Source organism: Nansenia antarctica (assembly GCF_963989245.1).
Source record: "Nansenia antarctica genome assembly, chromosome: 19".
Classification (NCBI taxonomy): Eukaryota; Metazoa; Chordata; class Actinopteri; order Argentiniformes; family Microstomatidae; genus Nansenia; species Nansenia antarctica.
Window position 1 is genome coordinate 19,892,904 of NC_137692.1, and position 72,089 is coordinate 19,964,992.

The following is a 72,089-nucleotide window of genomic DNA, read 5'->3' on the forward strand; positions in this document are numbered from 1 at the left end:
AGGAATGATATGAATCACACATGTTTGATACCATCCCTCATTCCATTCATTACAATGAGCATGTCCTCTGATTACTACCTCTACCAGACTGCTGTACTCATATGTATGTGTTACAATGTGCAATAACACTATTGTGCAATATGACAACCCTAGTCGTCTATCTGTACAGTATAGTACGGTGGATAGTGTACATAGCCTTTATTTATGTAAACCAGCTCCTTCCCTTCTTGTGATTTTTTTAAAAGTGTTTTTTTCTTTTCTTTCCTAACACCAGGGGAGCCACCCCTCCCAAATTTCGTTGTTTGGTACCTGTACTGTAGCAATGACAATAAAGACCATTCATTCATTCATTCATTACGGTACATGTGGGAACACGGTACATGTGGGAAAACTAGGGTTAGGTGCTAGGGTGACTTGGTACATGCTGGCATGTCTAACCCCAACCCTAACCTTAACCCTAACCCTACCCCTAACCCATAACCCTAACCCTAGCATCCTAGCACCTAACCCTAACCCTAGTTTTCCCACATGTACCGTATTCCCACATGTACCGTAACATATACATACAATGTCTATATCCCCCATATCCCATGAAATATCAGGTTGATTTAATATCCTTGATTGAATGTCTTCTGTGTTGTGTCTTGTGGTTACCTGTTGAACTGGGCTGTCCACAGTGAAGGCCTTGTATACGTGGGAGGCCTGACCCCTGCTCCCTTGACTCCATATGACCATGTTCCCTGCTGCATAGAGCTCCTCCTCGTACTCCACCTCCTCACCATCCCCAACGGAGCCCTTCCTCAGCAGCCAGCATTCCTGCAGGTAAACACACACACACACACACACACACACACACACACAAACCATTAGCCTACTAGTATTTTATAATTTACTAATATGAATACAGTGTTTCATACAAGCTACCTGATGTGAGTTAGAGAGGCTAGATGCACGTTTTCTTGTTCCAACCCAATCTGATGTAACCAAAAGCCTGCACAACTCTCACCCCTCCCACCCCGGCCACGGCCTCCTCACCCTGCTTCCCTCTGGGAGAAAGTTGCGGCTGCCTAAAACAGTAAAGGCCCGCCACAGGCTCAGTTTTTTCCCCTCAGCCGCCAGGCTGCTAAATGACTCTGGCTTCCCCCTCCCCCCCGCCCCCAAGTCTACTCAGGACTGAATATGCACTGGACCCATTGAAAAACTCTGCACTGCACTTTATATATATAGCACTATCCAATGCACTGTTGTCTGTCCTGTGTGTTGTCCTGTTTTTTGCATTTGTTTTGTTCATGTATACATGTGAAAAAAGCATAAACGCACCTACTTTAATGCCAAAGCAAATTCCTATACGTGTCAAGCATAATGGCAATAAACGTTATCTGAATCTGAATCTGAACCCAATCTGATGTAACCAAAAGCCTGCACAACTAGACCGCTGTTGTGGGTGCAAGAAATGAAGATAAAAACGTAAGATAAAGGCCAATGCACACAGCGTGCGATTTCTGTTGCGCGTCAACATTCCATTTTGAAGTTTGAATGGAAGTCTATGAGAACATCGCATCTCAACACACACGGCCCCGATTTTAATCGCACGGCGAAAATTCGATTCCATTCATTTTGAATGGGACAAAGCACACGGCGTGCGAGTTTTGTCGCACTGTCAAATTTTGCAAATGTTAGCTTCAAAATGAATGGAATCGAATTTTCGCCGTGCGATTAAAATCGGGGCCGTGTGTGTTGAGATGCGATGTTCTCATAGACTTCCATTCAAACTTCAAAATGGAATGTTGACGCGCAACAGAAATCGCACGCTGTGTGCAGAGCCCTTTAAGACTTGGTCTCCTGGTCCTTACCCTCTCCTTCTTGTGCAGCGTGACCTCCTGCAGAGAGCCCACCAGACCGGTCGCCCCATCGGAGGACCAGAGCTCCGACGCCGGCTGCAGCTGTCTGAGCTGCAGGTTCACGGCGTTCGGGTGGTTCTCGCAGTGCTCACGTCCGAACGGGACAAACGACTGCAGTTCCCCTGCGGCTATCATCGTGGCTCTCTCTTCATAGACGTTCGACATGAGTTCCAGATATCAGCATTATTTCTGAGGGGGGGGGGGGGGGGGGGGAGGGGGAGGGTAAATGAAAATGAAAATGTATAAAAAACCTGAATAATCCATCAACCACATCAATCAGACGTTTGAGACAGATCGTGAGCTTAGAATGAGAAGGTTCTATCTCCGTTTAGAATGATAAGGTTCTATCTCCGTTTAGGGCAGTTCAGAGATATTGAGCGTCAAAGTTTTTACATTCCATTATGTTTTGTGAGATGGAACCTTTGTATTTTATTAATTACTAACTCAAAAATGTCAACATTTTAAAAAATAACACCACACAGGCATTAACAAACACCTAATGGATCAGATTATGTCAAAAACTCAATTTTGACAAAAATGGAGATAGAACCTTATAATTCTAACGTCACGAGATGTTGCTGCAATGCTGTACATGGAATCAGACAAACATGGGATCACTGATCTGATGCCCCCAAAGACAGACTGGTAGTAGTGGTAGTGGGATGACAGCTACACTGTTGTGCCTAAGCAAATACAGAAATGATGTCATTGTGTGTCAAGCTCCTGTTGTTGGCAGCTTGTAGCTAAGCTGGCAGTCACATTGAACTTGGAACCAAGACAGTGCTATAATAATCACATCTAAGTTCAAGATTCAAGATTCAAGATTGCTTTATTGTCTGTCACAGAGTGGCAGAAATTCTCCTTTGACAGGCTTTGTGCAGTTCATGAATACGGTTTCCACATTAAAAACACACATAGGTCACATACATACAATAAAAACAGACAGACATAACAGTGTTTATAAACACAATACAAGTTATTAGCTTCCTTAGCAAGCTAGCCAGACACTGTGCATACATGATGTAATTGGCACTAGTATGCTATGCTAGCTAGCTAGCTAGCTAGCTAAACTGAGTACATGGGTATGTTAGTGCTTGGATTATATGGAAAAGTAACTGGCTAAGATTCGTCGTAGTAAGACACTTGTCATGTGTTCGTCTAGCTGTCTGTCTCTGTCCATGCTTCTGCAATGCTAACTGGTGAGATTTACACAAACACAGTGAGAGGGGCGAACCTGACCTGGTAATAGGGTTGAATCTGTCTCTTGTCTCGGAGTCCTGCTGTCTGTCTCTTTGTCTTTATACGACTCTCCTCTGAGTACCACCACGTGTCCACTGCCGTCAACATAAACACAACTTAAAGTTAAAGCGACGACCAGAATGTGAGTAGAAGACATTAGTCGTTTATTTTAAAAGTGCGCGGACATCTTGCTGGAGATTCCCCTCCTCCTCGTCTGGGCCGGCCTATCACAGGAGAGGCAGGGGGAAGTGACGTCTGGGCCGGCCTATCACAGGGGAGACAGTCTGGCCCGGCCTATCACAGGGGAGGCAGGGGGAAGTGACGCACCACGTGTGTCAAAAGTTGATGCATTTTCATGCATTGTGCATAAGAAGCTGCATGCATTGCAGTGTTTCCTCTATATGCATTGATTTGTGCATTTTGAATGAATGAATGAATGAATGAATGGTCTTTATTGTCATTAATACAGTACAGGTACCATACAACGAAATTTAGGAGGGGAGGCTCCCCTGCTGCTTGGAAAAAGACAAAAAAGACAAAAAACAAGAGGGCCAAGGGTAAAATAAAAAAGGGGAAAGAGCTGGTTTACATAAATAAAGGCTATGTACACTATCTACTATACTATACTACTATACTATACAATAAAACACTGTGCTGTACTCTATGCTATGCTATAAATATCCTAACTTTTTCCTGTATCTGAAGCTTATGTGCAAGGGTTGTCATATTGCACATAGTATTGTTGCACATTCGTTTAAAGTGTCGCAGTTAGCAGGTTTGAAATGTTCACAGTTGTATTTCAATGTTGCACTTATGTTTACAATCTAGTAGCTGCCATCAAGTTGTCTAGATTTTATGCATTGTAAGAAGCTGCATGCATTGCAGTGTTTCCTCTATATGCATTGATTTGTGGCGGCCCGAGAAAAGTGCTCTACAAAATAAATGCATTATTATTATGTTATTATTATTATTATTCGTAGTAGTCTATAGCTAGCGTGATGCATTGTTGTGTATTAAATAGGACAACAACAAAATATCCAGACAAAATATCTCAGTTTATCATAAATAAAAACCCAATTTCAGCATAACTGTTACAATCAATATTGTGCTGGGAAGCAATGTATTGACATTACATACAGTAGATCCTACACCTGCACTTTACCTAAGCACTTTATAAGTCCACTGTTTTTATGCAGCTCAAGTCAATATACAGTAGCCTATGTTGTTGTTGTTGTTGTTTTTTGATTGATTGTCGGTGTGTCTTCATTTTATGTATCGCTCCACAGAAGGTTGTCAGTGGAACATAAAAAAATACATGGAAACCAAAATGGTTCTTCAAAGGGTTATCCCACAGCCTAAGAATACTTTTGGATGTTAAAATTAACCCCTTGAGACTTAGGCTTGTTGCAATTGAGGGGTAGAGACAATGACCTTTAGAAAAGTTGTGTGTGACAAATGTATTATAAAAAACGAAATATAATTGTGGGTAAAAGCCAAAGGTTCAGCTGTGTTATTGCTGCTATCTTGGAGAGTGCATGCATATTAAGAATAAATCAGTTGGCATTCTAGACTGTGGTGACTCCTTGTGTTGAGGATGCACAGGGTGAGATTTCTAATTAGGGACTGAGACTGGGAGACAATCGAGGGCGCAGTGCAACAAACTGTTTACAGTAATAGCTTTTTTTTCTTCCAGGATGAGTAATAAGGAACTCCGAAACGACTTCCGAAATCTCAATATGTGACTAACTGAGTTTGAATCTGGGTTTCCGAAGCACCTCAAACCCAGCACATTTCACACTCCTTTTAGATAATATTGTATTGTACTGTACTGTATATATTGTCAGTCATGTCTACATTGCTGTATATGCTCCCAACAACGCTGTACTGAAAACACATTCCACCAACCTCAGTTGTGTGGCAATAAAAGGATCTTGTATCTTGTCAGAATGTTAGCCAAAGCCTAGCTCAGTCTAGTCAGTATTGAGGCCTGCTCTTTCTTGTGTTTTTTATTTAGTTTTCAGAGACATTACAGTACGCAACAGACATAAGCGCACAGACAAAACAGCAAAAACAACAAAACAAAACAAAAACAGAAACAAAAATAATAATAAACAACAGTTCACAGAGTACTTCTCATATATAATACAAAGCCATTTTTAAGAAGTAAGAGGCATTGTTAGACGTTCCACGTAAGAAATGAAAGGCTGCCACACTGCACTAAACCTCCCAGTTGATCCCTGCAATGTGTATCTCATCTTTTCCACCTTGAGAAAGTACATGACATCACAAATCCACCTGCCAAACAAGGGAGGACGATCATTCTTCCAATTCAAAAGTATAAGACGTCTTGCTAAAAGAGAGGAGTAGACCATGCAATTCACCCGTGCTTTTGGTAGATTAATATCCCCTGAGATAACACCAAAAAATCCAAGAAAATGGCATGGTTCAATTACCTGACCTGCAAGCTCTGAGTAAAGCTCAAATATGGAGGACCAGAAAGCTGTAGGCCTGCTCTCTCTTTCTGTATGTAAATTAATTCCAACAAGAAATGGGCCTCATTTCTCTTAGAGCCAGAACAGACAGAACATTATTTTCCAATCATTTGTCATTGATAGTCATGAATCCAGGTGACCAAGGGGATTAGAGATGGATGCATCAGATCAATATGAATTCAATAGAATCACTATTCCTATCCCACTACCGCATCTAAACTAGGTTGTCCTCCCTCTACCAATATTCCTGCCCATCCCAAGGTAGTCAGCACAGGAGAGACCGAGCCCTCACATCTGTTATTGAACTTGATTATTTTTCCAATATTGTCATCCACTTGTGCCTCTGCTCTCCCCTCGGTTGTAGGTTCAGCACTTCCAATTACTTTTTTGATTTCTGGGTGATGTGTGTGTCTATTGCATTGAAACGTCGGCAATATATACTGTACTATGTGTATTTAGTTGCTGTCTTGCACAATTGATGTTGTGAAATGTTATGGCGCAGTAACCACAGAACCAGAAATACAATTGAAGTGTCCTCTCGATATCATCAAATATTTAAGCTGGATGTATCTAATCTTGCAGCGAACAGACGGCGTGATGAGATTCTGAGTGTGTTCCTACCCTATTTACACACAGTGTATGACACACAATGGTGTGTCAGGGGAGAAAAAAACGACATTTTTTTAATACCACATATGAATTGATATTCTACATGAAACCACATACAGTAGATGATGGATTTATACCAAACAGTACTAGGCAGTTCTTTAGAGACAAACAAAATGATTTACTACTTCACTACTTACTGACCTGTCTCTCTGTGATCCTAGCATCCTGCCCCCATGCTGTCAACAACACACCAGATCACAGATGTGATCCGGAGAACCCAACTCCTCAGAGGGTTGAATGACATACCTTAAATGCTGTTTATCTTATTTGTATTGAAGGAAATGTAGAACATTATTCCAAGAACAGCCCCGTAGAGACAGCGCCGTAATCTGATTGGTCCTGATGACCGGCAGGTCCCCCAGGAGCATCATGGGTAGGTTTGTGGCCCTGATTACTGGCCTAATGAAGCTCTGAGAGCATTACTGGGCATAATGTTGTCCATGTGGCCTCAGACATAAATGTATTTACAACATTAGTTTAGGATGCAATGAAGAGTTGTTTGGTTAATTGATATCCGTTGTAAGGATTTCAGCCAAAACAAAACTGATAATAAGGGTTAGGTAAACAAAATAAGGTGTAACTACAGTGTCAAACTAGCTGTGTGTGTGTGTGTGTGTGTGTGTGTGTGTGTGTGTGTGTGTGTGTTGTGTGTGGACCACATTTAGACAACCAAGCTCAACGTTATTGTTTTCCTATTTCCTAATAGTATTTCTCTAATAGTGTCATGCAATAATCAAATTTTACGTTCAGATACAGTATTACCGGTATATTCCATTCAGGTCTAAATTAATTCAACCAAAGAGATACATACTGTACATGGTAGAATATATTACTGATCATCTACATTAGTAGGAGTATCCCATGTGTTCAATTTGTTCTGGTTTAGCCATCTAAGGAAAAGCTCTGAGGAAAGCCTCCGGCTTAGCCTTGATTTATCACCCCTGTCCAACGTCCTGTGTAGGTGGATCCATTAATCACCACATCCAGGTGGATCTGTTTTCCTCGCCTGGTGAGGGATTCCAATGGAGGCAAATCAAGTAATCTTTCCCTCTTTGGGTAATAAAGAACACTCGCCTTGACTTGCATATACCGTTAGAATGCCGTTATGGTAACCCACTGGGTTGTGGAACGTCAGACAAACAATGTGAAACGGACTCAGTGGGGACGTGACTATAGCTGCCATATTAGACCCTGGTCTCTACGTACAGTACAGCTTGTCAGAGATCATTTATCAACAGACACATATACAGTGTTCAAGGCGAGGTAATGGCAACCAGGTTAGCCCATTACGAGATCAGGATTCCCCCACATAAGAGGGATATCAGTCGTCACATCCTGGTCCAGTTCTACAGGGCCGTCATAGAGAGCATCCTAACATCTTCCATCACTGTCTGGTACGACTCTGCGTCTGCCCGATCCAAGGCCAAGCTACAAAGAGTCGTACAGACAGCTGAGCGGATCATCGGCTGCCCCCTGTCTCCCATCACAGACCTCCATAGCTCCAGATCACTGAAGAGAGCATGCAAGATTGTGGCTGACCCCTCACATCACATCCAGCTCACAGCTTGTTTGCATTACTCCCTTCTGGACAGCGGTACAGGGCCACCAGGACAAAAACATCACAACACTTTTCACAGTTTCTTCCCCAAAGCCATAGCCCTTCTCAATAACTGCTGATCATTGCACCTTGCACTTTACATGTTCTTGCACTTAGTTGTACAGTATTTATTCATAATATCCACTCCATATTGGTATAGCTGGCTATACTGTATGTTCCAATGGTCTGCAACTCACCTGTGTATGTTCTTTACAGTCTACTGTAAATTGGAAAATAATTGAAGTTGATGTTTGAAAACATTTGAATTAATGATATTGAAAAGTAATTTACCAGATTATACACTTTCCAGTACTGTAACATAACACAAATATTTATTGCATGAAGGGTCCATACCAGATACTGTTTCAAGTCATTTGCTCTCAATTAAACCAACATGTTTCCCCCCTAGTTTGTCTCTAATCTACTTTTTGTTATGAATGATCACATTAGGATTAAGCTCTCTGAGGCTGCTGGTCATGGCTGAGATGGTGCTGTTATTATCATCTTATAAGTAGCCCATATAACACTCTTATAACAGCTAGCAGTTCAAAAATGGGGCAACAAAGGTTCGAGGGTGACATTTGAATGTCTCAGGCAGGACTACCTCATCACAAGATCCACTACACAAACATCTTTTTTTTAAGTTATTTTTTCTGAGTGGGGCAGTCCCACTCATATTTTTCATTTTACTGGACAGATACAGTGAAGACAGACAGGAAAGTAAGGAGAGAGGACATGTCAGCAGAGCATGGGCCGGATTCGAACCCATGCCGACATGGGCATATGTGTGCACTGTAGACCGCGGCGCTAGACCACTGGACCACCCCATGCCAACAAACAAACATCTTTCTCTCTAAACACAACCACACAAACATCTTTCTCTCTAAACACAACCCAATGAGGAGATGAGCCTAGTATGTGATCTGCTTTGGTGACACAATGCTGCATGGAGCTCACACACACACACTCGCAGAGGCATTCCATGATCCATGCATCTGACATCTGTGTCAATCATGCGTTTAACAGACATCATATGAGGGAGCTTGATGGTGCAATGTCTCTGGGGGGAAAGGCAGGAGTGGTAAGGAGGAGGAGGAGGATCAGCAGAGTGATGGAGAAGGTAGAGGGAATGGAAGAGGAAGATGAGAGGGGTTTGGTGGAGTGATAGAGGATGGGAAGGTGATACTGGTGCTGAAACTGATGAGATGATTCCTTTGTTTCCTGGGGTTTGTATTTCCCATTCTTAAATCATGGAAACTTCCCTATACCACCCATTCAGAGGGGGCTTAGACAATTGAGGAAGAACCTTTGATGAAATCACAAATTATATGATCAAACAAGTTTAAAATGATCCACTATACATATACATTTACCATGCAGCTATTTAGACTATATTATTTGGTGCCCTGGCCACTTGCTTTCGTCTTGGGGTACTTATTCATAACAGTTGCTATAGTCAATGATGGGAGATGAGTCAACATCATCCATGATATGAAATAAGTGATTCTAATATGAGTAAAACCTAATTTTACTGTATGGGTTGGACAATGACGAACGCATCAGTCCCTATGGGAATTCCATGACGTATCAAGGGGTTGATCGAATTGAATTGTCTTCCTGCCTGATGAAAAGTATTCCGATGTATAAAACGAGGGAAGGGGTTGAGGGTAGTAAGAGAAGCTAACCCGGTGAAGAAGCAACTTACTGAGCTATTCAACAGTTACAGACTTGTTTTGTGAATTGTTTTCGGAGATACCGGCGCCACCGAGACACGTTTCAGCACCCCGGACAGCGCCACAGAGAGCGGAGCAACAGCGGACTATTTTATACAGCCAATGTAAGATCTTTTCAGTGATGCTATTTTGTTTGATATTATCATCAATTGAGACTGCTACTTCATTGGTATTTTATAGAATATACAGCCAGCATTTCGTGAGCTTAGAATGATAAGGTTCTATCTCCGTTTAGGGCAGTTCAGGGATATTGAGCGTCAAAGTTTTTACATTCCATTATGTTCTGTGAGATGGAACCTTTGTATTTTATGAATTACTAACTCAAAAACGTAAACATTTTTTTAAATAACACCACACAGGCATTAATAAACACCTAATGGATCAGATTATGTAAAAAAAACTCGACTTTGACAAAAATTGAGATAGAACCTTATAATTCTAACGTCACGATTTTATGAGTTTTCTTACATTGCGCAATCAGATGTAACGTTTTGGGAACGTCTTCGGATGAACTAAATTATTGTATTAGGTAATTAACAACTTAATATAAGATAAGATAAGGCTTATTAACTTACGAAATGGGACTGATTGGTGTTTTGTAAGGGCACTTAAAGATATGAAAATGGCATACTTCTTGCAACGGAGAAAAACCAGTCCTCACTGGACGTGCGCAATTACGCATTAAATGCGTAATTTTGTCTCCACTCTCAAATTCTATTTTCACTGGTCATAATTCGACCATACATGTACACATTCCCTAAATAACAGATAATAATGATTGAAACATTGTCAAACAAACACTTTCAAGACCTGAAATGTCTCTTTTGTTTAATACAATAGAGAACAAGATAAACTTAGCTATACTAATTTCAAGGCAGTGGTGATTTTTAGAACTTTTTATTGACCATAAAAATGTGTTTGAAAGGAATTTATAAATAAAAACAAATCACATTTATCTCCCTTTTCAGTTTTAAAGCGATGTTACAAAGGAACGGACCTCAACTCCTTCTCCTGATAGCCCTGTGCAGTGTATTATATTCCAGGACACTGAGTTTACCATACACATCTATGAGGTAGGAATGCTTATCAATATTACACTGCTTTTACCATGCACATCTATGAGGTAGGAATGCTTATCAATATTACACTCCTTCTGTGTTAATGGACCTTTACAGAATTATGCGCATATGCGCTCAACACGACCGACATTAGATAGACTCTGGTGATGAGTTTTCTGCATAATCTGCAATAAATCAATATTTGTATATATATAATAACGAATCTCTGAAGTACTGAATAGTATATAACAAAATTATAACAGAATTTTAAAATATGAACAAAATATGAATCGATAATGTTGCCTGTTTTCATTATAAGACATTTTATTATAAGACAGATTCGAACAGACGATCTGATCTGACCACGGATTATTATATGAAATTGTTCTCATTCAAATCCAACAAATAAAATCACTAATGTGATTGGATGTTGGGGCAAAAAAGGACTGAAAAGTTCCCATGATATGTTGACAGACCGACGAGGCACGCGGATGGTTTGTTCACTAGCGGATACAGCAAACTTCTGGGGCAGCTGTCGGCGCGGAGGTACCTGGAGTCCTTGATCGGAAAGAGAGTCAGGTATGAGGCAATTTACTTCGTCGAAAAATAGTGCACGGAGTTTCACACAACACCAGTTTATGATGATTATTACATGATTTCATACATGCCTTCATACATTCATACATGATTTAACAACTTACATTTAACAACTGGCTACATGTGATCAAATTGATATTCTCATGTTTTTGGATTGTAAATTCAGGTTAATTGATGAATACAAATATGTCTGAATTATTTGCATTAAATCAAAACAATTAAATGAAAACAATGGAATTCAGCTTTTTTTTTTTTTTACTTGTTGAATTAACTGTCATGGTGAGGCGCTGGACTCACTCAGTCCAGAGTCATAAACAGTCTCTATACTGAGATGGGCTCTTATTTATGTGTTTTAGTGATGACATGATGGAGGACGAGGTGCCAGTGAAACGTCACTCAGATGCCATTTTCACAGACAACTACAGCCGGTTCCGCAAACAGATGGCTGTCAAGAAATACCTGAACTCAGTCCTCACTGGAAAGAGAAGGTATAAAACATGTGTGTGTGTGTGTGTGTGTGTGTGTGTGTGTGTGTGTGTGTGTGTGTGTGTGTGTGTGTGTGTGTGTGTGTGCGTGCGTGCGTGTGCGTGTGTGGTTGTGTGTGTGTATGTGTTTTCTGAGTCTACTGTAAATCTTCATGAATATCCTTCCTCTCCTCTCAGCCAAGAAGACCCTCCCATGCAAGAGGAATCCAGAAGTGAGCCCTCCTTTCCAGAGAGCTACGATGACGTCAATGTAGATCATTATCTCAATCACCTCCAATTGGTAGGTCTAGGCTTAGGCTTGCTGCTACCCTATTGGTTGGCATGTGACGTGAGTCTAACACCCTCAGGTTAGCTTCACGTCACACGCCAGTCACACACCACACACTCCAAATCAAAACATTATGATACAGTATATACGGTACATGGTATGAACCATTGTTGTCTTTGTGTGTGATTTTCTGACCAAACGTCTGATCAATAATAATAATAAAATTAATAAATGTTTTGTCCTCCTTCCCCTCCCTCCATCTATCCCTCTTTTCCAATTCTATTTCAGCCACTTTGAGGAAGACCTGTCGGTGTGAACGTTTCCATCCCCATTGGTCTGCCATCCAAAACAGTATAACAAGGACATAAATAACGACATATTTCAAAGTCAAATGTGGTTATCTATAAAGTACATGTTTACATTGTAAATAAGATGCTTAAACTAAGATGATAGGCCCAAAGTTGCGGCCACACTGTTTATGTACACCTGGGGTCAGATAAATCTGCTTACTCTTGGACTGTAAATCGTAGTTCAATAAATGCATTACTAAATCAAGTGCTATACTGGTATATAGTAAGCTATACAATCATATGAGCTCACACTGAAGAGGACCACATTTGGAGCAACAACACTGATGCATATAATCACTTTATATCCACGTGGAACAATGCTTTTCCTGTGCATAAACCTACCTAAAGCTTTTAGTGATGTAACACCATTCACCAAATAAAAGATGTCCATTTATTTTTCAAAGCTGAGTAATTTTGTAAGTGAATATTGCATATGTTTCATATGAAACGTGCTTGTTGTGGAGAGAGAATGTTCTGGCAAAGATATAGAATATGCTTCTCAATCCTCACTGTAAACCCTAATTCATACTATAGAGTGAATCTGAGCAGAGCCTAGCTGAGCTATACTGACATACAACACTGCAAGGTTGGAAAGGACTATGTGAAAGGAAAATAGAGCTAGCACAGTTTAGTTAAGCCCTGTAGTGTGAAGCCCCTCAATGGACCAAACTCATTGTGAGCTCATATCATTCATGCAATAGAGCAAACTGCACTGCAAATGTGTGATTATCCTCGACCTTTAATCTGCTGTTAAGATCTGTGTCTGTCAGTCCGATATGGCTTCCTAAAGTGTCTGCGATTTAACAAGTCACAGCGCTGGTCATGATGGCAAGGCATTATGGGAATGGTTTGGTTCATTGAGGGGTTTTTACACTCTACAGGGCGGATCCCAACCAAACCATGTTAGCTCTAATCTATTTTCCTTTCACATTGTCCTATCCAACACTGCAACTATGGGGGATATACTGTATAACCAGGCTAGCTCAAGCTCAGCTTGGCTCATCTCCGTTTCCCTCTGCGAGGATTGAGAAATCTGCAGTTACTGTCCTGAAATGATGAACATTTGTTTCATTTGATTTCATGCATATCTACACTGTGTAATTAAAAATGAAGTAATCAAATTGTAGTTTATATAATGCTAAATGTGCATATGTATCGACCATATTGAATCAGCACAATACACATATGTCTATCAACAAATTCTTCAATGTATATCTTCATGTTCATGTTGCATTATTCAGTTAATGAATTCTGACCTATAGGAAGGTAAACATGAACAAAGTGTGCAGAGATTCAGCACGTGCAGTCATCACAATTCCACCATGGGTCTATGAGAGGAGTGTGAGAGGATTGTGTGAAATATGAGAACAATTATTTCAGACAAAACATAAACAGTCTTTTTTTCTCTTTTAAACGAAGGTCATTTGAATATGTTCAATAAATTCAAAAAAAGATATATACTAAAATAAAGATATATACTTGCAGAATTGTTTTTATGTTTGATTTGTCTACCTGCCATTATGGACCTGCCATTACGGAAGGGGATAACAGTCACAATAGATTACTGTAGGCCTAATGATAGCAGTCTTTGATTGACATCAAGACAACATTCACATTTGTGCATCTAGAGCAGTAAGTACAGATAGAGTACAAAAGCAGGGCCATGCACTCACAAAGTTCCCTCCTGGGTGGTGTTTCGGCATCACATCCACCAACCCCCCCATAATCTTGTGATCTTAGAATTATAAGGTTCTATCTCCATTTTTGGTCAAAATTTTGTTTTTGGACATAATCTGATCCATTAGGTGTTTATTAACGCCTGTGTGGTGTTATTTTTAAAATGTTGAAATGTTTTAGTTAGTAATTAATAAAATACAAAGGTTCCATCTCACAAAACATAATGGAATGTAAAAACTTTGACGCTCAATATCTCTGAACTGCCCTAAACGGAGATAGAACCTTATAATTCTAAGCTCACGATCTAGCATTGCAAGTTGAAAATCTGTTGAAAATCTGTAAAATGTTACAAAAAGTATTAAACTCAGACAAACATTGTACTATTACAAATGTGAGTAGTTACAAAGCTAGTGGCGCTGTACAAAGACAGAAGCGTGTCTAAGAGAGCTCCAGATTTGTCATCATGTGGCATGCGGGCCTCTGGCTACACACAAAAGTATGTTCTTCACAAAGTGGGTTATACTGTGTATAATCACTGTCATAACCAGTAGGCTACTGGGCCGATATACCGGTAATGGTCTACTAACACAGTATAATGATGAGCATTAAGTTGACTGCACATGAGGTAAGTCTAATCATGAAGTACTGTAGGCAGTACTACAGTATGAATGACTGAAGCCTTTTACGAATTTGCTTTGCACACACAGAGCTTAAAAAACATCAAGAGACATCATCAAACATATAACATTATTAAACATAAGCATCGTAAAACATCCTGAAAACATCATAGAAACAACCCCACCTCTGTATTAACACAGGAACAAAACATTTCCCCTGCTCATACACAGCATCCTCTCTCTGTTGTGTGTGTGTGTGTGTGTGTGTGTGTGTGTGCTTGTGTGTGTGTGCGTGTGTGTGCGTGTGTGTGTGTGTGTGTGTGTGTACATTCCCCAGTGTACAGCGGATGATATGTGATTATTCCCTGCCTTGTGGAGAGGCCAGACTCATTAACTCTCATTACCGTTGATCTTAATGGCCCTGTTGTCCCCCCCTACCCTCCTAACCCCCCATCGCCATCCCCCAGGAGTAAAAATAGAGGGATTCAAGCACTGTCAGGATGCTACACTGAGCACTGACTGAACGATGGTGGGGGGAGGGGGGAGGGGGTGGGGGGTAGGGCGTAATTGCACCACTCCCACTTAAACAGACCCATCCCTACGGAAATGGATGGTCAGAAACACAGTTTCAACGTGTGTCTGTGTGTTGTACGGTATTAGCTCTAGTCCTTCCATCCAGCTTTCATATACGTACACACCTTTTACTCAATGTGACTCAGCAAACAGCAGTTTACAGTAGAATGTACAACGAGACAAAATAATGGGTTACACACTCCAGTTTATATATATACATAAAATACATTGTAAAGAGTGATACTAAATGCTGATCCATTAGGTGTGATACTAATAGTTACAGTGCCCGGCATAAGTAATGGGAGAGTGAAGGCAAGGCAAGGCAAGGCAAGTTTATTTGTATAGCAAATAATAAGATTTCATCCAACAAGGGCAATTCAAAGTGCTTTACATACATTATTTAAAAATACAGCAAGAGGAGCATAGTAAGAAACTAAAAATTACAATGAATAAAAGCAAATATAAGAGGTAAATAGATAAAACATTTAATAAGACAATAGTTCATGGAAAAAATACATTGATAGAAGTGTTTGTGTTTAATAATAACTGCTGCAAAAACATGAAGGTTTTTAGCTTAGATTTAAATATTTGAAGGGTTTGGGCCGGTTTGATTTCTTCAGGGAGTTTGTTCCAGGAGCATGCGACAGCGTGACTGAAAGCTGCTGCACCATGTTTTGTTTTTGAAGCATTAAAACATGGAATTGAAATCAAAACAGTTACTTAGAGGTTAAAGTAGAGATTCTCAGCTTCTATTATTATGTATTTTTAATGATATTTGTATATGTAGCAGATTGATATTTGATTCCACTTGTCATGTCCTGTCTTTACCCTGGGACTGCCCCCTGTGCCATGTAGGTCTGGGGCGGGAACCCCTATTCCCCTCAGTCTACCACGAGAGGTCCCATGGGTAGGTCCTAAGCACCTAATAATTTAGTTAATATGAAAAATGTCTTATTTAAGTTATTTTCTTTTCATAATTAGTTCTGTAATATTTCATTCAATATGCTGACAAAGTGTCATGTGGTTATGCTAATCCTTTTATTAATTTAACAATGTTCTCTTTTGTTGTGTATAAGGATTAGCATAGTAACTAGCTAGCTGTCACATTCCTAGCTAGGCTAACATTTTTTTTCGTGGTAGTGAATGGTGCTTGAGTGACCGCGAGTCTGTGAGGGTCCTAATATTTGCGTTTTGATCGCCAGGTACATTATTCTTATTTGATATCCTGTTCCAACAGGACCAGTACTGCTGTACTATGAGTTACGATAATGTCACTGTATTGTGATTCAATCTTTTACTCTCAAATGTATGTTTTCAGGAGAGTGGTGTGTGTATGTGTGTGTGTGTGTGTGTGTGTGTGTGTGTGTGTGTGTGTGTGTGTGTGTGTGTGTGCGTGTGTGTGTGCGAGTGTGTGTGTGTGTGTGTGTGTGTGTGTGCGTGCGTGCATGCGTGGTGTGTGTGTGTGTGGTTAATTTCATGGGTGAGTAGTACTGCCCCCTTGCCACCCTACTTCCTGTTTGCTGCCTGGCGGTGTTGCCATATGAAGTACAGCGTAGCTCTGACCTCCGACCTTTGGCTCTGTGACATATGACATATGCAACGATGACAGGTGTCTGTCACTCCTCATCAGTGTCACATGGTCCAGAGCACCGTGTCTGCTGTCATGCACCAACCATCCTATGGGTTGTGAGGGTATCTGCACTTGAGTGTGTGTGTGTGTGTGTGTGTGTGTGTGTGTGTGTGTGTTTGTATTTGTGTTTGTGTTGTAATTGGAAGAGCATGTCACGAGCAACACCAAGCCTCTGGGTTCACTTCCTGCTAGGACCATATACAGTATATATACATATATATGTTACGGTACATGTGGGAATACGGTACATGTGGGAAAACTAGGGTTAGGGTTAGGTGCTAGGGTGCTAGGGTTAAGGTTATGGTTAGGGTTAGGGGTAGGGTTAGGGTTAGGGTTAAGGTTAGGGGTAGGGTTAGACATGCCAGCATGTACCAAGTCGACGTAGCACCTAACCCTAACCCTAGTTTTCCCACATGTACCGTATTCCCACATGTACCGTAACATATATATATATACTTTATATATATGTGTGTGTGTGTGTGTGTGTGTGTATAAACCTCCGCCTGGGTCCATGAGACAAGCCTTCAGGCTCCTCAGAGTCAGAGCATCATACAGTTCAGTCCGAGGCCTCTACAGGGCAGATCTGAGGGACACATGACATACTTTATCTACCTCCTCATCTTCATGGAAACTTACTCCTGCTTATCAGACAGAGAAGATGAGAGGCATAGTCTGGATTAAATGCCTAGTCTTACTACGCTTGATGAACAAAGGTACTTGCCTGTTTTCTCAAAAAACAAGGTTAATCAATCAATCAATCAATCAATCAATCAATTAGTCAAGTGACAGAATCAAAGAAATCAAATCAAATCAAATCAAATTTTATTTGTATAGCGCATTTCTTACAAGATGCAACTCAATGCGCTTCACACAATGAAAATGTTCAGTCAATCAGTCAGTCAGTCGAAATGAAACCTCCCATAGTCACAACAGCGATAGGACTCACCCTCAGACTCACACATGCCTATGAACATGTCTTCAGTCCCTCTCTGTTGGCGTCGGGGTGAGGGCGGATAAACAGTAAACACCTGACTGTGAGACATTCTAATGAGTTTAATTAGTGAGGTCTCATTTGGAGAATGTCCCAGTCTGGCTGGGGTCCAATCCATCAGCTAGATAGATGAATGACCTGTGGAGGTCCGTCCTGGTTAAAGGCCAGCGCAGAGATTAATCACAGGGGGGCTCACAGAGCACAAAGGCCACCTGATACATATGTAATGGGGAGCTGTAGAGCTGTCATGTAGACCTGCTAGACTTTTACATGTGTTGTGGATATAATTGATTCTTAATAGATTTAGTAGAACTTACAAAGCACAAAGAGCTTAGATCAATTGTCTCCAAAGAGGCCTTTTATTAAGCCAAGTTTACATGAGCGCAGCAGCAAGAAGCAAGCAGGAAGCAAAAAGCCCCCAACGATGGGTGGGACTCATATTTATAGAACTGTCCTTGGTCATGAGGTCACCATTCTTGGGAACCAATCATATTATACAAATCTGTGATTACACAAGTTATGGGCCCTGTCCATAGTCAGAATTATTCACTGCGCCACAGATCTTGGCCCATCCCTTACAGGAAGGAAATGGGCCTTCCTTGAGTGCTAGATTCACCAAACTGTAGAGAGACTTACATTTCTCAGTATAGCATGATATAAAACCACTACACATGTACAAAGGTACAATCATTCAGAATAAAAGATTCCTGAAAAAATTCACTGCAAAGGAGGAGGGCACTCCATTCAAAACAAATAGGGCACGGCAATGCACGTGTGAGACACGCTTCCATAGGTACCCATCTGAGGCACTACCCTTCACTCCCCACCCCTCTCCAGGGACCGACAAGTAGGGTGTGTGTGGGGTAGGCAGAGTAGGTGTGTGTGTGAGTGTGTGTGTGTGTGTGTGTGTGTGTGTGTGTGTGTGTGTGTGTGTGCGTGCCTGCTTGTGTGTGTGTGTGTGTGTGTGTGTGCGTGCGTGTGCGTGCCTGCTTGTGCGTGTGTGTGTGTGTGTGTGTGTGTGTGTCTGTGTGTCTGTGTGTGTGTTGACTGTGCCCTCTTTACCCCATGCCCTGCTACTTCTGGCCTCAAGTGTGCTTCATAACAGGTTCACAAGAAATCATAATTTAACTAAGAAAAGGAAAACATTTATTTGTACGATGCCCACTCTATCAACTATTCAATCACTACTCACACACACACTACTCACTCACACAACTACACACAAGTGACTGACTGAGAGTTGGATCTGGAGGGTTCTAGTCAAGCCACAACCGCACCAGAAGTGGGTTATGCTTGAAATGTCCCATTTAATGTCAGGATTCTTTTTGGTTGAATAACTCAAAATGACTGCTCACAACAAACTCTGCTAATGACATCTGACAGAGAGGGATTTCTAGCAGCTAGGCTTTGTCACTAGTACACGGCTCCTCAAACGAAGCAAGTATTTATCTAAGATGTGGAAACGGTGATGTGAATGGTTTGTGTTGAAATGTTTGGGCCTCTCCCCAATCACATGGCTACAAATCTATTTATATATTTTTTTTTTTATGAGTGGGGCGGTCCCACTCATATTTTTCTTTTTTATTGTGATAGAGACAGTAGAGATTTGACAGGAAGGATGGGTGAGAGAGAGAGGAGGGATGACATGCAGGATATGTCCCCGGCCGGAATCGAACCGGGGACCCTGCGGTTACATGGTCAACGCTTAACCCGCTACGCCACCTAAGCGCCCCTACAAATCTATTTATTAATGGCAAAAAAGGAGTGGGGGGGTAGGGGGGGCAGCTACATTTAGTTCTACCACTGAGGGTGTCGCCTAAAGTAAAAAAAGGGGGAAGTCACAAAATTGGCTGCTTGTCACCGCAGCTGGTAGGGAGCAGGACACTGCGGGATAGTGACGTCAACACAGCATGTTGACATTTTGTGGAGCAGGTAGCTAAAAAAGCGCCGCCCCAGGACAGCAACAGCACACACTGGGAGTTGACACTCCCACGGAAGAGTCGAGATTGATGGCCCAGGTGGACAGCACATTATGAGTACTGCTGATTGGAAAAAACACCCTGATTTACTGGGTTAGTGTGAGAAAAACAAAGGGAGTAACAGAGAAATGAACACACAGGGAGCATGGTGTTTACTTTAATGATGTCATTATTTTAATTCCTATAATTTATTAGTGCCTCTAGTTTATCTTACTCCTTTGGACATTCAACGATTTTGGTATGGAATAATTCAACATGTCGTGACGTTAGAATTATAAGGTTCTATCTCCATTTTTGGTCAAAATTGAGTTTTACATAATCTGATCCATTAGGTGTTTATTAATGCCTGTGTGGTGTTATTTTTAAAATGTTGACATTTTTGAGTTAGTAATTCATAAAATACAAAAGTTCCATCTCACAAAACCTAATGGAATGTAAAAACTTTGACGCTCAATATCTCTGAACTGCCCTAAACGGAGATAGAACCTTATCATTCTAAGCTCACGATGTGTCATTGACAGGCAAAAGTGAACTATGTATTTTATTGCTTCACCATACAGAAAGCACCACTGATTACCTGCAGAAGGGAGGGCCAGTTAAATACATTTCACAGTCAAACTGGGGAGAAATGTAATGTTTTTTTATTACACTGACACTTTTTAATTGAACATATCCCTGCTATATCTTTAGTTTATTAATTGAATATGCCATAAAATATGTGACATACAAAATATACTTGATTTCAGATACGTCTAAACATTGAAACAATCAATTGAATTTAGTTATTGGAGAATACTTGACCACATCATGGAAAAAGAGAAGATTTTCAGACAGCTATGAGGTGTCTTTGGCCAGTGTGCATCATATCGTGACGTTAGAATTATAAGGTTCTATCTCCATTTTTGGTCAAAATTGAGTTTTTTTACATAATCTGATCCATTAGGTGTTTATTAATGCCTGTGTGGTGTTATTTTTAAAATGTTGACATTTTTGAGTTAGTAATTCATAAAATACAAAGGTTCCATCTCACAAAACCTAATGGAATGTAAAAACTTTGACGCTCAATATCTCTGAACTGCCCTAAACGGAGATAGAACCTTATCATTCTAAACGGAGATAGAACCTTATCATTCTAAACGGAGATAGAACCTTATCATTCTAAACGGAGATAGAACCTTATCATTCTAAACGGAGATAGAACCTTATCATTCTAAACGGAGATAGAACCTTCTCATTCTAAGCTCACGATATGGGCACAGCAAGAAATTGCATGTCATGCCAGACTGTTAGATGAATGGGCCTATAATTAGTCGGATACAGCACATTATCAAGCAATTAGTGTTGTACTAAGCCGGCTATCCATCATAATGCTCATGATAATATCATAATGAATTACATGAAATCATTATCACCATGAAGGGAGTGTGAATCACTCGGTGTTTATGTGTAAATAATGTCTGTTTGTCAGCTGTGTGTGTGTGTGGTCTAGTCTCCATCCGATTCCTTGACGATGAATCTGCCAAGATGGTCTCTGAGGAAGCTGACGTTGTCATGGCTGCAGAGAAACACCTGCACACTGTCAAAAGAAGACAGTGAGGGAGGGATGGAGGGAGGGATAGAAGGAGGGATGGGTGGAGGGATAGAAGGAGGGATGGGTGGAGGGATAGAAGGAGGGATGGGCGGAGGGATAGAAGGAGGAAGGGACAGAGGGATAGAAGGAGGGATGGACAGAGGGATAGAAGGAGGGATGGACAGAGGGATAGAAGGAGGGAGGGACAGAGGGATAGAAGGAGGGATGGGCGGAGGGATAGAAGGAGGGATGGAGGGAGGGATAGAAGGAGGGATGGGTGGAGGGATAGAAGGAGGGATGGGTGGAGGGATAGAAGGAGGGATGGGCGGAGGGATAGATGGAGAGAGGGACAGAGGGATCGAAGGAGGGATGGACAGAGGGATAGAAGGAGGGATGGACGGAGGGATAGAAGGAGGGATGGGCAGAGGGATCGAAGGAGGGATGGACAGAGGGATAGAAGGAGGGATGGAGGGAGGGATAGAAGGAGGGATGGGCGGAGGGATAGAAGGAGGGAGGGACAGAGGGATAGAAGGAGGGATGGAGGGAGGGATAGAAGGAGGGATGGAGGGAGGGATAGAAGGAGGGATGGGTGGAGGGATAGAAGGAGGGATGGGCAGAGGGATAGAAGGAGGGATGGGTGGAGGGATAGAAGGAGGGATGGGCGGAGGGATAGAAGGAGGGATGGGTGGAGGGATAGAAGGAGGGATGGGCGGAGGGATAGAAGGAGGGAGGGACAGAGGGATCGAAGGAGGGATGGACAGAGGGATAGAAGGAGGGATGGACAGAGGGATAGAAGGAGGGATGGGCGGAGGGATAGAAGGAGGGAGGGACAGAGGGATAGAAGGAGGGATGGGCGGAGGGATAGAAGGAGGGATGGGCAGAGGGATAGAAGGAGGGATGGGTGGAGGGATAGAAGGAGGGAGGGACAGAGGGATAGAAGGAGGGATAGAAGGAGGGATGGAAGGAGGGATAGAAGGAGGGATGGAGGGAGGGATAGAAGGAGGGATGGACAGAGGGATAGAAGGAGGGATGGGCAGAGGGATAGAAGGAGGGATGGACAGAGGGATAGAAGGAGGGATGGGCGGAGGGATAGAAGGAGGGATGGGTGGAGGGATAGAAGGAGGGATGGGCAGAGGGATAGAAGGAGGGATGGGTGGAGGGATAGAAGGAGGGAGGGACAGAGGGATAGAAGGAGGGATAGAAGGAGGGATGGAAGGAGGGATAGAAGGAGGGATGGGCAGAGGGATAGAAGGAGGGATGGACAGAGGGATAGAAGGAGGGATGGGCAGAGGGATAGGACCGTTGCTCTTTAGCCTATACATGCTACCCCTCAGTTCTGTTATCAAGAAGCATAGCGTTAACTACCACAGCTATGCTGACGACACTCAGCTTTATATCTCAGTAACTCCCAACGACTACAAGATGATTGACCACCTGATAGATTGTATTGCCGATATTAATATTTGGATGACACAAAACTTTCTCCAACTCAATCAAGAAAAAACAGAGGTATTGATCATTGGCGAGAAAACTGGGAGAGAGAAATTATCTGCACACTTGAAAACACTAGCTCTTAACACTAGTGTCAGGCCAGGAATCTTGGTGTCATAATTGACTCAGATCTAAATTTTGAAACTCATATTAATAATACTATTAAAACATCCTTTTACCATCTAAGAAACATCACTAAGGTACAATCATTTCTCTCCCAGGCAGACACTGAAAAATTAATGCATGCGTTTGTTACTAGTAGGCTAGATTACTGTAATGCTCTCCTGACAGGTCTCCCCAAAAAAATGATAAATAGACTACAAATGGTTCAAAATGCTGCTGCTCGTGTCCTTACTAGGACCAAACGAAGAGCGCACATCACACCTGTCTTGAGATCACTACACTGGCTCCCTGTCAGTCATAGAATAGACTTTAAGATCCTTTTACTAGTTTATAAATCACTTCACTGTGATGCACCCAATTACATGGTGGACATGCTCATAAGATACACACCAGCTAGACCCCTACGGTCTAGTGGCACGGAACTTTTAATAGTGCCAGAGGCTAGGACAAAGAGATTTGGAGGATCAGCTTTTAGCATATATGCTCCTAGATTGTGGAACACCCTACCTGAGGGCCTGAGGTTGTCTAAAACTCAGGACATTTTTAAGCGTGACCTCAAAACCTACTTATTCAATGTCGCCTTTTGATACTACGGGAGACATTGGACATTATAGAACTAGGATCACTAGGCCATTACACCATACTCGTGTTTTGAGATTTGTGTTGACAGGAAAATGGACCCGGGTGCTGATGAGGCACTGTCAGCTCCAAATAGCACCTAGAGCAGTACTGGAACCGGTACAAGGGTGTACCAGGACCACCATCAGGTTGTATTGCTGTCATCTTTATTGTCTTTATTGTGTTGTTGCATCATAACTATGCCTAAGATTCTCTTTTGGCAGGACCTGTGACCATCCGGATGCAGAACGATGCAAATATAACACTAAATTTATGGACAGAGTGTACGCCGATAATATGCAAGGAATTTTTCCTGGATACATGGTGTACAGGTTTTTGCCCTTGCTTGCTTGCTTTGTGCCGGTGGTCCTTGGCCTCCCCTTGGGGACCGCTGGGTACTGGTAGGCAAACTGGCTAGTAGTCGCTCTATTGGTAGAGGGCTGCAAGGGAATTTTTTCCTGGCTACATAGTATACAGGTTTTTACTTTTGCCTGCTCGCGGCTCTGTCAGTATTGATTGATTGACTGATTGACTGAACATTTTCATTGTGTGAAGCGCATTGAGTTGCATCTTGTAAGAAATGCGCTATACAAATAAAATTTGATTTGATTTGATTTGATAGAAGGAGGGATGGACAGAGGGATAGAAGGAGGGATGGGCGGAGGGATAGAAGGAGGGATGGGTGGAGGGATAGAAGGAGGGATGGGCGGAGGGATAGAAGGAGGGATGGGCGGAGGGATAGAAGGAGGGATGGGCAGAGGGATAGAAGGAGGGATGGACAGAGGGATAGAAGGAGGGATGGAGGGAGGGATAGAAGGAGGGATGGGCAGAGGGATAGAAGGAGGGATGGGTGGAGGGATAGAAGGAGGGATGGGCAGAGGGATAGAAGGAGGGATGGAGGGATAGAAGGAGGGATGGGCGGAGGGATAGAAGGAGGGATGGGTGGAGGGATAGAAGGAGGGATGGGTGGAGGGATAGAAGGAGGGATGGGCGGAGGGATAGAAGGAGGGATGGGTGGAGGGATAGAAGGAGGGATGGAGGGAGGGATAGAAGGAGGGATGGGTGGAGGGATGGAAGGAGGGATGGGCGGAGGGATAGAAGGAGGGATGGACAGAGGGATAGAAGGAGGGATGGAAGGAGGGATGGGCAGAGGGATAGAAGGAGGGATGGGTGGAGGGATAGAAGGAGGGATGGGCGGAGGGATAGAAGGAGGGAGGGACAGAGGGATCGAAGGAGGGATGGGTGGAGGGATAGAAGGAGGGATGGAAGGAGGGATGGAGGGAGGGATAGAAGGAGGGATAGAAGGAGGGATGGGCAGAGGGATAGAAGGAGGGATGGGTGGAGGGATAGAAGGAGGGATGGGCGGAGGGATAGAAGGAGGGAGGGACAGAGGGATAGAAGGAGGGATGGAGGGAGGGATAGAAGGAGGGATGGAGGGATAGAAGGAGGGATGGGTGGAGGGATAGAAGGAGGGATGGAGGGAGGGATAGAAGGAGGGATGGAGGGAGGGATAGAAGGAGGGATGGGTGGAGGGATAGAAGGAGGGATGGGCGGAGGGATAGAAGGAGGGATGGACAGAGGGATAGAAGGAGGGATGGGTGGAGGGATAGAAGGAGGGATGGGCGGAGGGATAGAAGGAGGGATGGGCGGAGGGATAGAAGGAGGGATGGACAGAGGGATAGAAGGAGGGATGGACAGAGGGATAGAAGGAGGGATGGGTGGAGGGATAGAAGGAGGGATGGACAGAGGGATAGAAGGAGGGATGGGCGGAGGGATAGAAGGAGGGAGGGACAGAGGGATCGAAGGAGGGATGGACAGAGGGATAGAAGGAGGGATGGACGGAGGGATAGAGTAGAAGGGGTGTAGTGGTTATTATTAATATTGTTTATTTGGCAAATTGGCAGGGACAATGTACATCAACTTTTTTGCACCAAGAGCATGAGCATGATAAAATAAAGATTATTTTTTTCTTCTAGTCTCTGTCTAAGGAGTTTTCCTTAAAGCTCATGCAGTGTGTGAGTTTTTCTACATTTACTCCCCTATCATTTTTGGTTTTGAAACTGACAGAAGATGAGAGAGCGATGAAGATCGGGAGTAGAATAGGCGTAGTACGTCAAGAGGTGGGGTGATAGAAGAGAAAAGAGGCATAAGGAGAGGAAGAGATCATTAGTCGTTGGGAAGAGAGGGAGAGAAGAACCCAAAAGCAATAGGCTCCTCGTTGATAGAAAGACAAAGCAAACAAGATTCAAGATTCAAGATAGCTTTGTCTGTCACACAGTGACAGAAAATCTCCATAAAGTGCAGCTCAAGAATACATTTCCACAGCCGCATCGGGAGTCACTCTGGCAAAGAGCCCCCCCCCCCTACCAAACTGTTTTAGTTGTGATTGGACTAAGGAGTATGTATTGCCTAACCGCCTAAGGCTGCCCTCGAAAAGGCGGTTCAGGACCCTGGCCGCTAAGACAAACAGACTGAAGAACAGCTTCTACCACAGGGCCGTCCAGGCCCTGAACACAGCAAAGACCTAAGTTCTGGGCCCTGGACAGTCTGGACGGATTGTATGGCAGCTGCTGGACTGAAAAAATCAGGTGTAGTGCTGAGGCACATACATGTACATTTCAAGCCTGCAAACTGTGACACTTTAAATAACGTGAAACAATACTATTGTGCAATATGACAACCCTAGTCGTCTATCTGTACAGTATAGTACAGTGGATTGTGTACATAGCCTTTATTTATGTAAACCAGCTCCTTCCCTTCTTGTGATTTTTTTTTAAAGTGTTTTTTTTTCCCTTTCCTAACACCAGGGGAGCCACCCCTCCTAAATTTCGTTGTTTGGTACCTGTACTGTAGCAATGACAATAAAGTCCATTCATTCATTCATTCCAGGGGAGGCAGACAGAGGTAGAAATCAGAGGACAGGCTAATAGTAATACATTGTTGGGCTTTCCTCTCCCTCTCCTCACTACAATGAATTAGCACCTCGTCTCCTCTCGTCATACCCCTTTTCTACTCCTGATGTAATTAATTTCAATGTAATGTCCCCGTCTCAACAGCATAGCAGAGGCTCCTCACATCTGAGGCTCCTAAATTTCGTTGTTTGGTACCTGTACTGTAGCAATGACAAATAAAGTCCATTCCATTCGGATGCCCCCCTTCTGCCATTCTTAGCTCTTTACTATCCCACTGAACAGCTAATGTCCCTCAGTGTAAGCAGTATGGCACCATCTAGTGGACTAAATGAATTCTTGCTATGGGTTCCTGAATGCTCTTAACATTCAGCTACATAACATATCGTGAGTTTAGAATTATACGGTTCTATCTCCGTCTAGGGTAGTTCAGAGATATTGAGCCGAGCGTCAAAGTTTTTACATTCCATTATGTTTTGTGAGATGGAACCTTTGTATTTGGTTAATTACTAACTCAAAAATGTAAACATTTTAAAAATAACACCACACAGGCATTAATAAAGACCGAATGGATCAGATTATGTAAAAAACTAAATCTTGACAAAAATGGAGATAGAACCATATAATTCTAACATCACAATATGCCACCACTACCAGGATTTAAAGGTCTACATAGTTTAACATCTAGCGCCACTTTCACAGACAAGGCTAAAATCTAATCCTAGACTAAAAAGCATCTTCAATAGATTTTACGTTGAGTGTGATACATATTTTCAAGGGATAAGAGTACAAGGTGCGTGTACTAGATTGAGCGCAAAATAAAGACAACGGGAAAGGGTTTTTTGAGAATTATTACAATGAATGACAAGGCATACATTTTTAATAAAAATTAAAACAATTAAAATATAAACATATCACATTATTTAAAAATACAGAACAATTTTTAATAATTACACATGGGGAAATATGTATAACAATGTACAGTTCATTGAAGAAAACTTCAATATAATATAAATATATATATAATATATAAACTCCCATCATAATCCTACAGCATGATCCTGGGTTAGGGTTAGACCCTCACAGGCGCCTTACATTCCTCTTGCTCCGGGCGCTGCCAATCAGTAGAGGAACTGTTCTGGAGGTTTTGCCCGTACGGCATGCCGAGGAGCCATGGAAGGGGCCCTGGCACTGGGTGCAGAAGTCGAACGCACAGCTGAGGCGGGTACAGACGGCTCTTTGGGACAAGGCGCTGTGCTTGGCGGGGGAGCCGCAGCGGCTGCACGGCTTCAGAGACTCGTGAGTCTTCAGACAGCTGGCGGCCTGGAGGGGGAAAACAATATGAGCCCACTTAATAAAGAGCTTAATAAAAACACAGGTATGCTGACAATACTAAAGGTTTTGGTCGGGAATGGGGTACTAGTCTGGGTACATTATGTAGGTATTGAGGCTTCCACCAAATAAGAGGGAGACTTCTACACCCAAAAACAGCCTGTAATAAACATATTGTCCCAGTCCACTTCAATGGTGGAAGGCCCAATGCTTACCCACTAAGCATAACTCACTGTTAGGGCTTTCACACGGGCAAAGAACCGTGCCGGTTCGCGTTCGGGAACCTCCGAAGCCGGGCTCGTTCGCCAGACAGCGCCAACATTCGGAGGTTCCCGAACACGAACCGGCACGGTTCTTTGCCCGTGTGAAAGCCCTATGTAAGGACCACTATAGTAGCAACAACATCAGTAAAACGATAACTCATTATGGGTCATTATAGATGGGATAGGAGGCTCACCTCTTGGTACTCTCTAAAGTGTGTTCTCTGGGAGCAATGAGGTTGTGATGACGGTGTGAAGTCTCTCTGGGAGGGCGGCTTCTTCTCGGCAGACTTCAGTCTGGTGGCTACAGTCTGCATAGAGGACAGCACCACCCTGGAAAGGGTCCGGTTCCGCGTGAGAGAACCAAACGGGGAGTTCTCATCTCCTGGAGACATCGAGTCCTACAATAAGAAAAAGGTAATTGTTTACTATACAGCACAATATTCCTGCAGTTGATTATTAATGTGGACTTACTAATAAGCAAGCACTGTGTGGTTATACATAAATGAATGCTAATAAATGCCAGTGAGGGGATATGGAACATTGGGAGCATTCCCTGCATTGTCAACTACAAAGTCTAGCAGCTATACACCATGTTTGTATCGGTGTGGTGAAAAAGGAGAAACGCTATGAACGCGCCAACACTCATACCCTGAGTCTCTGCTCGGTCGCCTGGCATCTTCGGACTGAACGTGTGTCTTGGCAGATGATCGTCTGCCATGTCTTGCTCACTTTCTTACAGCTGTGAAGAGGAAAAACAACGCTGAATACATGAGAAGGTTACATGATGTACATGATTGGGGCATAAACATGTTGCGAGAGAAACATCACCATTGCCAATTGCCATTATAGGTCAATAAAGCACATTCTCGCATCTCACGGCACACCAATGTCTACACCTGGGATGATAATGTTCTACTACTACCACTTATACTTACTTTATCAAGTCCATATCTCCGAGCAGACCCAGTATCTGTGTGAGGATGTGTCTCATGTCTCTCTTGATGAGCACTTGCAGGACATCCACACAGTCGAGGCCAACGCTTCCACCGATCACTCTGTCCAGGTTGAAGTCCTCCGCTAGCCGGCCGATGACTGACCAGTCATAGGTCTTGGACCTGTTGAAGCCCTTGGTGAGCTCCTCGCACACGGCTTGCTCGAACTTCAGTATGGGGAGTATTGAGGCAGAACTGTTGGTTTTGCTGCGCTTAACAGTAATGCCGGGGGTAGATGTGTACACAAGTTGCTCTGTGGATTTCCCTGATTGTTCTTCACTTTTGTAGTAGTGGTGGTGGTCCTCTGGTTCTATTATGTGGCTGTTGTGTAACGACAAGTAGCCACTGTCCTCCAATGCTTCACAGCCCTGTGTCCCCTCCTCTAGAGTCCTGTCATGGCCCCTGTCTTTATTCGTGTTCTCTTTGTTGTGTACCCCCTTTACATTGTCACTGACAGGAAAGATGGCCTTGAGCACATTTGGAGAGTACTGTGGTTTGACCGGGGAGTTGACACATTCCTTGAGGGGGGAGGTTTTGGGGACTGGTTCCTTAAACTCGGCTGTGCCACGTCTCTCCACCTTGCACGGACTCCTGGCCTCCTCGTAGTTGGACGGGCACTTCATTTTGGGTGTCATAAAGTCATAAATTGGACCCTACAGCCCCGAGAAGAAGAAGAAGAAGAAAAACAATGTATTAGTAAAGTCAGATGTCATCATTAAAACGCGCCAACTAATACGCGCCAACTAACTAATGCACGCCAGGACTCATGTGTGTGTAAAATGTCAACTGTGTGTAAAATGTCAACTGACAGGCATTTACAACACCTGATTTTCAAACGGGTTGATTGGAAAGTTTGAGAAATAAAATGCTTTGTCTGAACATAACATCCTTATCCCCCTAGATCACATCTCCCTCCAAATTGCACTCCCTCCAAAAGCTAGCCACATTGCATGTTGTTAAGAGTCATAGAATTGCTAGGAAAACCCCTACTTATAAATATATATGCACAGCCTTAATGACTACGTGTGTTGCACGATTGAACAAATATGCATGCAAAGTAGTTAGTTAGTTAGTTAGTTTCTTCATGCAAAACAAGGCCAGTTGCCAACTTTACGCGCGCAACATTACAGTTCCCCTTGCTTTAATGCAACACAATGTTATGAATGTATTGCAAAAAATGGATAGGAGAGTGCTTGACACATCGTCAAATGTTACAAGTACCCAAATATCCCAACAAACACGTACGGAAACGTGCCAGTGACTCAATATCAAACAAAACGCGCCTAGCTTAGCTCACCAAACTAGCCAAGTATCTGCATTAGAGGTCATTAAAACTAGACACACGTTTGCTTTCTATCCTCTAAACGACAACATTACATACCTTGTGACTTCCAAAAATGTTTTCTCGATTCGCTCCCGTTTAACTTTGTTTTTAGCAATGTGGTTCCCCTCTCCAAGCTGCTTCTGACTTGTCTTGAGACTTGAATGCGGAAATTTTTGAATGCGCCCGTTTTTGTACATTTGAATTTCGTGTACCAAAAGGCTCCGACCAATCAGGGCGAAAAGGGGGACGTTACCTTTAAACCTGCGACCAATCAGGAGAAGAGTACAGTGCACGCTAGAGGTGACGTAGGCAGGCGCTAGAGCGCAGGTCACATAAGGCCCGCTGCTTTTTCCCACCAGAAATTGAACAAAGCTACATTTACATTTTTACATTACAGCTACAGAGACCTTTTGATTTTGTTTTGGTCACAGTGGTCTTCGCAGTAATTTAGCAACAATTGTGGAATACTGTATTTAAAAAAACACAGGCACTGACACTTAAGTAAGTCATGAATGACCTAGTATTGAGTATATAGTCCAAAGTCCAAACACAGACAGTATAATGACAATACAACTTTATACAACAGAAATCCATTATATATACTGTGCAAATAAATCATCTGATAAACAGACCATCTAACATAAGGGACCGAATACTCGCTGTCACTAATGCAGTAATGAAATGTATCATAGTGGAGAGGAGAGTGTGGCTTCATTCTCTGCAAAAACAGTAGTAGGTCTACTGTCTTTGTAAATACTAGTAAAACATTTACAGTAAGAACCAGAGTATGCATTAGGGCTGGCCAGGGTTCCCACGGGTCCTTGAAATCCTTGAAAGTTTGTGAATTTGAGAAAAAATAATCAAGGCCTTAAAAGTTTTAGAAAATGTACATGGGTCATTGAAAGTGCTTGAATTCCCCTCTCTCTCTCTCTCTCTCTCTCTCTCTCTCTCTCTCTCTCTCTCTCTCTCTCTCTCTCTCTCTCTCTCTCTCTCTCTCTCTCTCTCTCTCTCTCTCTCTCTCTCTCTCCCTCCCTCCCTCCCTCCCTCCCTCCCTCCCTCCCTCCTCTCTCTCTCTCTCTCTCTCTCTCTCTCTCTCTCTCTCTCTCTCTCTCTCTCTCTCTCTCTCTCTCTCTCTCTCTCTCTCTCTCTCTCTCTCTCTCTCTCTCTCTCTCTCTCTCTCTCTCTCTCTCTCTCTCTCTCTCTCTCTCTCTCTCTCTCTCTCTCTCTCTCTCTCTCTCTCTCTCTCTCTCTCTCTCTCTCTCTCTCTCTCTCTCTCTCTCTCTCTCTCTCTCTCTCTCTCTCTCTCTCTCTCTCTCTCTCTCTCTCTCTCTCTCTCTCTCTCTCTCTCTCTCTCTCTCTCTCTCTCTCTCTCTCCCCCCCCCCAAAAATATAGGTAACATGTAGAAGGGAATAAAACAACCATACTAGTTGCTACGAACAATTAGTTCGATTTTAAAACCGTTCATGGTCATTCCTATTATATCAATTCTCATCTAGATCTGTCTCAAACTATGCTGTGGTGGGCCCTTGAATTTGAAGGAATTGAGTCTTTAAAGTCCTTGAAAGGGGCTTGAATTTGATGTTTCAGAAGGTGTGGGAACCCTGGCTGGCTAATCACACCCATGTGTGGGGTGGGTGGGGGATAATGATCTTGCAAAGTACAGCTTCACACCTCAAAACTTTAATGTGAATCACTGGCCTATATGCATTAGTTAGTTAGTCATTTTCTCCAAGAATGTCCATGAGAGTCTCTTGGTTAGAGAATTCCTGCAGGGAAGCATTCATTTCATCCAGAAGATCTTCTCCCAGAAAGAATTCTCTGACGTCATGCACTGTTTTCCCGATCCGATGATCTGTGATCCGGTCTTGAGGAAAGTTATACGTTCTGATTTTCTCCGATCTACCTTTGTTGCCGATCTGAAAAACAAGAAAAGGATCAAAGACTGTTTTGTTTTTTTCTCTCACAAACAAATCGACTTTCAGGTGTGAAGTGAAGTGAAACTTTATTTATATAGCGCCTTTCGTACATGGATGCAACTCAAAGCACCAGAGTATCAGAGTATCATAGCCAACAGTACTTTGAATTCTTGCCCATTTGCTAGAATATTTCCTCTCTTTTGGTTAGGTGTACAAGTACACTTTGACGCACAGAAAACGTGTTTCAAAGTGTGCAGTTCTTTAGGCTACCTGGACTTTGCGTTGGAAGTATCGTTTACTGGTCTCCTCCTCCAACTTCATGCTATAGAGCTTGGCCCGTAGAAACTTCATGGCCTTCTCCTTGTTCTTCAGTTGGGACCTTTCCTGCTGGCACTCTGCAACCACACCTGGAATAGAAACCAGAGAGAGAGAGACACCATTCAGGGGGTGAAACTCACCAGGGGCTTCCTTCCCTGTTAGTAGTGGCAATGAATGAGTCAGTTGTAACTAAGAATTTTACAAATTCAGCCCAAGGTTCTAAAGGCCAATGCACACGGCGTGTGCGATTTTGTCGCACGACAACATTCGATTCTCAATTCACACCAATGAATGAATGAATGAATGTGAATGGAGAATCGAATGTTGTCGTGCGACAATATTGCATCGCACGCCGTGTGCATTGTCTCATTGAGATGCATTCAAAACAATGGAATCGAATTCGGCGGTACGACAAAATCACACGCCGTGTACATTGGGCTTAAGAACTCAGATGTGCAGCACTGTTGTAGCTCTTTATTGATTACTGTGAGTGTATGTTATTATAAGATAAAATAAACAAACATCTTATTACATGAGAAAAGGAGAGTATAATAACTGTAACATCTTATAACTGTACATGGATGACCCTCATTGTGTCGTCAGATTACCTGTGGGGATATGGAGGATTCTCACTGCGCTGTCGGTGGTGTTGACATGCTGGCCTCCTGCTCCACTCGCCCTCTTGGTCTCGATCCTCAGGTCTTTGGCGTTGATGGTAAAAGAGATCTGAGGAGGAAACAAGAGAGTAAAAACAGTGTATAAGACACCTGCTATGTAATGTATTGCTCAATAGCAGTGTTACCTGATCTGTTAGTACTTAGTCTGAGTGTCCACCACTAGCGCACATGATTCAACTAACTAACTAACTAACTAACTAACTAACTAACTAACTAACTAACTAACCAAAGGCTTTATGATTAGTTGAATCAGGTGTGCTAGTGCTCAAATATGAGGTATGAGGTCTCTTATCACATTGCTACCCAAAGTACCCCCCTAAGAAAAAGTTATTCTGTTGTATTCTATTCTAATTCTATTCCAATCTATTCTATAGAGACCACACACCCCAGTAGAAGAGAAGTCTCAGTGGCCTGGGGTGGTCCAGTGGCCTAGCACCGCGGTCTACAGTGCACACATATGCCCATGTCGGCATGGGTTCGGCCCATGCCCTGCTGACATGCCCTCTCCTCCTTGCTTTCCTGTCTACCTTCACTATCTCTATCCAATAACATTTAAAATATGAGTGGGACTGCCCCACTCTGAAATAAAAAGAACAAAAAGAAGAGAAGCCTCACCTCTGTTGGCTGCGGCAGCACGGCCACGGTCATGGTGCTTGTGTGCATGCGGCCCTGTTTCTCCGTCTTGGGGACTCTCTGTACGCGATGCACGCCCGACTCAAACTTCATCCTCTTGTAGCTCTGTGGACCGCTGATACTGGCCGAGGCGTTCCGTAGCCCTCCTACAGACAGAACCATTACATTCATACACCATTTTGTAGGACATTTTCTATCACCTCCTGTATGAATAAAGGAAATGTTTCCAACAAATCCAATGATGATTAGGACCCTGAGTGTTTTCTGACCGTTTTCTAAGACTGGACCAGAAAAAAACTCTGGACTCCGTTGATAAACAACGAAAGAACACGCCGGACAAACCTATTTCACTTTTCATGTAGTCGAGGATGTCGAAGCCCCAGCCCTGTTGTGTTGCGAAGCTGTGGTACATGTCAAACACTTCGGCGGTGAAAAGCATGGCCTCTTGACCTCCGATCCCAGCCGTGACCTCCAGGACCAGGTCGTTCAGGTCAGCCTCCTCCTCAGGGATCAGAAGGCCCAGGATCTGAAGGAGTCACGGAGGAACAGAAAGAATGGGATATCGTGACGTTAGAATTATAAGGTTCTATCTTATTTTTTTTACATAATCTGATCCATTAGGTGTTTATTAATGCCTGTGTGGTGCAATTTTTTTTTTTAAATGTTGACATTTCTGAGTTAGTAATTCATAAAATACAAAGGTTCCATCTCACAAAACATAATGGAATGTAAAAACTTTGACGCTTGATATCTCTGAACTACCCTAGACGGAGATAGAACCGTATAATTCTAAGCTCACGATATGTTATGAAGGTTCAGTACTACACTCTTCTCTGTAGAAACCTATGTCTTTCATACTGATATGTCTTTCATACGAGTATTGTGATATATAAAGTGTATTGTTTATTGTTTGGGTATACGTCCACTGTATTTGTCTGGTGGGAGTTGAGAACAGGGCACAAGACATCATTGTCCACTGTATTTGTCTGGTGGGAGTTGAGAACAGGGCACAAGACATCATTCCTATAACTGATGTACACGTTATATATATATATGGAATAATAGTGTACTGTGTTAGCCACTTTATTTTTAAAAATAAAAATAAAAATAAAGTCTACAGTCCGAATCAATTATGAGTAAACCTGTAATAAAAATGGGGTCGTTACATCTTCAATGCACGTTCTGTTGGATATAAGTCATGTTCATTCCGATTGATTTATCATGCAACAGTTAGGCCATACATTTACATTTTGGGCATTTAGCAGACGCCTTATTCCAAAGCGACTTACAATCAATACATTTGAATACTAAGCATGTGAATCATCAATCCACCAGTCGTAGCAGGAAGAGTAATCCAGCTCAGGCCCAGGACCATTGATAGAAGGAAAAACCTTCTTCTAACCCTTTCCTTTATTTAAAAAAAATAAAAATTGACACTGGAGAAACAGAAAAACAGTACAAGGGGGGCAATAGAAGTTTTTAGGGACACAGTAGAGGGGAAAAGCGGGTGTCCTCAGGAGACGTAGTGCTGAGGGGCAGAAGATGTCTCAGGAGGATACACTATACCTTTTGTCTGAGATCCTGAATGTCTTTCTGACAGGCCTCCCTCTCATTGTATGCCAATTCACGCATATCTGGGTCCTCATCTGAAAAGGGGGAAAAAACAATCTGGCTTAATTTGAATGTCAATAACAGCTCCTCAGGTTACAAGATTCAAGGTGTTACCTAGTCAATACATCTCAATGTAGATCAGCAATTACAATGATCGCACATCAAGTCACCTAAGGAGCACATGGGTACAATAATGACACAATGGCAAACTCACCAGCTGAAGGTCTGGGATATTGACCATGATATGAAATGCCCCATGCCTTGCCTTCATATTAGAGTTGATGGAATGTCGAGATCACACAGTAGCCTAATAATGTGTGATCCTGATATTCCATCAACTGTAATATGAATAATGATTAGGTTTGATCTCTTACCTTTGAGTAACGTTTCAGTATCAACATACTCCTGTCGTTTGGTCTCCAGCTCCCTGATGCTCTGGATCAGAGGGGCCAACACAGACACTCTGGTCCTCTTGACTCTCAGCTCCTCCTCACCCTCGTGTTGTTGTCCCTGGGTCATGTTGACCCTTTGGAGACCATCACTGTACTCTCTCTCCATCTTCCTCAAGTGATCCTGCAGTGATGGCTTGGAGAAGATCTCCTCCACAGAGAGTAACTTGGTCACCATCAATGACTGCGTGGCATGCACCGTTCGGATGTGTTGCTGGCCATGATGTTTCAGGGACGATCTGTTGAATCTAGGGTCTAGATCAACTCTGTAACTTGCTGGAAACGAGCCAGAGGACACTCTCTGACAGGAGGGCATCAGGAACCGACACATGTTCCCAAAGTAGTGCATGTTGACAGCTCCTCCACGAGTCATCAACAACGTCTTGCATGAAAGGCTCATAGCTCAATAACTCGTGAGCTTAGAATTATAAGGTTCTATCTCCGTTTAGGGTAGTTCAGAGATATTGAGCGTCAAAGTTTTTACATTCCATTATGTTCTGTGAGATGGAACCTTTGTATTTGATGAATTACTAACTCAAAAATGTCAACATTTTAAAAATAACACCACACAGGCATTAATAAACACCTAATGGATCAGATTATGTATTAAAAAAAACTAAATTTTGACAAAAATGGAGATAGAACCTTATAATTCTAACGTCATGAACTGTTTAATTACTCTGTCATTAATAGTGACATAGCCTATATATTTGTGTTGGAGCGTTCTGGAGCTAGACTCCTGCCCTAAATAGCTATCTAGTTAACTAACGACCACATTTCCATTCATTAGGCTACTCGATTTAGTTTGACAGAGCTATTATATTTAATATAGTCACCACCAAAGTGTTGATCACGAAAATGCCTCTCATGGGCGCTGACATGTTGATTCTGTTCACACATGCGCATTGGCGTACAGCTGGCATTCACAACTACCGTAAGTATTGAAGTATTGAGTAATGTTATTATCACTGTACCGTAAGTACATGTTTTACTTTTTGTTTTTATACAAAGCGATTTACAACAAGAACATTTTGTCTAAAGTAAGTGAATCATCTATACACCAGTCATCATAAGAAAAGCACATCTATGCCTCTTAGCTGCACTGCTGCCTGTCTTCCATTTTTAGTTAACCGTTATGACCGTTATGACCGTTTTATACAACAGTTAGTTCCGACCAGGGCTGGACTTAGGGGGGTGGGGGCCCCTGGGCTTGAGTCATTGTTCGGGCCCCTACCTACACTAAAAATGATAAGCTACAACTACACCAACCAGAACCTATGACCAGAAACACACGTATCCCAATGGAGTATGTTATTGGCATAAAGCACATGAAGAAAAAGCAAGTGTTAGGCCTGAACCAAGCGGTCAAATGTGGCAGAACCCCAGAACAGACGGACACAGAGACAAGGGTGACAATAATAACATGTTTATTTAATAAAGACAGACAAAATAACAAACCTACACTAACAGGGCCTACGTGGGGGGAGTGTGTGGGTGCCTGAGACGAAATGTAAGTGACCCGAAATGTAAGTGACCCGAAATGTAAGTGACCCGAACTACCCACTGTACATACTTTGTGTTTTGTCCCCCGCCCCCACCTGTGGTGTATGTCCCCACCTGTCCTACCCGCTGTACATACCTTATGTTTTGTTGTATTGTTCTTCCCATGATGGATGTATGTTTATCTTGTAGATAGTAATAGTTATTTGTCTGTATTATCTTGTAGATAGTACTAGTTTTTTTTGTCTGTCTTACATGTAACGATGAATTGAGAATCAAGGACCCCAATTGAAATAAGCCAGTGGCTTTCTTGGGTTTTTATCCTATTAGTTGACCTTGTATGTAATATGTACTTTCATGTACCTACTTCTGCAAATCTTCTAATAAAGTTTTCAATCAATCAAACAGTATGTGTCTGGGCGCGAGTGTCTGGACATGAAGCATCTACGACTGGTTTGAAAAACCCAGTAAGTTTTGGAGTTTTTCTCAGTGTCTCCCTTTCGCGTTCCACTTTTTCATTTTTCATTTTTCTTTTTTGCGCTCCACTCTCGTAATTCCTCCTGTCCGCCATGATCATGACATTGACAATCGCTCCACCAAAGATGATGCCCCTGCCCTGCGCGTGACGCGTCGATGTAAACCTCTCCATTGGCCTAAATATACAGTATAAATTAAACAAATTAAAACACGTCATTCATCAGAGCGTCCAGTAGGAATAGTGATAGGGGCTGTATTTCCATGCCCGCGGGGGAGGGGGGGGGGCTGTATTTCCGTGCCCTGCGCTGTGACAAAACAATTTTTTCCAATTTGAACGTAATTTATGAATTCAAAATCAAAGAGCAAATATTTATTCATACATTTGGATTTATTTTGGGGCCCCTTGTAGCCCGGGGCCCCTGGGCTCAAGCCCAGGGTAGCCCATGTATAAGTCCGGCCCTGGCTGTAGGCCTTGAGTCCAGCCACCAGAGCCTGCAGAGAACGGCTCTTCTGTAGGTCCTCTCCCTTACACAGAGCGTCGTCCATCATACGCGCTGCATACCTGAACACACACACACACACACACACACACACACACACACACACAAATACAGATACAGATACCGAGACACAGAAACACCAAGACACAAACGCACACTTCATTTTCCCTTCAGATTAAAACACACAGCTCATACAAAATGATAATGAGAATATTAACTGGACGTGGGCTGATATAGAGACACTGCTGCCATCTAGTGGAGTCAGTTAGAGCTCTCTTTTCATAATAATAACAACACAAATGTCTAATAGCAAAGTCTACGCATGTTTCAAAGAAGTGTGCCTCGGCTGTGTGTTAGTGCCCCCTGGTCTTAGGCATAGATTTGTTTTTTCTTATCATGACTGATGTATAGATGATTCACTCAGACAAATGTACTGTGTTGTAAGTCACTTTGGATGTCTAAAGTTAATTATGCTAATGAATGTAAATATTACCTGGTAGTGAAGGTGAGAGCCAAGGCGGCAGCCAGGTGAGGCATCAGTCTCAGATACTGGGTCTGGTGTTCAATGATCTTCACCTCATCCTGGTCCTTAGGCCCAAACTGACGACGACTGCAGGGAGAGAGGGGAGGAGAGGAGGGGGGAGAGGGGGGGAGAGGGGAGGAGAGGAGGGGGGAAGGGGAGGGGAGGAGACAGAGGGGAGGGAGATCAGGGAAAGTGATACACAGTGTGTAAGGGGGTAAATGGAAGAGAATATGCTGTATGAATGATGTGCGTGTGTGTGTGCGTGTGCGTGTGCGTGTGCGTGCGCATGTGTGTGTGTGTAGTTGTGGTGGAAGACCAGTTTGTGTGTGTGTGCGCTGAGTTGTGGTCACACAAACACACGAGAAGAAGCATGCACCTGCTGCTCTGAAGGCACTACAAAGTTGTTTCTTTGTGAGTGGAACTAAACCAGCTCAGGTGTCTTGGCGGGGGAGAGTGTCAGGGAAGGGGGGTGGGGGGGGGGGATGCTGGTGGTGTCATATGTTGGTGTTACCCACTCTATGATCTGACATGGTGTGAGGAGGATGAGGTGGTTTAGGCAGAAAGACTGAAGTGGAAATATAAATGCATATTCGATACAATACAATACAATACACACACACAATACACACACACACACACACACACACACACACACACACACACCAAAGGGAGAACTGGGGGGGAGCACACATCTGTTTACACAGGGGAAGTCCTAAAACACAACATCACGGGAACATCTCCTCAACAGCTCAACAGACTCAACTCTGCACATACAGCTAACGATGGTTACATACAGTAAGTCAAAGTGTTAACACAGCCAACACACAGATTGCATGGGTGGCTGGAACAGGTCAAAAATAACCTCAACAGATAAAACTGGCCATATGGCCCAAATTCCATATAAATGGACACTACTCGCTACTTGTTTACTTCTTTCATCATTGTGGATATTTTTGATTTGATATTGTTAAGTCGTGACGTGTTTCCGGGGCCAACGAAAAAAAAAAAAACTTAAATAGGCGAAAAAATCTTAAACAAGCGGGTTAGCTGTCTTGGTGTAGTGGTTAGCGCGGCCGGTTGGTACGCAGAAGGTTCTGGGTTCGCCACCCGCATGGAAGGATGGAATTTCCGCGCATGAAAGGATGGTAGGAGGCATCGCACCAGAGAACCTGAATAAGGTTCCCACCCCGTTAGCAAGCTCCGCCAAGGGAGATAACTCTTTTGGACCAAAAGTTTTGGTGTTGCGGTTAGCGCGACCGGCTATTGCAAAACGTCACGTTTGACGTCAGGCTTAATAACCGGATAGCAACGCATTACATTTGCTCCCCTCTAATGGACTTTTTTAATTTTATTTTTTTAATCCTTTTGTTATAAAAAAAAATACATTTTACATTTTATAGTTGACAATGATTTACAAAAAGACAGTCAATGACGCAAAGCATAAAGACTTTTGACCCCTGTGAGTAAAAAGAAATCTTTGCACTCGATCAAATTTCAGGACCCTCCTTTCATGACCTTTCCTAGATATGTGCGTTCTACCCCCCAGTATCCTTACATTTTCAAAATCTAGCTAGTATAAAGTTATTTTGCAGTATTTGTGTGTGTTTGTGTGTGATTGCGTTAGTATCAGCCGCCATCTTTTTTTTTCATGGCTGCAATGCTCTTCAATACCAGCAGGGGTCGCAGGGGGACACTAAGAAGTGTGTTTATACGTGTCATACAATGTCATACAATGTCAGTTGCTTCTTTCATCATTGTGGATATTTTTGATTTGACATTTACATTACCGGCATCATAGGCTATTCACTATCATTGTCATGTTCTTATATCACGTTTTTTATATCATGTTCTTCTTCATCATAATCATCATCATCATCATAAAAAATATTTATTAAAAAAAAAGGTTTTATATAGTTTTTTCAGTTTTTATATCATCTGTGTGAATATGCAGCTTGGAGTATTCAAAGCTGATACAACATGAAATGAATTAAATGACAGTACTATCTATGGGTCATCGTGCATTAAATCAAGAATTTAATCATGCTTGTAACATGTGTACTTTTAAAAACGTTTAAATTATTCACATCATAGAACTTTTATTTACAACAAGCATAACAACAAAAAGATCGCTATTATGCCGCTTTGAGCTCTGTTGCGTTCCTAACCGGAAGAGGCACAGCACAGCACAGGGGCATAGAAAACACACTGCCACCTAGGACATGACATCTAGTATTTCCACAATCTAGCATACATGTTTCATACTTTCGTGAAAATTATTGTTATTTTTCATAGATTTCTCACAAAAACAAGCGTATCTTTATGAAATGCCAACAGAGCACTGAGAGCGTAACCCAAGCCTTTTATTTTCAAATCCTTTTACATTTAATTCAGCAAGTATCATCCTTATTTAGATGTTTGTGACCCATGGAAACAACTTAGAAGACTACCACCACCAAGTCCTCAAAACTTTCTATGACATTGCTTATTATCAGCTGTATTAGGTTACAAAATCCAACCTTTTGGATAAAATGTTAATGATTATGTTAGAGAAATACCCCACTGAATGATTCACAACATGAAGGATCATACTGTTTAGGTAAAATGTATTTTATAACAGTTAGGAAGTGAATTGTTATCACATTCTCTCACTGCTATCTCCCTCCTCTGGCTCCCTCTCCCTCTCTTTTTGTCTCTCTCTCTCTCTCTCTCTCTCTCTCTCTCTCTCTCTCTCTCTCTCTCTGCGTGGGTGTGTGTAAAGGGTGATTCTGGGGATGCCACCCAGAATCACCCTTTAGAACCTCCCGTGTCCCTCCCCACCCATGCTGCTGCCCCCGCAGTTAAACTTCTGCAGAACAGGAAACACACACACACACACACACACGTGAGGATGCACACGTGCAAACAACATAGAGAGAGAATAACATGAGACCTCTGTGGAGCTAACAGAAGTACAGATACAGACAGACAGACAGACAGACAGACAGAGAGACAAACAGACAGACAAACAGACAAACAGATAGACAGACACACACCTCAACATATGAATATTAATAAATGCAGTTTCTTATTCCATTCTGAGGAGGTATATAATACATAATGTTACAATTGACGTTCAGAGGCTTTTAACACAGATTTAGAAACAGAATGGAGTTGCATTTGTTCCACAGTATCAACATTGGCATAATTGATGTAGGGAACTGTACTGTACCTGTGGCTGTAACGCACTGCAATGATGAGGCCCAACTGTAGTAGGGAAACGCACACACGCACACGTGCACAGACACAGACACAGACACAGACACAGACACAGACACACACACACACACACAGACACAGACACAGACACAGACACACACACACACACACACACACACACACAGACACAGACACAGACACAGACAGACACAGACACAGACACAGACACACACACACACACAGACACAGACACAGACAGACACAGACACAGACACAGACACAGACACAGACACAGACACACACAGACACACACACACACACACACACACACACACACACACACACACACACACACACACACACACACACACACACACACACTGTTACTACTCACTGTGTTACTACAAGGCAGTACATATTCCATCAATTGAACATAAAGTACAGTATGCAGGTGCTGTCTAATTACAAAAAGAATATCAACATATATTGTCAGGATAGTTAAGTTGTTGATGTAAATGTATTTAGTTTAATGAATGTTTTTAATGAGTTTTTTTTACATAATCTGATCCATTAGGTGTTTATTAATGCCTGTGTGGTGTTATTTTTTTAAAATTTTTTTTTAAAATGTTGACATTTTTGAGTTAGTAATTCATAAACTACAAAGGTTCCATCTCACAAAACATAATGGAATGTAAAAACTTTGACGCTCAATATCTCTGAACTGCCCTAAACGGAGATAGAACTTTATCATTTTAAGCTCACGATACCACTTCGACTGCATGGCTAGCTAGTGCGGATATTGGAACATAACCGCTGGATAGAGATCAGGGGAGGCTGGTAGAGGTAAGAATCGGGAGGACATCATTCCTCATTCCATTACATGCATTACAATGGGCCCATCCTCTGATTTCCGCCTCCACCAGCCTCCCCTGATACAGGGTGATCTACCAAGACACTTGTTTTATCCTGTACAGTGAAGGGATTCACGTGTGACGTCTTTACTTATGCTCATGCCACCATGGGACTTCAAACAGTCCATAACAGAGCAATCTTTGCCTAGGCCTTTGTTCCAAAAATGATAAGGATCAGAATTTCAATAATCAACCTTGTTACATTTGAGAGGTCAACATTCTCACAGTTGATAATGTCAGATCCAATTTTTTGGAAAGCAGCAAAATTAGCAGGTAAATGTCAGAGCATCACACAAACACGTGCAGCAGTGTGTGTGTGTGTGTGTGTGTGTGTGTGTGTGTGTGTGTGTGTGTGTGTAAGATGAGATGTATAGGAAATGTGTTCTTCATCTTGTTAGAGGTGCAGAGTTGTGGTTTCACAGGGACGCGCTAACACACAGATACACAGATACACACACACACACACACAGATACACACACACACACACACACAGATACACACACACAGATACACACACAGCTGGTACAATACAGTACATTACAAAATCACATGGGACAGATACTCTTATGTAACATCAGTACTGTTATCACACTCACAGGCAGGCACGCACGCCTGCCCGCGTGCTCACACACACACACACGCACACACGCACACGCACACGCACACGCTCACGCTCACGCTCCCGCACACGCACACGCACACGCACACACACACACACACACTCATACGCACGCGCACACACACAAACACACACCATGCCCCCGGTGCATTCGTGGCAGTCCTGCAGACAGGCCAGGTTCTGCCAGGTGCTGTAGGCAGGGCTGGACTTAGGGGGGTGGGGGCCCCTGGGCTTGAGTCATTGTTCGGGCCCCTACCTACACTAAAAATTATAAGCTACAACTACACCAACCAGAACCTATGACCAGAAACACACGTATCCCAATGGAGTATGTTATTGGCATAAAGCACATGAAGAAAAAGCAAGTGTTAGGCCTGAACCAAGCGGTCAAATGTGGCAGAACCCCAGAACAGACGGACACAGAGACAAGGGTGACAATAATAACATGTTTATTTAATAAAGACAGACAAAATAACAAACCTACACTAACAGGGCCTACGTGGGGGGAGTGTGTGGGTGCCTGAGACGAAATGTAAGTGAGGTGTGTATTGGACTGCTACAGTATGTGTCTGGGCGCGAGTGTCTGAACTCATGAAGCATCTACGACTGGTTTGAAAAACCCAGTAAGTTTTAGAGTTTTTCTCAGTGTCTCCCTTTCGCGTTCCACTTTTTCATTTTTCATTTTTCTTTTTTGCGCTCCACTCTCGTAATTCCTCCTGTCCGCCATGTTCATGACATTGACAATCGCTCCACCAAAGATGATGCCCCTGCCCTGCGCGTGACACGTCGATGTAAACCTCTCCATTGGCCTAAATATACAGTATAAATTAAACAAATTAAAACACGTCATTCATCAGAGCGTCCAGTAGGAATAGTGATAGGGGCTGTATTTCCATGCCCGCGGGGGAGGGGGGGGGCTGTATTTCCGTGCCCTGCGCTGTGACAAAACAATTTTTTCCAATTTGAACGTAATTTATGAATTCAAAATCAAAGAGCAAATATTTATTCATACATTTGGATTTATTTTGGGGCCCCTTGTAGCCCGGGGCCCCTGGGCTCAAGCCCAGGGTAGCCCATGTATAAGTCCGGCCCTGGCTGTAGGCCTTGAGTCCAGCCACCAGAGCCTGCAGAGAACGGCTCTTCTGTAGGTCCTCTCCCTTACACAGAGCGTCGTCCATCATACGCGCTGCATACCTGAACACACACACACACACACACACACACACACACACACACACACACAAATACAGATACAGATACCGAGACACAGAAACACCAAGACACAAACGCACACTTCATTTTCCCTTCAGATTAAAACACACAGCTCATACAAAATGATAATGAGAATATTAACTGGACGTGGGCTGATATAGAGACACTGCTGCCATCTAGTGGAGTCAGTTAGAGCTCTCTTTTCATAATAATAACAACACAAATGTCTAATAGCAAAGTCTACGCATGTTTCAAAGAAGTGTGCCTCGGCTGTGTGTTAGTGCCCCCTGGTCTTAGGTATAGATTTGTTTTTTCTTATCATGACTGATGTATAGATGATTCACTCAGACAAATGTACTGTGTTGTAAGTCACTTTGGATGTCTAAAGTTAATTATGCTAATGAATGTAAATATTACCTGGTAGTGAAGGTGAGAGCCAAGGCGGCAGCCAGGTGAGGCATCAGTCTCAGATACTGGGTCTGGTGTTCAATGATCTTCACCTCATCCTGGTCCTTAGGCCCAAACTGACGACGACTGCAGGGAGAGAGGGGAGGAGAGGAGGGGGGAGAGGGGGGGAGAGGGGAGGAGAGGAGGGGGGAAGGGGAGGGGAGGAGACAGAGGGGAGGGAGATCAGGGAAAGTGATACACAGTGTGTAAGGGGGTAAATGGAAGAGAATATGCTGTATGAATGATGTGCGTGTGTGTGTGCGTGTGCGTGTGCGTGTGCGTGTGCGTGTGCGTGCGCGTGTGTGTAGTTGTGGTGGAAGACCAGTTTGTGTGTGTGTGCGCTGAGTTGTGGTCACACAAACACACGAGAAGAAGCATGCACCTGCTGCTCTGAAGGCACTACAAAGTTGTTTCTTTGTGAGTGGAACTAAACCAGCACAGGTGTCTTGGCGGGGGAGAGTGTCAGGGAAGGGGGGTGGGGGGGGGGATGCTGGTGGTGTCATATGTTGGTGTTACCCACTCTATGATCTGACATGGTGTGAGGAGGATGAGGTGGTTTAGGCAGAAAGACTGAAGTGGAAATATAAATGCATATTCGATACAATACAATACAATACACACACACAATACACACACACACACACACACACACACACACACACACACACACACCAAAGGGAGAACTGGGGGGGAGCACACATCTGTTTACACAGGGGAAGTCCTAAAACACAACATCACGGGAACATCTCCTCAACAGCTCAACAGACTCAACTCTGCACATACAGCTAACGATGGTTACATACAGTAACTCAAAGTGTTAACACAGCCAACACACAGATTGCATGGGTGGCTGGAACAGGTAAAAAATAACCTCAACAGATAAAACTGGCCATATGGCCCAAATTCCATATAAATGGACGCTACTCGCTACTTGTTTACTTCTTTCATCATTGTGGATATTTTTGATTTGATATTTACATTACCGGCATCATAGGATACCGCTTGTTAAGTCGTGACGTGTTTCCGGGGCCAACGTTGGCTGAGGCGCTGTCTTCGAAATGGAGAAATAATAATAATAATTAATTATATTTATATAGCGCTTTTCCGAGGCTCAAATACCCTGACAATATGGAGAAAACGGGAAAGTATTGTGTCCCTTGTTGTATGAATAGATCCGAGTCTAAAAAACGATTAAACTGTCATTCTACCGCTGTAGTTCAGAGGTACTCTGGCGCAGGGAATTTCTGGTTTGGACACGGAAATGGCTAAACGTCACTTTTGACGTCAGACTTAACAAGCGGATTCACTATCATTGTCATGTTCTTATATCACGTTTTTTTATATCATGTTCTTCTTCATCATAATCATCATCATAGGGAGGGAACGTAAGCACGTAAATTAAAAAAATTAAAAAATAAATAATAATAAAATAATAAAAAATAAACTTAAATAGGCGAAAAAATCTTAAACAAGCGGGTTAGCTGTCTTGGTGTAGTGGTTAGCGCGGCCGGTTGGTACGCAGAAGGTTCTGGGTTCGCCACCCGCATGGAAGGATGGAATTTCCGCGCATGAAAGGAGGTAGGAGGCATCGCACCAGAGAACCTGAATAAGGTTCCCACCCCGTTAGCAAAGTCTACGCCAAGGGAGATAACTCTTTTGGACCAAAAGTTTTGGTGTTGCGGTTAGCGCGGCCGGCTATTGCAAAACGTCACGTTTGACGTCAGGCTTAACAACCGGATAGCAACGCATTACATTTGCTCACCTCTAATGGACTTTTTTAATTTTATTTTTTTAATCCTTTTGTTATCAAAAAATACATTTTACATTTTATAGTTGACAATGATTTACAAAAAGACAGTCAATGACGCAAAGCATAAAGACTTTTGACCCCTGTGAGTAAAAATAAATCTTTGCACTCGATCAAATTTCAGGACCCTCCTTTCATGACCTTTCCTAGATATGTGCGTTCTACCCCCCAGTATCCTTATATTTTCAAAATCTAGCTAGTATAAAGTTATTTTGCAGTATTTGTGTGTGTTTGTGTGTGATTGCGTTAGTATCAGCCGCCATCTCTTTTTTTTCATGGCTGCAATGCTCTTCAATACCAGCAGGGGTCGCATGGGGACACTAAGAAGTGTGTTTATACGTGTCATACAATGTCATACAATGTCAGTTGCTTCTTTCATCATTGTGGATATTTTTGATTTGACATTTACATTACCGGCATCATAGGCTATTCACTATCATTGTCATGTTCTTATATCACGTTTTTTAATATCATGTTCTTCTTCATCATAATCATCATCATCATCATAAAAAATATTTATTAAAAAAAAAGGTTTTATATAGTTTTTTCAGTTTTTATATCATCTGTGTGAATATGCAGCTTGGAGTATTCAAAGCTGATACAACATGAAATGAATTAAATGACAGTACTATCTATGGGTCATCGTGCATTAAATCAAGAATTGAATCATGCATCAACAGACAGGGAATGAACGAACATGTGTTTTGCTTAAAAACCGGAATAGATGACTTCAAACATGAATCATCTAGATTCTACACAGTGTTTTTGGACTTCAGAGATGCGTTTGGTACACTCCCCCATGAGGTGATGCTAAAAGCATTAGAGGAAATACACCTGCCTCAGCCTTTTGTGAATATTGTATCCAGCGTGTACCAAGGCTCATTTCTCCAAGTTATCTGTGGGCAGCAGCTCACAGAGCCGATTGCACTGAAGGTGGGAATAAAAACTGGCTGTCCCTGGAGTGCCGTGAACTTCATCTTAGCACTCAACCAATGGATGAAGTGGATTTACCAGTGCGCTCCTCTGCATGTCCGATCCCCAAATCCTGTGCAGGGATACGCGGACGACGTGCAGGTGTCATCACGACAGGAGGATGTCATCACCAAAATGCTGGCACGCACTGATGAGTTCCTCCAATGGTCAGGGCTGGAGGTGAAGCAAGCCAAGTGTGCCGTACTCCATGAGCGCCGCAGTGGAGGCAACCGCTGGTATAAGGCCAAGAACGACAAGCCCCCCACCTTTCTTGTAATGGGCCAACCCATCAGGGTGTATTCCCGCAATGAGACCTACCCATACCTTGGCCACAGGTTTAACATCGCTGGCGAGTGGAGCGAGCAGGTCGAGGAGCTCACTACAGAGTTTCTCCATCGTCTCCACCTGATTGACTTGTCCCCCCTCCCCATCCTCATGAAGCTCCAGGCTGTGAGAGAGGTGGCTCTGGCCAAAATCCAACACCTCTTCGCCAATGTGCACATCCCTCTCAAAGCACTGAGAGAGATGACGAACAGAACTGTCCAGCTGGTCAGAAAGTGGGTGGGCCTCAACACACACTCCACACGGGGCATGATCTTTCTCCCATGTGGAGAGGGAGGGCTGGGAGTCCCCAATGTTGAGTGGGCCTACATAGCCACCAGGCTAGCCCACCTGCTCCACATGCTTAACAATGACGATGCCACCGTTAGAGAAATGGCCAGGGCCTCTCTCCTACTGGATCTACGCAGAAGGAAGATCCCCCTGGCCCGCGCACACCAGAACGACTTCCTCGGCTTCAGGAGGAAAGACTCTGGGAAACTGGACTCCCAGGCCAAGGGCTTCGGGGTCTGGTCTGACTGGCCGGATCTCAATGACCTCTGCAACCAGACTGGAGTTCAGCTAAGATGGACAGAACTTAACACACAGACTGAAGTCCCTGTCTCTGATGAGGTGATCACAGACCCCTGTGTGATTGTGAAGGCCGACATCACAACACCGCAGGAAGAGACTGTCGGACTGCACAGAGACTCTGCAAGGAGGGTTCTGCTCAGCCTGAAGCAGTCTGAGATCAGGCAGCACTGGTGTGGACTCAGACTACAGGGAAAGCTAGCCTGTTTGCAGTTCGCTGACCACTCAGTCTCACACTCAGTGTATAAGAACGTCGCTGTTGGTGAGGATGTTCTGAAATTCACCATCAAAGCAAGACTGCAGGTATTACCGACCAAGTACAATCTGTCCACCTGGTATCCCCACACTCACAGTCCATTCTGTTTAAACCATCAGGATTCACAACACCTAGAGTCCATTGCACACATAACAAATGGATGTAATGCATACAAACACCTGTACATAGCTCGTCATGACCGTATTGTGGACATTGTGTCTGATACAGTACAAAACATCTTACCATCTAGCGCAGTTATGTACAAGCATGCCAGAGTGTTACCAGAGTGGTTTGGTTTTGCCAATGATGTTTTTTCCAACATCCCAAATACACCTGATGTTGTCTTTGTTGACACCAGCCACAAGGAGGTGCTGATTGTAGAAGTAGGCTGCCCCTTTGACCTGTACATGGACCAGACTTTCCAGGACAAGTATATCAAATACCAACCACTACTTGGTACGATAACCAGCTTTGGGTACAAGTGCAAATTCAGCATACTTGTATTTGGAAGTCTGGGCCATGTATATAAATGCACCATGAGGGGTCTGAGAATTGCTGCAATGACTAAAAGAAAGGCCAAACAGGTTGCCAAATTTTGCTCTGTCTCAGCTATTATTGGCAGCTTGGCCGTGTGGAGAAGGAGGTGTTATGTGTATCCTTAAGTGTTCAGTGCTGCTTAGCCCCGAAATATTTGATTCCCTGTTTGTATAATATAATTTGTGGAACCAAATAAAGTATTCAAATGTTACCCACTCTATGATCTGACATGGTGTGAGGAGGATGAGGTGGTTTAGGCAGAAAGACTGAAGTGGAAATATAAATGCATATTCGATACAATACAATACAATACACACACACACACACAATACACACACACACACACACACACACACACACACACACACACACACCAAAGGGAGAACTGGGGGGGAGCACACATCTGTTTACACAGGGGAAGTCCTAAAACACAACATCACGGGAACATCTCCTCAACAGCTCAACAGACTCAACTCTGCACATACAGCTAACGATGGTTACATACAGTAACTCAAAGTGTTAACACAGCCAACACACAGATTGCATGGGTGGCTGGAACAGGTAAAAAATAACCTCAACAGATAAAACTGGCCATATGGCCCAAATTCCATATAAATGGACGCTACTCGCTACTTGTTTACTTCTTTCATCATTGTGGATATTTTTGATTTGATATTTACATTACCGGCATCATAGGATACCGCTTGTTAAGTCGTGACGTGTTTCCGGGGCCAACGTTGGCTGAGGCGCTGTCTTCGAAATGGAGAAATAATAATAATAATTAATTATATTTATATAGCGCTTTTCCGAGGCTCAAATACCCTGACAATATGGAGAAAACGGGAAAGTATTGTGTCCCTTGTTGTATGAATAGATCCGAGTCTAAAAAACGATTAAACTGTCATTCTACCGCTGTAGTTCAGAGGTACTCTGGCGCAGGGAATTTCTGGTTTGGACACGGAAATGGCTAAACGTCACTTTTGACGTCAGACTTAACAAGCGGATTCACTATCATTGTCATGTTCTTATATCACGTTTTTTTATATCATGTTCTTCTTCATCATAATCATCATCATAGGGAGGGAACGTAAGCACGTAAATTAAAAAAATTAAAAAATAAATAATAATAAAATAATAAAAAATAAACTTAAATAGGCGAAAAAATCTTAAACAAGCGGGTTAGCTGTCTTGGTGTAGTGGTTAGCGCGGCCGGTTGGTACGCAGAAGGTTCTGGGTTCGCCACCCGCATGGAAGGATGGAATTTCCGCGCATGAAAGGAGGTAGGAGGCATCGCACCAGAGAACCTGAATAAGGTTCCCACCCCGTTAGCAAAGTCTACGCCAAGGGAGATAACTCTTTTGGACCAAAAGTTTTGGTGTTGCGGTTAGCGCGGCCGGCTATTGCAAAACGTCACGTTTGACGTCAGGCTTAACAACCGGATAGCAACGCATTACATTTGCTCACCTCTAATGGACTTTTTTAATTTTATTTTTTTAATCCTTTTGTTATCAAAAAATACATTTTACATTTTATAGTTGACAATGATTTACAAAAAGACAGTCAATGACGCAAAGCATAAAGACTTTTGACCCCTGTGAGTAAAAATAAATCTTTGCACTCGATCAAATTTCAGGACCCTCCTTTCATGACCTTTCCTAGATATGTGCGTTCTACCCCCCAGTATCCTTATATTTTCAAAATCTAGCTAGTATAAAGTTATTTTGCAGTATTTGTGTGTGTTTGTGTGTGATTGCGTTAGTATCAGCCGCCATCTCTTTTTTTTCATGGCTGCAATGCTCTTCAATACCAGCAGGGGTCGCATGGGGACACTAAGAAGTGTGTTTATACGTGTCATACAATGTCATACAATGTCAGTTGCTTCTTTCATCATTGTGGATATTTTTGATTTGACATTTACATTACCGGCATCATAGGCTATTCACTATCATTGTCATGTTCTTATATCACGTTTTTTAATATCATGTTCTTCTTCATCATAATCATCATCATCATCATAAAAAATATTTATTAAAAAAAAAGGTTTTATATAGTTTTTTCAGTTTTTATATCATCTGTGTGAATATGCAGCTTGGAGTATTCAAAGCTGATACAACATGAAATGAATTAAATGACAGTACTATCTATGGGTCATCGTGCATTAAATCAAGAATTGAATCATGCATCAACAGACAGGGAATGAACGAACATGTGTTTTGCTTAAAAACCGGAATAGATGACTTCAAACATGAATCATCTAGATTCTACACAGTGTTTTTGGACTTCAGAGATGCGTTTGGTACACTCCCCCATGAGGTGATGCTAAAAGCATTAGAGGAAATACACCTGCCTCAGCCTTTTGTGAATATTGTATCCAGCGTGTACCAAGGCTCATTTCTCCAAGTTATCTGTGGGCAGCAGCTCACAGAGCCGATTGCACTGAAGGTGGGAATAAAAACTGGCTGTCCCTGGAGTGCCGTGAACTTCATCTTAGCACTCAACCAATGGATGAAGTGGATTTACCAGTGCGCTCCTCTGCATGTCCGATCCCCAAATCCTGTGCAGGGATACGCGGACGACGTGCAGGTGTCATCACGACAGGAGGATGTCATCACCAAAATGCTGGCACGCACTGATGAGTTCCTCCAATGGTCAGGGCTGGAGGTGAAGCAAGCCAAGTGTGCCGTACTCCATGAGCGCCGCAGTGGAGGCAACCGCTGGTATAAGGCCAAGAACGACAAGCCCCCCACCTTTCTTGTAATGGGCCAACCCATCAGGGTGTATTCCCGCAATGAGACCTACCCATACCTTGGCCACAGGTTTAACATCGCTGGCGAGTGGAGCGAGCAGGTCGAGGAGCTCACTACAGAGTTTCTCCATCGTCTCCACCTGATTGACTTGTCCCCCCTCCCCATCCTCATGAAGCTCCAGGCTGTGAGAGAGGTGGCTCTGGCCAAAATCCAACACCTCTTCGCCAATGTGCACATCCCTCTCAAAGCACTGAGAGAGATGACGAACAGAACTGTCCAGCTGGTCAGAAAGTGGGTGGGCCTCAACACACACTCCACACGGGGCATGATCTTTCTCCCATGTGGAGAGGGAGGGCTGGGAGTCCCCAATGTTGAGTGGGCCTACATAGCCACCAGGCTAGCCCACCTGCTCCACATGCTTAACAATGACGATGCCACCGTTAGAGAAATGGCCAGGGCCTCTCTCCTACTGGATCTACGCAGAAGGAAGATCCCCCTGGCCCGCGCACACCAGAACGACTTCCTCGGCTTCAGGAGGAAAGACTCTGGGAAACTGGACTCCCAGGCCAAGGGCTTCGGGGTCTGGTCTGACTGGCCGGATCTCAATGACCTCTGCAACCAGACTGGAGTTCAGCTAAGATGGACAGAACTTAACACACAGACTGAAGTCCCTGTCTCTGATGAGGTGATCACAGACCCCTGTGTGATTGTGAAGGCCGACATCACAACACCGCAGGAAGAGACTGTCGGACTGCACAGAGACTCTGCAAGGAGGGTTCTGCTCAGCCTGAAGCAGTCTGAGATCAGGCAGCACTGGTGTGGACTCAGACTACAGGGAAAGCTAGCCTGTTTGCAGTTCGCTGACCACTCAGTCTCACACTCAGTGTATAAGAACGTCGCTGTTGGTGAGGATGTTCTGAAATTCACCATCAAAGCAAGACTGCAGGTATTACCGACCAAGTACAATCTGTCCACCTGGTATCCCCACACTCACAGTCCATTCTGTTTAAACCATCAGGATTCACAACACCTAGAGTCCATTGCACACATAACAAATGGATGTAATGCATACAAACACCTGTACATAGCTCGTCATGACCGTATTGTGGACATTGTGTCTGATACAGTACAAAACATCTTACCATCTAGCGCAGTTATGTACAAGCATGCCAGAGTGTTACCAGAGTGGTTTGGTTTTGCCAATGATGCTTTTTCCAACATCCCAAATACACCTGATGTTGTCTTTGTTGACACCAGCCACAAGGAGGTGCTGATTGTAGAAGTAGGCTGCCCCTTTGACCTGTACATGGACCAGACTTTCCAGGACAAGTATATCAAATACCAACCACTACTTGGTACGATAACCAGCTTTGGGTACAAGTGCAAATTCAGCATACTTGTATTTGGAAGTCTGGGCCATGTATATAAATGCACCATGAGGGGTCTGAGAATTGCTGCAATGACTAAAAGAAAGGCCAAACAGGTTGCCAAATTTTGCTCTGTCTCAGCTATTATTGGCAGCTTGGCCGTGTGGAGAAGGAGGTGTTATGTGTATCCTTAAGTGTTCAGTGCTGCTTAGCCCCGAAATATTTGATTCCCTGTTTGTATAATATAATTTGTGGAACCAAATAAAGTATTCAAATGTTACCCACTCTATGATCTGACATGGTGTGAGGAGGATGAGGTGGTTTAGGCAGAAAGACTGAAGTGGAAATATAAATGCATATTCGATACAATACAATACAATACACACACACACACACACAATACACACACACACACACACACACACACACACACACACACACACACACACACACCAAAGGGAGAACTGGGGGGGAGCACACATCTGTTTACACAGGGGAAGTCCTAAAACACAACATCACGGGAACATCTCCTCAACAGCTCAACAGACTCAACTCTGCACATACAGCTAACGATGGTTACATACAGTAACTCAAAGTGTTAACACAGCCAACACACAGATTGCATGGGTGGCTGGAACAGGTAAAAAATAACCTCAACAGATAAAACTGGCCATATGGCCCAAATTCCATATAAATGGACGCTACTCGCTACTTGTTTACTTCTTTCATCATTGTGGATATTTTTGATTTGATATTTACATTACCGGCATCATAGGATACCGCTTGTTAAGTCGTGACGTGTTTCCGGGGCCAACGTTGGCTGAGGCGCTGTCTTCGAAATGGAGAAATAATAATAATAATTAATTATATTTATATAGCGCTTTTCCGAGGCTCAAATACCCTGACAATATGGAGAAAACGGGAAAGTATTGTGTCCCTTGTTGTATGAATAGATCCGAGTCTAAAAAACGATTAAACTGTCATTCTACCGCTGTAGTTCAGAGGTACTCTGGCGCAGGGAATTTCTGGTTTGGACACGGAAATGGCTAAACGTCACTTTTGACGTCAGACTTAACAAGCGGATTCACTATCATTGTCATGTTCTTATATCACGTTTTTTTATATCATGTTCTTCTTCATCATAATCATCATCATAGGGAGGGAACGTAAGCACGTAAATTAAAAAAATTAAAAAATAAATAATAATAAAATAATAAAAAATAAACTTAAATAGGCGAAAAAATCTTAAACAAGCGGGTTAGCTGTCTTGGTGTAGTGGTTAGCGCGGCCGGTTGGTACGCAGAAGGTTCTGGGTTCGCCACCCGCATGGAAGGATGGAATTTCCGCGCATGAAAGGAGGTAGGAGGCATCGCACCAGAGAACCTGAATAAGGTTCCCACCCCGTTAGCAAAGTCTACGCCAAGGGAGATAACTCTTTTGGACCAAAAGTTTTGGTGTTGCGGTTAGCGCGGCCGGCTATTGCAAAACGTCACGTTTGACGTCAGGCTTAACAACCGGATAGCAACGCATTACATTTGCTCACCTCTAATGGACTTTTTTAATTTTATTTTTTTAATCCTTTTGTTATCAAAAAATACATTTTACATTTTATAGTTGACAATGATTTACAAAAAGACAGTCAATGACGCAAAGCATAAAGACTTTTGACCCCTGTGAGTAAAAATAAATCTTTGCACTCGATCAAATTTCAGGACCCTCCTTTCATGACCTTTCCTAGATATGTGCGTTCTACCCCCCAGTATCCTTATATTTTCAAAATCTAGCTAGTATAAAGTTATTTTGCAGTATTTGTGTGTGTTTGTGTGTGATTGCGTTAGTATCAGCCGCCATCTCTTTTTTTTCATGGCTGCAATGCTCTTCAATACCAGCAGGGGTCGCATGGGGACACTAAGAAGTGTGTTTATACGTGTCATACAATGTCATACAATGTCAGTTGCTTCTTTCATCATTGTGGATATTTTTGATTTGACATTTACATTACCGGCATCATAGGCTATTCACTATCATTGTCATGTTCTTATATCACGTTTTTTAATATCATGTTCTTCTTCATCATAATCATCATCATCATCATAAAAAATATTTATTAAAAAAAAAGGTTTTATATAGTTTTTTCAGTTTTTATATCATCTGTGTGAATATGCAGCTTGGAGTATTCAAAGCTGATACAACATGAAATGAATTAAATGACAGTACTATCTATGGGTCATCGTGCATTAAATCAAGAATTGAATCATGCATCAACAGACAGGGAATGAACGAACATGTGTTTTGCTTAAAAACCGGAATAGATGACTTCAAACATGAATCATCTAGATTCTACACAGTGTTTTTGGACTTCAGAGATGCGTTTGGTACACTCCCCCATGAGGTGATGCTAAAAGCATTAGAGGAAATACACCTGCCTCAGCCTTTTGTGAATATAGATAGATAGATAGATAGATAAATACTTTATTTATCCCCGTGGGGAAATTCATTTTGCCACGCCACTCCACTAAAATCCACACATAACAACACAACACAACACAACATAAAGGACAGACAACAACACTGGGCCAGCCATGTACAGTATATAAAAAACAGTGAGATCTGATATAAAAGTGGATTAAAAGGATGGCTATAGTTATTTATATTAAAATACTAAAAAAAGTGATGATGGTGATTAAAATAAATAATAAATACAGATTCAGGAGCCTTGACCCCGACTGCTACTTTAGTTTCCATTGAACAGTCTTAGTGCAGCCGGGATAAATGATTTTTTATATCGCTCCGTCCGGGAGCGGATCGTAATGAACCGCCCTCTGCGGCGGCTGCTGGTTTGCCCAGCGAGGACATGATGGAGGGGGTGGTTGGGGTTGTCCCTGATGGACAGCAGCTTACTCCTAGTCCTTCTCTCCACCACCGTCCCCAGAGAGTCCAGGCTCCTTCCCACCACTGAACCCGCCTTTTTTACGAGCTTGTCCAGCCGTCCGGTATCCCTCTTGGTGATGTTTCCCCCCCAGCAGACTGCAGCGTAGAAGAGAATGCTGGCCATGACAGACTGGTAAAACATGGCCAGCATCTCTCCACACACTTCAAAAGACCTAAGTCTTCTTAAGAAGTACAGCCTGCTCTGGCCCTTCTTATAAAGTGCCTCTGTGTTGGTGGACCAGTCCAGTTTGTCGTCCAGATGCACCCCCAGGTACTTGTAGGTCTTCACCACCTCGATATCCTCGCCCCGGATGTTAATGGGCAACCGAGGTGGCTTAGACCTACGGAAGTCTATAACTAGCTCCTTGGTCTTAGTTTGGTTGAGGAGCAGACCATTCCTCTCGCTCCAGACGCTGAAGGCTCCTATCAGATCCCTGTACTCCCCCTCCCGTCCATCCCTCACGCACGCCACTATGGCTGTATCGTCAGAGTACTTCTGTACGTGGCAGGACTCAGAGTTGTGTTTGAAGTCTGATGTGTACAGGGTGAACAGGAAGGGAGCCAGCACAGTTCCCTGCGGAGCCCCGGTGTTGCTCACTACTGTGTCCGAGACACAGTTCCCCAGCCTGACTGACTGTGGCCGTCCAGTGAGGTAGTCCATGATCCAGGATGTAGTGGAGGGATCAACCCCCATACCTGAGAGCTTCTCTCGGAGTAGAAGAGGCTGGATGGTGTTAAAGGCACTTGAAAAGTCAAAGAACATTATCCTCACCTGACTTCCCGGCTCATCCAGGTAGGAGTAAGCACGATGGAGGAGGTAGAGGACAGCGTCATCCACACCAACTTTTTCCTGATACCCGAACTGCAGGGGATCACGTGCATGTTCAGTCTGTGGTCTCAGATGTCTCAGAAACAGCCGCTCCAGTGTCTTCATACTATGTGAAGTGAGGGCAACCGGTCTGTAGTCGTTGAGCTCGGCCGGGCGCCCAGTTTTGGGTACTGGCACGAGACATGATGTTTTCCACAGAACCGGCACCGTCCCTGACTGTAAACTCAGGTTGAAGAGCTTCTGGAGGGGCTCAGCCAGTTGGTCTGCACAGACCTTCAGCAGCCGCGAGCACACCCCATCAGGACCCGCCGCCTTTCCAGGGTGCAGCCTCTTCAGCTCCGCCCTTACCTCCTCCACTGTGAGGGACAAGGGGGGGGGGCTTGGTGGGAGAGGGGGGGAGAGGAGGGGAAGGGGAGGGGAGGGGAGGGGGGGGGGGGAGGGAGGGGGGAGGGGGGAGGGGAGGGGAAGGGGGCCCAGCCGTGCTGCCGAGCCTGTAGCTGTGGGATGTGGGGGAGGCTGGTGAAGCGGGAGAGGTAGTGGGAGGGGCAGCAGGGACAGAGTAGGCACCGGCCGCTGAGTCAAACCTGTTAAAAAAGTGGTTGAGCTCATTGGCCTTAGCCAAGTCTGGGACCGCTGCCTGACTGTTCTTCCGTTTGTAGCCGGTGATGGTCTTCATCCCCTTCCACACCTCTCTGGTGTTGCTGTGTTGCAGCTTCCTCTCCACCTTGTTCTTATAGTCCACCTTGGCCTGTTTCATACTCCTCTTCAGCTCTTGTTGTATCAGCCTGCGCTTGTCTCTGTCCCCCTCTCTATAGGCAGCCTTTTTTTGATTCAGTAGTAGCTTGATGTTAGAGGTAATCCATGGTTTATTGTTTGGAAAGCAACGCACCGTCCTCGTCGGAACAATCATGTCCCTGCACCATGTCAAATAGTCAGTGCAGCAGTCAACCATCCTGTCCACAGCTGTGCGCCCCCTATTACCCTATTATTATATTGTATCCAGCGTGTACCAAGGCTCATTTCTCCAAGTTATCTGTGGGCAGCAGCTCACAGAGCCGATTGCACTGAAGGTGGGAATAAAAACTGGCTGTCCCTGGAGTGCCGTGAACTTCATCTTAGCACTCAACCAATGGATGAAGTGGATTTACCAGTGCGCTCCTCTGCATGTCCGATCCCCAAATCCTGTGCAGGGATACGCGGACGACGTGCAGGTGTCATCACGACAGGAGGATGTCATCACCAAAATGCTGGCACGCACTGATGAGTTCCTCCAATGGTCAGGGCTGGAGGTGAAGCAAGCCAAGTGTGCCGTACTCCATGAGCGCCGCAGTGGAGGCAACCGCTGGTATAAGGCCAAGAACGACAAGCCCCCCACCTTTCTTGTAATGGGCCAACCCATCAGGGTGTATTCCCGCAATGAGACCTACCCATACCTTGGCCACAGGTTTAACATCGCTGGCGAGTGGAGCGAGCAGGTCGAGGAGCTCACTACAGAGTTTCTCCATCGTCTCCACCTGATTGACTTGTCCCCCCTCCCCATCCTCATGAAGCTCCAGGCTGTGAGAGAGGTGGCTCTGGCCAAAATCCAACACCTCTTCGCCAATGTGCACATCCCTCTCAAAGCACTGAGAGAGATGACGAACAGAACTGTCCAGCTGGTCAGAAAGTGGGTGGGCCTCAACACACACTCCACACGGGGCATGATCTTTCTCCCATGTGGAGAGGGAGGGCTGGGAGTCCCCAATGTTGAGTGGGCCTACATAGCCACCAGGCTAGCCCACCTGCTCCACATGCTTAACAATGACGATGCCACCGTTAGAGAAATGGCCAGGGCCTCTCTCCTACTGGATCTACGCAGAAGGAAGATCCCCCTGGCCCGCGCACACCAGAACGACTTCCTCGGCTTCAGGAGGAAAGACTCTGGGAAACTGGACTCCCAGGCCAAGGGCTTCGGGGTCTGGTCTGACTGGCCGGATCTCAATGACCTCTGCAACCAGACTGGAGTTCAGCTAAGATGGACAGAACTTAACACACAGACTGAAGTCCCTGTCTCTGATGAGGTGATCACAGACCCCTGTGTGATTGTGAAGGCCGACATCACAACACCGCAGGAAGAGACTGTCGGACTGCACAGAGACTCTGCAAGGAGGGTTCTGCTCAGCCTGAAGCAGTCTGAGATCAGGCAGCACTGGTGTGGACTCAGACTACAGGGAAAGCTAGCCTGTTTGCAGTTCGCTGACCACTCAGTCTCACACTCAGTGTATAAGAACGTCGCTGTTGGTGAGGATGTTCTGAAATTCACCATCAAAGCAAGACTGCAGGTATTACCGACCAAGTACAATCTGTCCACCTGGTATCCCCACACTCACAGTCCATTCTGTTTAAACCATCAGGATTCACAACACCTAGAGTCCATTGCACACATAACAAATGGATGTAATGCATACAAACACCTGTACATAGCTCGTCATGACCGTATTGTGGACATTGTGTCTGATACAGTACAAAACATCTTACCATCTAGCGCAGTTATGTACAAGCATGCCAGAGTGTTACCAGAGTGGTTTGGTTTTGCCAATGATGTTTTTTCCAACATCCCAAATACACCTGATGTTGTCTTTGTTGACACCAGCCACAAGGAGGTGCTGATTGTAGAAGTAGGCTGCCCCTTTGACCTGTACATGGACCAGACTTTCCAGGACAAGTATATCAAATACCAACCACTACTTGGTACGATAACCAGCTTTGGGTACAAGTGCAAATTCAGCATACTTGTATTTGGAAGTCTGGGCCATGTATATAAATGCACCATGAGGGGTCTGAGAATTGCTGCAATGACTAAAAGAAAGGCCAAACAGGTTGCCAAATTTTGCTCTGTCTCAGCTATTATTGGCAGCTTGGCCGTGTGGAGAAGGAGGTGTTATGTGTATCCTTAAGTGTTCAGTGCTGCTTAGCCCCGAAATATTTGATTCCCTGTTTGTATAATATAATTTGTGGAACCAAATAAAGTATTCAAATGTTACCCACTCTATGATCTGACATGGTGTGAGGAGGATGAGGTGGTTTAGGCAGAAAGACTGAAGTGGAAATATAAATGCATATTCGATACAATACAATACAATACACACACACACACACAATACACACACACACACACACACACACACACACACACACACACACACACACACCAAAGGGAGAACTGGGGGGGAGCACACATCTGTTTACACAGGGGAAGTCCTAAAACACAACATCACGGGAACATCTCCTCAACAGCTCAACAGACTCAACTCTGCACATACAGCTAACGATGGTTACATACAGTAACTCAAAGTGTTAACACAGCCAACACACAGATTGCATGGGTGGCTGGAACAGGTAAAAAATAACCTCAACAGATAAAACTGGCCATATGGCCCAAATTCCATATAAATGGACGCTACTCGCTACTTGTTTACTTCTTTCATCATTGTGGATATTTTTGATTTGATATTTACATTACCGGCATCATAGGATACCGCTTGTTAAGTCGTGACGTGTTTCCGGGGCCAACGTTGGCTGAGGCGCTGTCTTCGAAATGGAGAAATAATAATAATAATTAATTATATTTATATAGCGCTTTTCCGAGGCTCAAATACCCTGACAATATGGAGAAAACGGGAAAGTATTGTGTCCCTTGTTGTATGAATAGATCCGAGTCTAAAAAACGATTAAACTGTCATTCTACCGCTGTAGTTCAGAGGTACTCTGGCGCAGGGAATTTCTGGTTTGGACACGGAAATGGCTAAACGTCACTTTTGACGTCAGACTTAACAAGCGGATTCACTATCATTGTCATGTTCTTATATCACGTTTTTTTATATCATGTTCTTCTTCATCATAATCATCATCATAGGGAGGGAACGTAAGCACGTAAATTAAAAAAATTAAAAAATAAATAATAATAAAATAATAAAAAATAAACTTAAATAGGCGAAAAAATCTTAAACAAGCGGGTTAGCTGTCTTGGTGTAGTGGTTAGCGCGGCCGGTTGGTACGCAGAAGGTTCTGGGTTCGCCACCCGCATGGAAGGATGGAATTTCCGCGCATGAAAGGAGGTAGGAGGCATCGCACCAGAGAACCTGAATAAGGTTCCCACCCCGTTAGCAAAGTCTACGCCAAGGGAGATAACTCTTTTGGACCAAAAGTTTTGGTGTTGCGGTTAGCGCGGCCGGCTATTGCAAAACGTCACGTTTGACGTCAGGCTTAACAACCGGATAGCAACGCATTACATTTGCTCACCTCTAATGGACTTTTTTAATTTTATTTTTTTAATCCTTTTGTTATCAAAAAATACATTTTACATTTTATAGTTGACAATGATTTACAAAAAGACAGTCAATGACGCAAAGCATAAAGACTTTTGACCCCTGTGAGTAAAAATAAATCTTTGCACTCGATCAAATTTCAGGACCCTCCTTTCATGACCTTTCCTAGATATGTGCGTTCTACCCCCCAGTATCCTTATATTTTCAAAATCTAGCTAGTATAAAGTTATTTTGCAGTATTTGTGTGTGTTTGTGTGTGATTGCGTTAGTATCAGCCGCCATCTCTTTTTTTTCATGGCTGCAATGCTCTTCAATACCAGCAGGGGTCGCATGGGGACACTAAGAAGTGTGTTTATACGTGTCATACAATGTCATACAATGTCAGTTGCTTCTTTCATCATTGTGGATATTTTTGATTTGACATTTACATTACCGGCATCATAGGCTATTCACTATCATTGTCATGTTCTTATATCACGTTTTTTAATATCATGTTCTTCTTCATCATAATCATCATCATCATCATAAAAAATATTTATTAAAAAAAAAGGTTTTATATAGTTTTTTCAGTTTTTATATCATCTGTGTGAATATGCAGCTTGGAGTATTCAAAGCTGATACAACATGAAATGAATTAAATGACAGTACTATCTATGGGTCATCGTGCATTAAATCAAGAATTGAATCATGCATCAACAGACAGGGAATGAACGAACATGTGTTTTGCTTAAAAACCGGAATAGATGACTTCAAACATGAATCATCTAGATTCTACACAGTGTTTTTGGACTTCAGAGATGCGTTTGGTACACTCCCCCATGAGGTGATGCTAAAAGCATTAGAGGAAATACACCTGCCTCAGCCTTTTGTGAATATAGATAGATAGATAGATAGATAAATACTTTATTTATCCCCGTGGGGAAATTCATTTTGCCACGCCACTCCACTAAAATCCACACATAACAACACAACACAACACAACATAAAGGACAGACAACAACACTGGGCCAGCCATGTACAGTATATAAAAAACAGTGAGATCTGATATAAAAGTGGATTAAAAGGATGGCTATAGTTATTTATATTAAAATACTAAAAAAAGTGATGATGGTGATTAAAATAAATAATAAATACAGATTCAGGAGCCTTGACCCCGACTGCTACTTTAGTTTCCATTGAACAGTCTTAGTGCAGCCGGGATAAATGATTTTTTATATCGCTCCGTCCGGGAGCGGATCGTAATGAACCGCCCTCTGCGGCGGCTGCTGGTTTGCCCAGCGAGGACATGATGGAGGGGGTGGTTGGGGTTGTCCCTGATGGACAGCAGCTTACTCCTAGTCCTTCTCTCCACCACCGTCCCCAGAGAGTCCAGGCTCCTTCCCACCACTGAACCCGCCTTTTTTACGAGCTTGTCCAGCCGTCCGGTATCCCTCTTGGTGATGTTTCCCCCCCAGCAGACTGCAGCGTAGAAGAGAATGCTGGCCATGACAGACTGGTAAAACATGGCCAGCATCTCTCCACACACTTCAAAAGACCTAAGTCTTCTTAAGAAGTACAGCCTGCTCTGGCCCTTCTTATAAAGTGCCTCTGTGTTGGTGGACCAGTCCAGTTTGTCGTCCAGATGCACCCCCAGGTACTTGTAGGTCTTCACCACCTCGATATCCTCGCCCCGGATGTTAATGGGCAACCGAGGTGGCTTAGACCTACGGAAGTCTATAACTAGCTCCTTGGTCTTAGTTTGGTTGAGGAGCAGACCATTCCTCTCGCTCCAGACGCTGAAGGCTCCTATCAGATCCCTGTACTCCCCCTCCCGTCCATCCCTCACGCACGCCACTATGGCTGTATCGTCAGAGTACTTCTGTACGTGGCAGGACTCAGAGTTGTGTTTGAAGTCTGATGTGTACAGGGTGAACAGGAAGGGAGCCAGCACAGTTCCCTGCGGAGCCCCGGTGTTGCTCACTACTGTGTCCGAGACACAGTTCCCCAGCCTGACTGACTGTGGCCGTCCAGTGAGGTAGTCCATGATCCAGGATGTAGTGGAGGGATCAACCCCCATACCTGAGAGCTTCTCTCGGAGTAGAAGAGGCTGGATGGTGTTAAAGGCACTTGAAAAGTCAAAGAACATTATCCTCACCTGACTTCCCGGCTCATCCAGGTAGGAGTAAGCACGATGGAGGAGGTAGAGGACAGCGTCATCCACACCAACTTTTTCCTGATACCCGAACTGCAGGGGATCACGTGCATGTTCAGTCTGTGGTCTCAGATGTCTCAGAAACAGCCGCTCCAGTGTCTTCATACTATGTGAAGTGAGGGCAACCGGTCTGTAGTCGTTGAGCTCGGCCGGGCGCCCAGTTTTGGGTACTGGCACGAGACATGATGTTTTCCACAGAACCGGCACCGTCCCTGACTGTAAACTCAGGTTGAAGAGCTTCTGGAGGGGCTCAGCCAGTTGGTCTGCACAGACCTTCAGCAGCCGCGAGCACACCCCATCAGGACCCGCCGCCTTTCCAGGGTGCAGCCTCTTCAGCTCCGCCCTTACCTCCTCCACTGTGAGGGACAAGGGGGGGGGGCTTGGTGGGAGAGGGGGGGAGAGGAGGGGAAGGGGAGGGGAGGGGAGGGGGGGGGGGGAGGGAGGGGGGAGGGGGGAGGGGAGGGGAAGGGGGCCCAGCCGTGCTGCCGAGCCTGTAGCTGTGGGATGTGGGGGAGGCTGGTGAAGCGGGAGAGGTAGTGGGAGGGGCAGCAGGGACAGAGTAGGCACCGGCCGCTGAGTCAAACCTGTTAAAAAAGTGGTTGAGCTCATTGGCCTTAGCCAAGTCTGGGACCGCTGCCTGACTGTTCTTCCGTTTGTAGCCGGTGATGGTCTTCATCCCCTTCCACACCTCTCTGGTGTTGCTGTGTTGCAGCTTCCTCTCCACCTTGTTCTTATAGTCCACCTTGGCCTGTTTCATACTCCTCTTCAGCTCTTGTTGTATCAGCCTGCGCTTGTCTCTGTCCCCCTCTCTATAGGCAGCCTTTTTTTGATTCAGTAGTAGCTTGATGTTAGAGGTAATCCATGGTTTATTGTTTGGAAAGCAACGCACCGTCCTCGTCGGAACAATCATGTCCCTGCACCATGTCAAATAGTCAGTGCAGCAGTCAACCATCCTGTCCACAGCTGTGCGCCCCCTATTACCCTATTATTATATTGTATCCAGCGTGTACCAAGGCTCATTTCTCCAAGTTATCTGTGGGCAGCAGCTCACAGAGCCGATTGCACTGAAGGTGGGAATAAAAACTGGCTGTCCCTGGAGTGCCGTGAACTTCATCTTAGCACTCAACCAATGGATGAAGTGGATTTACCAGTGCGCTCCTCTGCATGTCCGATCCCCAAATCCTGTGCAGGGATACGCGGACGACGTGCAGGTGTCATCACGACAGGAGGATGTCATCACCAAAATGCTGGCACGCACTGATGAGTTCCTCCAATGGTCAGGGCTGGAGGTGAAGCAAGCCAAGTGTGCCGTACTCCATGAGCGCCGCAGTGGAGGCAACCGCTGGTATAAGGCCAAGAACGACAAGCCCCCCACCTTTCTTGTAATGGGCCAACCCATCAGGGTGTATTCCCGCAATGAGACCTACCCATACCTTGGCCACAGGTTTAACATCGCTGGCGAGTGGAGCGAGCAGGTCGAGGAGCTCACTACAGAGTTTCTCCATCGTCTCCACCTGATTGACTTGTCCCCCCTCCCCATCCTCATGAAGCTCCAGGCTGTGAGAGAGGTGGCTCTGGCCAAAATCCAACACCTCTTCGCCAATGTGCACATCCCTCTCAAAGCACTGAGAGAGATGACGAACAGAACTGTCCAGCTGGTCAGAAAGTGGGTGGGCCTCAACACACACTCCACACGGGGCATGATCTTTCTCCCATGTGGAGAGGGAGGGCTGGGAGTCCCCAATGTTGAGTGGGCCTACATAGCCACCAGGCTAGCCCACCTGCTCCACATGCTTAACAATGACGATGCCACCGTTAGAGAAATGGCCAGGGCCTCTCTCCTACTGGATCTACGCAGAAGGAAGATCCCCCTGGCCCGCGCACACCAGAACGACTTCCTCGGCTTCAGGAGGAAAGACTCTGGGAAACTGGACTCCCAGGCCAAGGGCTTCGGGGTCTGGTCTGACTGGCCGGATCTCAATGACCTCTGCAACCAGACTGGAGTTCAGCTAAGATGGACAGAACTTAACACACAGACTGAAGTCCCTGTCTCTGATGAGGTGATCACAGACCCCTGTGTGATTGTGAAGGCCGACATCACAACACCGCAGGAAGAGACTGTCGGACTGCACAGAGACTCTGCAAGGAGGGTTCTGCTCAGCCTGAAGCAGTCTGAGATCAGGCAGCACTGGTGTGGACTCAGACTACAGGGAAAGCTAGCCTGTTTGCAGTTCGCTGACCACTCAGTCTCACACTCAGTGTATAAGAACGTCGCTGTTGGTGAGGATGTTCTGAAATTCACCATCAAAGCAAGACTGCAGGTATTACCGACCAAGTACAATCTGTCCACCTGGTATCCCCACACTCACAGTCCATTCTGTTTAAACCATCAGGATTCACAACACCTAGAGTCCATTGCACACATAACAAATGGATGTAATGCATACAAACACCTGTACATAGCTCGTCATGACCGTATTGTGGACATTGTGTCTGATACAGTACAAAACATCTTACCATCTAGCGCAGTTATGTACAAGCATGCCAGAGTGTTACCAGAGTGGTTTGGTTTTGCCAATGATGTTTTTTCCAACATCCCAAATACACCTGATGTTGTCTTTGTTGACACCAGCCACAAGGAGGTGCTGATTGTAGAAGTAGGCTGCCCCTTTGACCTGTACATGGACCAGACTTTCCAGGACAAGTATATCAAATACCAACCACTACTTGGTACGATAACCAGCTTTGGGTACAAGTGCAAATTCAGCATACTTGTATTTGGAAGTCTGGGCCATGTATATAAATGCACCATGAGGGGTCTGAGAATTGCTGCAATGACTAAAAGAAAGGCCAAACAGGTTGCCAAATTTTGCTCTGTCTCAGCTATTATTGGCAGCTTGGCCGTGTGGAGAAGGAGGTGTTATGTGTATCCTTAAGTGTTCAGTGCTGCTTAGCCCCGAAATATTTGATTCCCTGTTTGTATAATATAATTTGTGGAACCAAATAAAGTATTCAAATGTTACCCACTCTATGATCTGACATGGTGTGAGGAGGATGAGGTGGTTTAGGCAGAAAGACTGAAGTGGAAATATAAATGCATATTCGATACAATACAATACAATACACACACACACACACAATACACACACACACACACACACACACACACACACACACACACACACACACACCAAAGGGAGAACTGGGGGGGAGCACACATCTGTTTACACAGGGGAAGTCCTAAAACACAACATCACGGGAACATCTCCTCAACAGCTCAACAGACTCAACTCTGCACATACAGCTAACGATGGTTACATACAGTAACTCAAAGTGTTAACACAGCCAACACACAGATTGCATGGGTGGCTGGAACAGGTAAAAAATAACCTCAACAGATAAAACTGGCCATATGGCCCAAATTCCATATAAATGGACGCTACTCGCTACTTGTTTACTTCTTTCATCATTGTGGATATTTTTGATTTGATATTTACATTACCGGCATCATAGGATACCGCTTGTTAAGTCGTGACGTGTTTCCGGGGCCAACGTTGGCTGAGGCGCTGTCTTCGAAATGGAGAAATAATAATAATAATTAATTATATTTATATAGCGCTTTTCCGAGGCTCAAATACCCTGACAATATGGAGAAAACGGGAAAGTATTGTGTCCCTTGTTGTATGAATAGATCCGAGTCTAAAAAACGATTAAACTGTCATTCTACCGCTGTAGTTCAGAGGTACTCTGGCGCAGGGAATTTCTGGTTTGGACACGGAAATGGCTAAACGTCACTTTTGACGTCAGACTTAACAAGCGGATTCACTATCATTGTCATGTTCTTATATCACGTTTTTTTATATCATGTTCTTCTTCATCATAATCATCATCATAGGGAGGGAACGTAAGCACGTAAATTAAAAAAATTAAAAAATAAATAATAATAAAATAATAAAAAATAAACTTAAATAGGCGAAAAAATCTTAAACAAGCGGGTTAGCTGTCTTGGTGTAGTGGTTAGCGCGGCCGGTTGGTACGCAGAAGGTTCTGGGTTCGCCACCCGCATGGAAGGATGGAATTTCCGCGCATGAAAGGAGGTAGGAGGCATCGCACCAGAGAACCTGAATAAGGTTCCCACCCCGTTAGCAAAGTCTACGCCAAGGGAGATAACTCTTTTGGACCAAAAGTTTTGGTGTTGCGGTTAGCGCGGCCGGCTATTGCAAAACGTCACGTTTGACGTCAGGCTTAACAACCGGATAGCAACGCATTACATTTGCTCACCTCTAATGGACTTTTTTAATTTTATTTTTTTAATCCTTTTGTTATCAAAAAATACATTTTACATTTTATAGTTGACAATGATTTACAAAAAGACAGTCAATGACGCAAAGCATAAAGACTTTTGACCCCTGTGAGTAAAAATAAATCTTTGCACTCGATCAAATTTCAGGACCCTCCTTTCATGACCTTTCCTAGATATGTGCGTTCTACCCCCCAGTATCCTTATATTTTCAAAATCTAGCTAGTATAAAGTTATTTTGCAGTATTTGTGTGTGTTTGTGTGTGATTGCGTTAGTATCAGCCGCCATCTCTTTTTTTTCATGGCTGCAATGCTCTTCAATACCAGCAGGGGTCGCATGGGGACACTAAGAAGTGTGTTTATACGTGTCATACAATGTCATACAATGTCAGTTGCTTCTTTCATCATTGTGGATATTTTTGATTTGACATTTACATTACCGGCATCATAGGCTATTCACTATCATTGTCATGTTCTTATATCACGTTTTTTAATATCATGTTCTTCTTCATCATAATCATCATCATCATCATAAAAAATATTTATTAAAAAAAAAGGTTTTATATAGTTTTTTCAGTTTTTATATCATCTGTGTGAATATGCAGCTTGGAGTATTCAAAGCTGATACAACATGAAATGAATTAAATGACAGTACTATCTATGGGTCATCGTGCATTAAATCAAGAATTGAATCATGCATCAACAGACAGGGAATGAACGAACATGTGTTTTGCTTAAAAACCGGAATAGATGACTTCAAACATGAATCATCTAGATTCTACACAGTGTTTTTGGACTTCAGAGATGCGTTTGGTACACTCCCCCATGAGGTGATGCTAAAAGCATTAGAGGAAATACACCTGCCTCAGCCTTTTGTGAATATTGTATCCAGCGTGTACCAAGGCTCATTTCTCCAAGTTATCTGTGGGCAGCAGCTCACAGAGCCGATTGCACTGAAGGTGGGAATAAAAACTGGCTGTCCCTGGAGTGCCGTGAACTTCATCTTAGCACTCAACCAATGGATGAAGTGGATTTACCAGTGCGCTCCTCTGCATGTCCGATCCCCAAATCCTGTGCAGGGATACGCGGACGACGTGCAGGTGTCATCACGACAGGAGGATGTCATCACCAAAATGCTGGCACGCACTGATGAGTTCCTCCAATGGTCAGGGCTGGAGGTGAAGCAAGCCAAGTGTGCCGTACTCCATGAGCGCCGCAGTGGAGGCAACCGCTGGTATAAGGCCAAGAACGACAAGCCCCCCACCTTTCTTGTAATGGGCCAACCCATCAGGGTGTATTCCCGCAATGAGACCTACCCATACCTTGGCCACAGGTTTAACATCGCTGGCGAGTGGAGCGAGCAGGTCGAGGAGCTCACTACAGAGTTTCTCCATCGTCTCCACCTGATTGACTTGTCCCCCCTCCCCATCCTCATGAAGCTCCAGGCTGTGAGAGAGGTGGCTCTGGCCAAAATCCAACACCTCTTCGCCAATGTGCACATCCCTCTCAAAGCACTGAGAGAGATGACGAACAGAACTGTCCAGCTGGTCAGAAAGTGGGTGGGCCTCAACACACACTCCACACGGGGCATGATCTTTCTCCCATGTGGAGAGGGAGGGCTGGGAGTCCCCAATGTTGAGTGGGCCTACATAGCCACCAGGCTAGCCCACCTGCTCCACATGCTTAACAATGACGATGCCACCGTTAGAGAAATGGCCAGGGCCTCTCTCCTACTGGATCTACGCAGAAGGAAGATCCCCCTGGCCCGCGCACACCAGAACGACTTCCTCGGCTTCAGGAGGAAAGACTCTGGGAAACTGGACTCCCAGGCCAAGGGCTTCGGGGTCTGGTCTGACTGGCCGGATCTCAATGACCTCTGCAACCAGACTGGAGTTCAGCTAAGATGGACAGAACTTAACACACAGACTGAAGTCCCTGTCTCTGATGAGGTGATCACAGACCCCTGTGTGATTGTGAAGGCCGACATCACAACACCGCAGGAAGAGACTGTCGGACTGCACAGAGACTCTGCAAGGAGGGTTCTGCTCAGCCTGAAGCAGTCTGAGATCAGGCAGCACTGGTGTGGACTCAGACTACAGGGAAAGCTAGCCTGTTTGCAGTTCGCTGACCACTCAGTCTCACACTCAGTGTATAAGAACGTCGCTGTTGGTGAGGATGTTCTGAAATTCACCATCAAAGCAAGACTGCAGGTATTACCGACCAAGTACAATCTGTCCACCTGGTATCCCCACACTCACAGTCCATTCTGTTTAAACCATCAGGATTCACAACACCTAGAGTCCATTGCACACATAACAAATGGATGTAATGCATACAAACACCTGTACATAGCTCGTCATGACCGTATTGTGGACATTGTGTCTGATACAGTACAAAACATCTTACCATCTAGCGCAGTTATGTACAAGCATGCCAGAGTGTTACCAGAGTGGTTTGGTTTTGCCAATGATGTTTTTTCCAACATCCCAAATACACCTGATGTTGTCTTTGTTGACACCAGCCACAAGGAGGTGCTGATTGTAGAAGTAGGCTGCCCCTTTGACCTGTACATGGACCAGACTTTCCAGGACAAGTATATCAAATACCAACCACTACTTGGTACGATAACCAGCTTTGGGTACAAGTGCAAATTCAGCATACTTGTATTTGGAAGTCTGGGCCATGTATATAAATGCACCATGAGGGGTCTGAGAATTGCTGCAATGACTAAAAGAAAGGCCAAACAGGTTGCCAAATTTTGCTCTGTCTCAGCTATTATTGGCAGCTTGGCCGTGTGGAGAAGGAGGTGTTATGTGTATCCTTAAGTGTTCAGTGCTGCTTAGCCCCGAAATATTTGATTCCCTGTTTGTATAATATAATTTGTGGAACCAAATAAAGTATTCAAATGTTACCCACTCTATGATCTGACATGGTGTGAGGAGGATGAGGTGGTTTAGGCAGAAAGACTGAAGTGGAAATATAAATGCATATTCGATACAATACAATACAATACACACACACACACACAATACACACACACACACACACACACACACACACACACACACACACACCAAAGGGAGAACTGGGGGGGAGCACACATCTGTTTACACAGGGGAAGTCCTAAAACACAACATCACGGGAACATCTCCTCAACAGCTCAACAGACTCAACTCTGCACATACAGCTAACGATGGTTACATACAGTAACTCAAAGTGTTAACACAGCCAACACACAGATTGCATGGGTGGCTGGAACAGGTAAAAAATAACCTCAACAGATAAAACTGGCCATATGGCCCAAATTCCATATAAATGGACGCTACTCGCTACTTGTTTACTTCTTTCATCATTGTGGATATTTTTGATTTGATATTTACATTACCGGCATCATAGGATACCGCTTGTTAAGTCGTGACGTGTTTCCGGGGCCAACGTTGGCTGAGGCGCTGTCTTCGAAATGGAGAA

At 43.9% G+C, this 72,089-nt stretch overlaps 4 protein-coding genes across 4 annotated transcripts in view; 1 reads left to right on the top strand and 3 right to left on the bottom strand.

The window, feature by feature from the left end:
* The window catches only part of anapc1 (anaphase promoting complex subunit 1), a 63,781-nt gene extending 60,547 nt beyond the window's left edge, over window positions 1-3,234 (bottom strand). The window contains exons 1-3 of the mRNA XM_080549126.1: window positions 3,141-3,234; window positions 1,854-2,090; window positions 655-816 (exon numbers count right to left, since the gene is read on the bottom strand). Coding sequence (XP_080405252.1) covers window positions 655-816; window positions 1,854-2,066 — 375 coding nt within the window. The 5' untranslated portion in view covers window positions 2,067-2,090; window positions 3,141-3,234. The remainder of the gene's footprint in view (window positions 1-654; window positions 817-1,853; window positions 2,091-3,140) is intronic.
* Window positions 3,235-10,609: 7,375 nt separating this feature from the next.
* vip (vasoactive intestinal peptide) lies at window positions 10,610-15,156 on the top strand (the record flags this gene model as incomplete). Its single annotated transcript, XM_080549025.1, has 5 exons — window positions 10,610-10,704; window positions 11,164-11,268; window positions 11,643-11,774; window positions 11,949-12,051; window positions 15,151-15,156. 5 exons carry the CDS (start codon window positions 10,610-10,612, stop codon window positions 15,154-15,156), a joined length of 441 nt encoding a protein of 146 aa, XP_080405151.1.
* Window positions 15,157-27,647: 12,491 nt separating this feature from the next.
* Window positions 27,648-29,777, bottom strand: fbxo5 (F-box protein 5; the record flags this gene model as incomplete). Its single annotated transcript, XM_080549026.1, has 4 exons — window positions 27,648-27,890; window positions 28,357-28,560; window positions 28,811-28,901; window positions 29,098-29,777. The coding sequence occupies 4 exons, from the start codon at window positions 29,775-29,777 to the stop codon at window positions 27,648-27,650; spliced, it is 1,218 nt and encodes a 405-aa protein (XP_080405152.1).
* Window positions 29,778-31,955: 2,178 nt separating this feature from the next.
* mtrf1l (mitochondrial translational release factor 1-like) lies at window positions 31,956-36,559 on the bottom strand. Its single transcript, XM_080549144.1, has 7 exons — window positions 36,009-36,559; window positions 35,590-35,669; window positions 34,366-34,549; window positions 34,006-34,169; window positions 33,322-33,439; window positions 32,666-32,802; window positions 31,956-32,395 (listed from the first exon to the last, which is right to left on the bottom strand). Exons 1-7 carry the CDS (start codon window positions 36,481-36,483, stop codon window positions 32,195-32,197), a joined length of 1,359 nt encoding a protein of 452 aa, XP_080405270.1. The 5' UTR covers window positions 36,484-36,559; the 3' UTR covers window positions 31,956-32,194.
* Window positions 36,560-72,089: the final 35,530 nt, after the last annotated feature.

Bases quoted from the DNA above. Each gene is read 5' to 3' on its own strand.
- mtrf1l (XM_080549144.1), bottom strand. From the start codon at position 36,483: ATGAGCCTTTCATGCAAGACGTTGTTGATGACTCGTGGAGGAGCTGTC. The intron at 34,550-35,589 runs GTATAGTGTATC...TGACTCCTTCAG, and splicing joins TTCAGGATCTCAGACAAAAG to ATCCTGGGCCTTCTGATCCC. The intron at 32,396-32,665 runs GTAGCCTAAAGA...CTTGTTTTTCAG, and splicing joins ACTTCCAACGCAAAGTCCAG to ATCGGCAACAAAGGTAGATC.